The following is a 72,089-nucleotide window of genomic DNA, read 5'->3' as shown; positions in this document are numbered from 1 at the left end:
AAACATTCTCAGGCTATAGAATCTTAGTTATGTATAACTATGATGCATACACAAAGCAACTAAAGTAATGATGTCAATTTCATATAAGGAAAAACCCTAGGCTATCAGGCATCATATAATCAGGAAATTCTATCATGCAATTCTTGAAGATCCCTAGCCTATCACTAGCATGTTGTTCTAACATATCACAATATCAAATAACAGTGTGGTACTTTGGGATCTACTTACTGGCTCCGACTGATCGTACAAATCGCATCATATTTGATTATTTTTAAAACAATTTGAAAATTATTTTTAAAAATCTTTTTCCTTAGTTTGAGACTGGATTCACACGAGTGTTCCTCCAAGTCACTCAAACCAAGGCTCTGATACCAACTTGTAACGCCCATAAAAATCACAAGACATTTAAACTTTTTTTAAAACCAACCCCAATTCAAAAATTATTTACAAACATAGTTTTCAAAACATTTTCGAACATCAGACTCTCCCAAAATCATAAGTCATAAACAAGAGGATGTGTACGGTCACGCATTCGCCTTCCCACGGTCATCTGAAGTACCTAAAACATAACTCAAAACTGTAAGCCAATGCTTAGTGAGTTCCCCCAAAGTACCAACACATAAACAGATAACATATACAATAACAACATGTCGGGTCCAATCAACAATCAGGTTGGAATACCCCCAGGCCCAATCAACCATCGGTCTGGAATGCCAATATACTATGGGTCCAGTCAACCATCGGGTTGGAATACCCCAGGCCCAATCAACCATCGGGTTGGAATGCTAATCTACAACGGGTCATGTCATCCTCGGGATGGAATACCCTCTGTCCCAATTAACCATCAGGTTGGTATGCCCCCGACCTGTTGGCTTACGCATAAAGTAGTAAAGCCTCAACCACCAACCAAATATGTGCAAATATAACAGATAAACATATAAGCAGTCCACAGACAGTCGGGCAGATCTACAGATCACTAAGCATATCATCATCCTATATACCAGGATACCGATCTAACAGATCACTACAACACGATAACGTACTATCACATAACAAGATATCAAATCCAAAGGGTCGGCCTTGGTGCCTTCGACCCGCAAGTATAGTGAGGAAAACTCACCTAACAAACTGGACAAAAGCTGATGAGGTCCCGACTCTGAATCTCAACTCTCTAACCTACACCTATACCAACTAAATGACCAATCTGCATCAAAATCCCAAAATATCCAAAATACCCTTAAGGTCAAACTTGGTCATAATCAAGGTCAAACTGGTAAAAATCCATAAATCAACTGAGTCAACCCAACCGAGTCAACCTAGCTGAGTCAACTCAGCAAGCGTACGCGGGGCGTACTCTAGAGGTGCGTTGGGTGTACTCCTCTGCTGACCAAAAACAGGGACATTGACTGCATAAGTTGGGCGTAACCCAGGTATGCTCGGCATAACCCCAAACTTTCCTTTTTCCCCATTAAGTGCTTAATACAACGACTTAACACATCCAAAATGCATATCCAAGGTCAAAATGTTGTTAGGAGTCATAAAGTTTCCAACTTTATGACCTTGCATGCTCAATAAGTGCTTAATCCATAAAAACTCAACATCTTAATGCCTTAAGACTCTCCATAACATGCATGGGACAAAACCAACCATTGGGACTCCATTTTTATGACTTAAGACCCCTCCTATGATCTGAAAGGACAACTTAATGAGTCTAGACTATGCCATGATCAAGATCTAACATTTTGGGACCAAAAACCATCATTAAGACATCCACATCTAGATCTATATGATAAAGGGGTAAAGTTGCAAGCTTTATACCTTAAAAAATTTGCAAATAATGTAGACATCCGATATCCAAAGTGCTTCACTCTTCCAAGATGAGCTTGGTTTCCTTCCTTCTTCTTCTAAGCACAAAACACACACTCTTAGGCTTGAAATAGCTTCTTAAGGTGAACTAGGGTTGCAAAACGTATCAAGAGGGATGGAGGCTGATAAGGTGAGGGGAAATGAGGCCATAAGGGTGTTTAAATACGAGCTAAACCTTAAAAATTGGGGTTTCCAAATCTGGCAAGTACGCTCAGCGTACAACATGTACGCCCAACATAATAGGGCGCGCCCTAGTATGCTTAGCGTACACACGTACGCATGGCGTACTCCCTCAAGGCGTATTATGAAAATGCCACTAGGGCTCTTTTTGCACACCTTCTTGGAACTAAGGGAACAAAATGCAACATAATTAAATTATAGGGTTAAATATAGAAGTACCTTATCATCGGGGTGCTACATTATCTTTAGTGCTTCCCAAGTTGTGGCATAAGCAGAGTCAATGCCTATAGTTTGAGTATAATAGTTCCACCAGGTAAGGGCGGTGTCCATAAAAGTGCAGGTGGCAAACTTAACACGACAGTTTTCTACATATGAAATGTCATGGAATATTGATTCCATCTTTTTAATACAGAGTGTCATTCCTATAACTCCTTCATTGTCGTAGAAGTATATGGATTTGTATTTCATAAATTTTCCGTATGTGTAGTGTAATACTCATAAAAATCATGATAAATTTAAGCTTTTTAAAAGCAACCAATTTCACAAACTGTTTACAAACTTATTTTTCAAAACATGTTCAACATCAGAGTCACCCAAACTCATAAGTCAAAACATGAGGATGTGTACGGCCACGCCTTCGCCTTCCCGCGATCATCCAATGTACCTGAAGCATGACTGGTACGCCTCACCGGGCCTTCAGCTTATCTGGAACGTTCTCTCGGCCTTCGGCCTGACTGGTACGCCCCATCGGCCTATAGTCTATCCGAGACGCCCTGGGTCTCTTGGCCTTCAGTCTACATTGGTATGCCTTAACCCAACCACACATAAACCATGTTGACATACACATAACAGATAAGCATGCATATAACCAATCAATAGACAATCAAACAGATCTTGCAGATCACTAAGCATAACATCATCCTATCTACCAGGATACAGATCTAACAGATCACTACAACATAACAACATGCGATAAACCAGGATAACAATCCAATGGGCCGGCCTTGGTGCCTTCGACCCTAAAGTACAGTGAGTAAAACTCACCTCGCAAACTGAACAAAACTGATGAGGTATCGACTCCGAATCTCAGCTCTCTAACCGACACTTATTCCCACCAAAAGACCAATTTCCATCAACATCCCAATATATCGTTAAGGTCAAAGTCAAAGTCAACTAGTCAAACCCACTAAGTCAACTGAGTCAACCCAACCGAGTCAACTCAACAAAATTGACCCAATGCGAGTACGCGGGGCGTACTCTGAAGGTACGCTGAGCGTACTCCAAATCCTCGCATTTGACCACCATCGGGGTGGTTGACCTCGTACGCAGGGCGTACTCTGAGTATGCGGGGCATTCTCTTGCAGCCTTTAAAACTCAATAAGTACTTAATGGCTTAAGCACTTACATCCATATTTCAGATCTAAGGCTAAAATACACTCTTGAGTCATAAAGTTTCCAACTTTATGACTTTACATGCCCATTAAGTGCTTAAGTCAAGGTCTTAGTGATGGGTTTTGAGCATTCTAACACTCCTATGGTGTACATGCAACCCTATAAACCTTGGATCTATGTTTTCTCTAAAATACATGCAAATAAGAATTTCCAAGGTTTACATCCTAACTAGCATGGCAAGGGGAACTTGAATCATAAAATTACTAGTAGAATGACATACCTTTTAGTAGTGGTTGATTGCTTGGAGTTTGAGAGCCTAGCACCAATAGTGTGGATGCCTCAAATGGAAATCACAAATCACTACAAACTTTGGAAAACTCTTGAGAGAATAATGCACACTCTTGAAATCGGCCACCACTCTTGTTCACACACAACTAGTTCCAAATCAAGTGCCAAAGACTCCTTTATATAGTGTGGAGGATTAGGGTTACATCCATGTAAACCCTAATACCCATGACTCTTCCTTTCCAAGGATCCATGGGTTAAAAGCTCCATGGACTATCCATGGACTCCCATGCATGCCAAGCCCATTCCAAATGAGTATTAGCCCACACTAAATAAATACAAGAGCCCATATTTAATTAGTCACCTTTTGATCACTAAATTAATTCTTAATTAATTTAAGATCAATACTAATTAAATAATATGATTTCATATTAATATATTATACCTTATAATAAATTAATAAATCATAAACATACTATTCTCAAAAGATTATCCATACAAATTATTCGGGTGAAGTGCAACCCAAATGGAGCATGCCGGGTCGGGTCAAGTACATCTCAAATATTGTTATGGACTTAGACACCTTATCCAACAGTCTCCCACTTGGATAAGTCTAATAACTATATTTGCAGATATGACTTCAGGAACCAACCAACAATCGTAACTCTCAAAACTCTGTTGAACTATGAAGCGCCATTTTAGATAAGTGATCATGTAATCCTCTGTTCTCAAGATATCAGCCGGACAAATACATGGAACAACGTCGTACTTATTGTCCAGCAGTTTGTTTCCCGATTTTTGATTTGTTTGACATAGAACTAAATTGAACACATCAATTAGGTTCTGACCGGGCCCGGTACATAGGTCAAAACAAAATCATCGAGGGGTCCAGATATCGCTTCTAATCCTCCAAGGACTAAACGGAACAGATAAACTTCGACTCATATGCTTGTTCTACTACTTGTTGAATTGTACACAAAGGCACGTTTTATAACATCAAGTTACTGATCCGTTTTCGTGCAATCAATGTACAACCAACTCATAGGTAACAACTCATATCTCTATGTTTGAAGACTTATATGATATTACCGTCTCACAATCACTCGAGATAAATTCCATGAAGTGATGCAAGTGAGTGTGGGTTTATTCCAATACTCAGAACTTATGAGCACTCATGAATGTTGTAGCAACCATTGCTATGGCTAAACACCTTTAGTCATCTACAAGCCCAATTCATGACAATCTTAATTCATACCTACTTCCGACGTATGACCGACTGTGGAAGTTTGAATAACTTAGTCATTCGGAAAGAATAACCTAGTTATTATGGAAGTCAAAACATGCAAAGCGAAACACAAGAATAATTGAATCCAATATGGTCTCAGCACTTATGAATATAAATAAAACACCTTTTATTCATCACCATATTGATGACACATTATTCTGTTTCGATTTATCAACTTATCAGTTGAATTAAAACAATATTTGTCTCATGCTCCAAGCATGTACACTATGTTTTCTATACAATAGTCATGCCATACTCCAAGTATGCAAACTATGTTTGTCTATGATCCTTACTTTGTGAAGTAGATCAATTGAACATGATTCCAATGATGCTCATTTCACAATTCCAAGTCCTTACCGTAAATTTAAGAATATCAAATTCTTGTCATTTACTGTAAGCTGTTAGATTTTAAACTCATATGCATTGATCCTCTTGCAATGACTATGCACAAAAGTCACAAAGACCCGACAACAGACATTACAAAGTATTCCAGTGGAGATCAATTCCATGGAAACGAAGTCTCACATTCAAAGTACATTCCTTTGAATATCCTTCTTGCATAAAAGTTTCTAACTTTCTCATAGATTCTTAAAAACCAACTCCCAATATGGAAAACATTTCTATATTCCCATTTTGACTATCACTTCTGAATAAGAGTTACATCTTTTCAGAATATGTCAATATGGTTCCTCTCCAAAATTTAACATCATACTTCCAACTGTCCATGAGAAACCAATCTTAGGTAAACCTCAGATTGTTCTCGATAATTGCTTAATCATTTTAATCATATCCGGTTCTATTCCTTTTTCCCTCTTAATGCTCTAGGCATTTTTGAAAATTTAGAACGGATAGATATTATAGCACATGTGACCGATCCTATACCCGAGGCATATGGGACACGATTCATGATGTCTCACATAAAGACATGATACTAGATTAGTCTTTTGCTATAATATTTTTTTATTTGTCATGTTTTCAAAAATCGACTATGAAGAGGGATGCCGTAATCATAATCGAATTTTGAGAACGCAATATATATAGAATTCCCTTATGTTGAACCATTCCAACATAAAACTCATATATATATATATATATATATATATATATATATATATATATATATATATCCTTCACTAAAGATGATTGAAATCTCAATCTAAACTTTTAGGATTGAAATGTAGTATAATCTCCTCTCCCTTAATTATAGCAAAACAACCTTTTTCCAAGCGAAAATTTTGTTTTCTATAATTAACAATACTTATCATAATTGATTATGCTCCCACTAGCATAATAATTATTTAGCACAACAATTATGCCCCCACTAGCTTTGACATATAGTCAGAAATCTACTTCTAGAAATCAATACTTTATTGACTTTCATCACCAAAGTTCAGACTTCTGATACGAGATGCTTCGACAAAACTTTATCTAAGCTTCTCAGACTAATACATCTTTCTTTCCTTAGATAGCTCACATGTGTGTCTAAGCAATTATGAAGAGGGATGCCGTAATCATAATGTTTAGACCTTTTTGCTATTTCTCACAAGTCCATGTTAGTGTGCCGGTTAACCACACACGCTCCACTAACGACTTTGAGAATGCAAATATCACAATTGCTATCTACTTAAAATCTACTTAGTGAAAGCGTTTCCTCACCATCATTTTCATGAATCGGAAAGAAACCTTATGACACTTAGATTTTCTGGTGTATGTGTTCCTATCCATGTGAATTTGTCAAAACGATAATCACAAGACAAGGTTAGTGACAAACTCAAACTCAAATGAATTGAACTTGTTCAATCTTGATTTCTTGCCTCTTGGTAGCACAAGGGCCCACCATTGCTTCCAAGTTGTTATGCACACAATTGAGAACTCACATAACTCACATACATAGTCAACTTTACAGGAATAGGCACTGAAACAAGAATTATGTCAACACGATAGGTTACAAACCTCAAAGCGTGTGCTAGCGATAAGCTATAGGTTTTATCCTTGATTAGTTCTTGAAACTTTCAAGACCTTTAAGACGACCACTGTCCTCTTGACATATGAGTTTCTCTTTGTCAAGAACCATTCCTTGACAAACAAACAAATATTCAAGAGTTAGTGCGGATTCTTATCAAGATAAACACTTCACACAATTGATCTCAGTTGGTCTTTGTTTTATCCAAGACAGCACAACATACCAATTTCAAATATTCAAGAGTAGAAAACATTTTACTCTACATTTGATAAGTGTTTTAAACCCTTCTTTATGTCACTCAAGGTTACCATCTTGGAGTATAACTCCAAGGATTGTTTTGGAATGAAGTATGATTCATCTTCTTGATTTTTACTATTCCAACAATTCATGAATCCTATTTTTAGCCATACAAATGCACTAAGATGTCCTTAGAGAATCAAATTATGATATGGTTCCATAATCATTAAGATGATCATAAAACATGATACTAAAGTACTCTCCCATCTTTTCAGATTTGAGAAACTTTTATCTTTCTGCCTAATTTGATTCTTCCCATTCGCCCTGCCATTCATTGAAACTTTTCCAATGTTTTAGAATTGTACTTAAACTTGTAGGTACAACCATATTTACTAAACTTTAGTAAATCATGACGAATAGTCTTATCGATCTTTGTGGTGGACTTTGACCTGCACACACCCAATGTACCCGATCCTTTAGTCTTTCACCTGACTCACATATACATATGGTCACGGAATTAGTCTTAACTTTCCAAAAATGAAAATTCTCATTCATCATGCAATACAACCTTCATGATTCCAAGTTTCGGTCCAATGATGAGAATCTTTCCTTATTTGGTAAATTTAGACACTACCACAGATGAAAGAATCAAATTCATTATTGCTAGAAACATACAAACATTAACTTTCCACAAATGCCATTGCAAGGAGATATAAAATAAAGTAAAACAAAAATTTTATTTATTTATAAAATGCGGGAAAAACTTTTTCCTTACAATGCAACTTTAAATGGAAACTATGCTATTACATATTTCCTAGCAATCTATCATAACTCCTAAGTAGTAGCTCAAGAATCCGAACTTCGAACCATGCGATTGAAATCCATCTTCGCGATCAGATTCAACATACTCTTCTTTCAAGCTTCCTTCCCTTTGCTTGGTCCTGAAGCAGAACCATACATTCTGACTAACGATCTCAGGTAGTTAGGGCAGCTTCGATTCCAATGTCCCTTTCCTTGGCAATAGAAACACACAAGCTCATCTGAGCCAGCACATAGAGCAGTCTCAGAAATGGCCTTTCTCTTATGATCATCACTTTTGACCATGGCCAATTCCTTCCCTTTAGGAGAAGGAATCATTTCTGGAATGTCCATGTCAGCTTGGGAGGCAGACCTTCGAATCAAAGTTGCTTAACCATTGCGCCAAATCATTGCTGATTCAACAGCAATTAGCAAATAGGTAAGATCTATTAGGGTCATGTCGAGATCTGTCACATAGTAGTCTTTAACAAACTCACTATATGACTCAGGAAGTGACCGAAGAACCCAGTCAAAAGCCAACTTTCTTGGGAACCCGATACCCATCATCCTTAGCCTGTCAATGTGTGCCTTCATCTCCAAGACATGTGCACACACTGGCTTTCCATCCTTGTGTTTACTATCCAATAGGACTTGAGTGAGTTTTAACTTTTCAAGTTTTCGGGCTTGTGAGTCTGGGAGAATAATTGGAGGAGGTGGAGGAAGTGAAGCATGATGTTGTGGGACATCATCTTCAAGAGGAAAGCTTGTTCCAAAAGATTTGGGAAGATCATACTTGTCTGAACCAGACATCTACAATGGCAGAGATTCAAGTTAGTTGATTTAAAATCCTTAATATAACACCCAATATGAAATATTAAGGCTAGGACCCAACACAATATTTTATAACTTGGAAGAGGGATGTCGTAATACAAGCTATAGAATATTTGAAGGTAGGTGAATGACGATTCACCAATTTTCACCATGAAAAACAAAATAATTGATTAGGTTTTAATTGGATTTGAAACTCCTAGATCTTTTGAGATTCATTGAACTTTTCAATGGCATGATTCAATCTCGATTGTGCCCTCTCAAATTTTGTGACTGGGATGCCGAGGATCACAAAACAAGGTGTGAATAACCATGCAAATTCACCTGGTACCCTTAATATTATCACCTAATCAATGTGCCGGCTAACCACACACGCTCCACCGATCTATGATAAACATTAAGTCACCCTTTGCCATCGTTACTAGTCCAAGTTAGTATGCCGGTTAACCACCCACGCTCCACCAACGACTTGGTAAGGTACAAAGTGTAAATTTCATGGGTTAGCACCAAATTCACATTTTCCTAAAGTAACTAAGATTGGGATTTATAAAAGGTTTAGTTACTTTATATTCATCATTATACTTTTAATGAGAATTATAGTCCTTGTCCTACCCGTTCGGCTAACGACCCTCCACGAGTCAAGGAAGCGGTGGGTGAGAGTGGACACCCATTAAGCTGCCATTTTATAGGCAACAACCTTATACCCCCCTTATAGACCGGCTTCGTGAATGAGGCCTACTAACGGTAAGACTGACTTGCTCTTATATATATATATATATATATATATATATATATATATATATATATATATATATATATATTATTAACTTATAATACAATAAAGTATAAGGGTTGAATTTTAACTTTTAAAACTCTAAGGGTTGGAACTAAAGTGTGTGTGAGACTTTACAAATTCCAAAACATGAGGGCAAGTTTTGAACAACTCAAAAACTTTTGGATTTTCATAACTTATGAGTTTAATTAAGGTTTAAAAAACTTTTAATGAAGAGACTCTTGGACATCCATAACTTTAGGAGAAGTTATGCAGTCCATAAAACTATTTATGATGAAAAAGACTCTTCAACTTGAGTACCCTATGGTTTTTAATGGGCTTTAAAAGAAAAAACTTTTGGTAATCCATAACTTGAGGAAAAATTATGGATTCCATTAAAACATATCAAGATCAAGAATTAACTAACAAACAATTTGCAAATAATTCCTATGATCTAACAAAACTCATAAGTTCATGAACATCCCTATCAACAATTTCATGAATCATATGAACACATAAAAAACTTGAAATTTTGATAATAGCCTTTGAAATTGGATTAGCATGATCATTACAACATCAAAAACATGTTTTATAAGTTCAAAACAGTTTAGTGTAATGATTCTAGTCCAATTCCAGCTTAAAAACTCAAAAAACTGCACTCTGGGCCTCCTACTCGTCGAGTGCATGAACCTACTCAACGAGTAGGATGAATTTGCACTTGGACTCGTCGAGTCCCCCATGGACTCGGCGAGTCCACTGTCCAGACAGTACAATTTTTCGATTTTTCAACAGTTTGCATCAAGTATTCAAGAAAACAATCCTAGGCTCTGATACCACTGATGGGTTTTGAGCATTCTAACACTCCTATGGTGTACCTGCAACCCTCTAAACCTTAGATCTATGTTTTCTCTAAAATACATGCAAATAAGAATTTCCAAGGTTTACATCCTAACTAGCATGGCAAGGGGAACTTGAATCATGAAATTACTAGTAGAATGACATACCTTTTAGTAGTGGTTGATTGCTTGGAGTTTGAGAGCCTAGCACCAATAGTGTGGATGCCTCAAATGGAAATCACAAATCACCACAAACTTTGGAAAAATCTTGAGAGAATAATGCACACTCTTGAAATCGGCCACCACTCTTGTTCACACACAACTAGTTCCAAATCAAGTGCCAAAGACTCCTTTATATAGTGTGGAGGATTAGGGTTACATCCATGTAAACCCTAATACCCATGACTCTTCCTTTCCAAGGATCCATGGGTTAAAAGCTCCATGGACTATCCATGGACTCCCATGCATGCCAAGCCCATTCCAAATAAGTATTAGCCCACACTAAATAAATACAAGAGCCCATATTTAATTAGTCACCTTTTGATCACTAAATTAATTCTTAATTAATTTAAGATCAATACTAATTAAATAATATGATTTTATATTAATATATTATACCTTATAATATATTAATAAATCATAAACATACTATTCTCAAAAGATTATCCATACAAATTATTCGGGTGAAGTGCAACCCAAATGGACCATGTCGGGTCGGGTCAAGTGCATCTCAAATATAGTTATGGACTTAGACACCTTATCTAACACTTAGTCCAATAAGACCTTCTACAAGATGCATGGAGAAAAACTAACCATTGGGACTTCTTTTTTTTGACTTAGGACCCCTCCCAGGGTCTGAAAGGACAACTCAAATCGACAAGAACATGCCATGCTCAAGATAAGACATTTGGGACCAAAAAGTATCACTAAAACACCCATTTCTAGATCTAAATGATTGAAAGATCAAGTTGAAAGTTTTATACCTTTGAAGGGTTGCAAATGAAGCAAAATTCCCAGATCCAAAGTGCTTCACTCTCCAAAGATCAGCTTGGCTTCCTTCCTTCTTCTCTTAGGCACACAAACATACACTTTTAGGCTAGAAATGGTTTCTCAAGGAGAAATAAGGCTTCAAACACGGATGAAAGGGTGGAGGTTGATAAGGTGAAGGGAAACGAGGCCATAAGGATGCTTAATACCAGCCAAACCCTAAAAATTAGGGTTTCCGCATTTAGCAAGTACGCCCAACGTACACTGATGTATGACCAGCGTACTAGGGTGCGCCCTAGTATGCTCAACGTACACCACGTACGCATGGCGTACTCCGAAGGCTTCAAATTACAACAATATCCTTCAAGCCCTTTTGCATACAATTCTTGAACTTTGGGACCAAATGAAATATAAATGAATTAAAGGGTTTAACATTAGGAGTACCTCACATCGGTATGTTACAATTCTCCCCCACTTGATCTAGACTTCTTCCTCAAAGTCTGCCGCGATGAATAACTCAGGATAATGCTCCCGCATTTCAGCCTCCGACTCCCAGGTCCACTCAGAGACCCTCCGATGCTGCCACCGTACCTTCACTAAAGGTATCTCCTTGTTGCGTAAGACCTTCGTCTTTCTTTCCTAAATAGAAATCGACCTCTCAATATAGTTCAGGCGCTCATCGACCTATATATTGTCCACAGTAACCACTGCCTCATCATCCAATACGCACTTTCGCAACTTCAAAACATGGAAAGTAATGTGAATCTGACTGAGCTCCTCCGGTAGATCCAACCTGTACGCAACCTTGGCAACCCTGGCAATCACTAATAAAAGGCCCAATATATCGGGGACCCAACTTCCCCCTCTTCCTGAAGCGTATGACACCTTTCCAAGGTGAGATCTTCAGTAACACCATGTCACTGACCTGAAAATCCAACTCGGATCGACACTGTGGTCTGAAGGACTATTTCGGTCCTTCCCATAACCCTGTGACCAACCTCCCCCCAACAAAAGGGGTACGACATCTCCGACCACACAAGAGCTCAAAAGGCGAAGCACCAATGCTGCAGTGATAACTGTTGTTGTAAGAGAACTCCGCAAGAGGTAGGTAGGAATCCCAACTCCCATCAAAATCAATAACACGGGCCCACAACATATGCTCAAGGGTCTGTATCGTCCGCTCACTTCTGTTGTCGGTCTGCGGATGATAAGTAGTGCTGAAATGCAACCTCGTGCCTAGTTCCTTGTAGAACATCTGCCAGAAACAGGAAGCGAACCAAACATCCCGGTCCGAAACAATGGAGACCGGAACCCCATGATGAACAACAATCTCTCGGACATAAACATCGGCCAACTTTTTGGCCGAGGAGCTCTCCCGGATGGCCAAAAAGTGGGCACTCTTGGTTAATCGATCCACGATGACCCATATAGCATCATAACCCTTTGCTATCTTCGGCAACTTGGTGATAAAATCCATCGTGATCTGCTCCCATTTCTACATGGAAACCTCCAGAGGCTGCAACTTGCTATGCGGCCTCTGATGCTCAACCTTGACTATCCTGCAGGTCAAGCATCTCTCGACATACCACACTATCTCCCTCTTCATTCACGACCACCATTAGCTCAATCTCAAATCCTGATACATCTTGGTGGCTCCTGGGTGTATAGAAAAGCGTGACTTATGAGCCTACTCTAACACAATCTGCCTGAACCCACCAGAAACTGGAACCCAGACCCGACCATACCGGGTCAATAACCCTCGACTATCCACGACAAATCTGTCAATCTCACCTCTGATCCTCTCTTGTTTCCAATTCTCCTTCTAGACTCCCTCAACCTGAGCATCCCTGAGCCTCCCCGACCGAAGATCCAGCCGAATTACGACTCAAAGCATCTGCCACCACATTCGCTTTACCCGGATGGTAAAGGATCTCGCAATCATAATCCATGACCATGTCCAACCATCTGCACTGCCTCATGTTCAGGTTTGGTTGGTCCATGAGATATCTCAAACTCTTATGATCCATGTAAATCATACAACGAACCCCATATAGATAGTGACTTCAAATCTTGAGGGCGAACAATACTACCCCCAACTCCAGATCGTGTGTGGGATATCACGACTCAGGTGACTTCAGCTGCCGCAAAGCATAAGCAATCACCCGTACTTTCTGCATGAGGACCGCCCCTAAACCAGTGATGGGTGCATCACAGAATACCATAAAATCCTCAACTCCCTCCGGGAGGGTCAATATAGGGGCCTCACATAACCTTTGCCGAAGAGTTTCAAATGTCGACTGCTGCTCAGGGCCCCATCGTAAATCCACCCCCTTCCTCGTCAGACGAGTGAGGGGTACCGCAATCTTGCATAAATCCCGAATGAATCTCTGATAGTACCTTGACAAGCCCAAGAAACTCCTAATCTCTAAGGGAGATTTTGGAACCTCCCACTGCATCACAACCTCGATCTTGGCTGGATCGACCAAAATCCCATCCTAGTAAATGAGGTGCCCCAGGAACTGGACCTCTCGTAATGAAAACTCGCACTTCGAGAACTTGGCATAAAGCCGTTCTCGCCTCAATACCCCCAAAAGCTCTTGAAGATGCTTCTCATGCTGCTCTCTGGTCTTGGAATACACCAAGATATCATCAATAAACACAATTACCGATCGGTCAAGCATCGACCTGCATATCCAATTCATTAGATCCATAAATGCCGCATGCACATTAATGAGCCCAAATGGCATCACCACGAACTCATAATGCCCATAACGAGTCCGAAACGCGGTCTTCTCCACGTCCTCCTCTCTCACTCTCACCCGATGATACCCAGACCTCAGATCGATCTTGGAGAACCAAGATGCACCCTACAACTTATCAAAGAGGTCATCAATCTGCGGAAGGGGATAACGGTTCTTCACCGTTAACTTGTTCAACTCCCGGTAATCAATGCACATCCGGTGTGAACCATCCTTCTTCTTGAAGAACAATACCGGTGCTCCCCACTGAGAACTGCTCGATCTGATGAACTGCTTGCCTAGCAGATCCTGCATCTGAGATGACAACTCCTGCATATCAGGCGGTGCCAAGCGGGCACAAGGTCAATCCTGATGTAACACCGTAAATTTTCGCACAAATTTTTCATTTTTAAATTCACATAAATGACATTAACAAATTTCACAAAATCTCAATATATCAATTATCAAAACACGTGTTCATAATTATTTGAATAAAATCCAGGATCCTCGAAACACAACTCCATCTCGTGTGTAGAATCAAGTCGGCGCCTTCCCGTGATCCTGAGAAGTACCTGAAACACATAACACATAACACATAACACGGTAAGCACGAAGCTTGGTGAGTTCCCCAAAATACCACACACATCCCATTAGCCCCTCAGGGCTATACTCACAATAAGACCCTCCGGTCAATGTGTCTCAATGGGACCCTCTGGTCCCACAACTCAGATGGACCCTCCGGTCCCTCAACACGGTAACTCAATTAATCACAGTATACATATCACAACAACAATAAGCAGGATATCTCAACACACAACATATGCACATAGAAAATGCATACTATCACATAACTCTGGTAAGCACATGTAACGCCCGTACATCAGGGCTAGTCAATTAAGAGACAATAAGTGTCGAAAACGACTTTTTGATAGAAGATTATTTAGAATGAATAGTCTTAATAAAAGTCGTAGTATATGTTACAAGGATTCCGGATATATAAAGAATGCCGAAATCCGAGTTATAACGAAGGAGTTATGACCTGTCGAAGTTTCGCGACAGAACCGGCACGACACTACGTGACGTAAATAGTGAATTGACGATAGAATGATTTTTAGCTTCAGTGATCTAAACTAAAGTTGTAGAGTTCATGAAACCGAGAGTTTGCATAAAAAGAATGTCCAAATCTGACTTCATATGATGAAATTATGATTTTTCTAAGTTTCGGTATAGCAGTAGACAGCTAAAATCTCGAAATAAAGATCGAGTGATTTTTAGTCGACACAATCTAAACGAGAATCGAAGATCTCATTACTAGTAGCGTAACGATAAAAAGACAGACGAAAACGGACGTCAGATGAAGGAGTTCTGAATTTCTAACGGAGTTTTCCTGTCCCGGCCTACTAAAAATAATATAATATATATAAAGTCAAACTTAGCCGATGGAGTCTAAACGAGAGTTGTAGAGCATAATCTCACCTACGGGTGCATATAAAGAATGTCGAAAATGGAGCTCGTATACGAGAGATATGAATTTATGAAGTTCGGGGCACGAACCCCGACACTGTGTCAGAGCTCACGACGTGAACATGTGCTGGACGCCTTCCAGAGCAAGTGGACTGATGACGAACGCAATGACCTATGCCTTACCTAACTCACAACGTGAAATCTTGAGATTCACGACGTGAATCCAGAAAATCAGCCCTATAAATAGAAACCGAAGGGCAGCCGGCCATGGTTGCTAATTCCTTCACTCTCTCACTCCCTATACCCTCTCTAACTATCTTGAAGTACCCCCGAAGCCTCGATATCATCCCGACACCCGAAGCGAGTCCCGAAGCCCCGAAGATCCCGAGAAGAAAAGAGTTTCAAGCCGAAGCTCTACCCGCGAGAAGCCCGGTGTGTGAAGATATCCCGGTTTCGTAGAAGAACTTCTATGTGAAGAGCCGTAGTGTTGTCCAACAATCGTCTTAACAAGTGAGTGTGTAGTTACTTTCTTCTAACACATATATATGAAATATTTGCTATGATATACGTGCTATATGTTTATACATTGTTTATTCACTTGAGATGGATGTTCAATGAATGTTTTATACAAGTTTTTAAATGGTTTAAATTGTATATGTAATTTATATCTACAAATATGTTGGGTAGAACATGGGTAGACAAAATAGTTGGTGTGTGATGAAAAATGAGTTTGAGTATGAGACGAAAGATGATTTAGATCATGAGATGAGGGTGACAGGTGAAAAATGAATGAAACCTTTACGATGGCCCCGTCATTCAGCAGAGTAGGGATGACAACCACAGACTATTCTAGACAGTCCTGTGGAGCACTAGCAGGCTCGCAACCTGTAGGTGTTGTGGACTTGATGTTCACCGGTGTACTCTAAAAACCCTGGCAGCTATGGACTTAGTGCCTTATATAAATACAATGGTAGCTATGGATTTAGTACTATGTAGATGAACCTTGGTAGCTATGGATTTAGTACTGTGTAGATGAACCTGGGTAGCTATGGATTTAGTACTGTGTAGATGAACCTTGGCAGCTATGGATTTAGTGTTTGTTATAGGAACCTCGGGCAGCAATGGACTTTGTGCCAATTCCTTAAGTCAATCCTTAGGAATGAATGTGATGAGAATAAAGTTCTCTTAGATCGATAGATTCAAACAGATATCAATAAGACAATAACAAGCAATAGGAAACAATGAACACCAACGTGGATCAAACGAATGTCGAATGATTAAAATAGCAACACCTCAGAAGAGCTCGATGAAGAACTTCTACTTTAGAGGCGTTCTAGGGTTACAGTGCTTGTCAAAAGAAATATTCAAGAAGCGTTATTAATATAATGCATGCATGCATTATATATACTAAACCCTAATAATATAACACGGTTGGACATGCCCAAACCGTGAATACATATCGACCGAACTAACTAAGCCCAATGGCGCAACCCATATACTCAACAATCTCCCCCTTTGCGTCAATTGAGGCGAGAGATCACCTTGGTTGAGTGATGGTAGTTTTCTTCACAGTCTTGAACAGCTTGGGGATTATAGCAAGAAGAGTTTGACGAAAGTTGATGTACCACCGAAACATATCTGAAAACATCTTCTTATCTTGTTACCGCCATTTCAACTTCGAAAACTTTGCAAATTCCTTTTCAAACTGTGACAAACCCTTTTGCTTCATATAAGGTTGGCAATGTTCGCTCCTTTACACGGTATACCACTATAGCATTTACAACCAAAGCATCAAATCTGAAAAATTGCCATGAGTACCTTGAACAAGAATTTGGAAAATCACAATGATCTTCGTGCATGAGTGTGCCAATAGAAAAGAAATAAAGCAAATTATTTGTGGGATTTAAGTGATGTCTATTTAGACACGAAACTATGGATCCCGGGCACGAATCGCTTCCTTCAAAGTCAAGAGAGACTTAGAAGTGTCTGTGTGGTTTCCCGTTGAATTACTATCAAATGTTTATCAAGAAACATTGAAAGACATCTTTTCAAATGTAAGCTATAAAGGGTGGCTTATCTTCAACCAAACTTCAGTACTTGACATAAGACCGAAAGTGGGATGAAGTACTTGTGAGACCAGTGTAGCCTATTAAACAAGTAGGTTAGATAATATATCCAGTGACTTGGTGATATATATAGAAATCTCATAAACAGAATTAAACTAGATCTTATGGGAAGAAATGCCTTGGGTTTAGACAGTTTCATAAAGATCGCACAAAAATAAAAAAGAGATTTCTTGGTACCTTCCACTAAAGTGGTTTCGTTAAAGCGTGGGTGAAAACTAGAACATTTGATTGTTCACCGTCAATTCGGTATTGGTGTTGGATTTTGGGTTTCACTTAGCACGTGGTGAAATGAAGCTAAGATCATTAACACAGATGTTGTCTAACCATAAACCTCAGTGGTAAATTCTAAGAGTCTCAAGGGTTAAAATAATGAACTGAAATGAGATGGAGAAGAGTGATAAGGAGGTTAAAGAACCGAAAGTGCCTCTTCTATATAGAAAGAACCGAGCAGACAACTCTTAACTCAATGTGAGACGAGTAAGGTAGCTCATGACATAAGTGATTTTATCAGCCTGATTGGGAAGATTTGATTTGTGTATATCAAATCAGTAAGGATTCACTTGAAGTCTTTGAGGCTATGGTCTACATACAGCAGCATGCTTCTAGGGACACTTAGCTAGTACTAAGATAAAGAAATGTATACCTGTCCCAGCTCCATCATTTGAATGATCGATGATACCTTTCAGTGATATTTTTGGAATTTTTCATTTTAATGAAAAGCAACAAAAACAACAAAAAAAATATTTTTGGAGTTTATAAATTTTCTGAAAAAGAAATAAAAAAAAGAAAGGAAAATAGTTTTGAGTTTTATGAATTTTCTGAAAAAGAATTAAAAATAGAAAGAAAAATCTTTTTGATATTTATGAATAGAAATGAAGTGAGAAAAGACATACACAGTGTACAAACCATACAACCGAAACTTCACCTAAAAATAGCGAAGCGAAATAGACCGAGCGTTCGGTTGATTTCGGTTCCCAAAAAATCAGGAACCGAAATAGACCGAGGGTTCGCTCTATTTCGCGTTCGGTCCATTTCGGTTCCCGAAAATCTGGAGCCGAAATAGACCGAGCGTTCGCTCTATTTCGGTTCCTGAAAATTCTGGAGCCGAAATAGACCGAGCGTTCTCTCTATTTCGCTTGATCAATTTTAATTAGGCGAAAGTAGTTTCGGTACTGATTCAGATTCCATCATTCCTAAGCCTTGGAGAATTTTATTAAAATTTACTTCAGGTAAGGCTTTTATGAAGATGTCAGCTAGTTGATCAGCAGATCTAACAAAATGGATTTCCACATTACCATCTTCAACGTAATCTTTGATGAAATGGTATCTTAGTGCTATATGTTTCGTTTTGGAGTGTTGCACTAGATTGTGACATATCCGAATAGCGCTTTCTGAGTCATAATAAAGTGGAATCTTCTTCATGTTTAGTCCATAGTCTCTAAGTTGGCTTTGTATCCAAATGACCTGATAAGTACAAGATGCTGCAACAATATATTCAGCTTCGGCTGTAGAGAGTGAAACGCATGTTTGTTTCTTGGACTGCCAGCTGACGAGTTTACCATCGAGGAATTGACATCCGCCTATAGTGCTCTTCGGTCCAAACTACATCCTCCAAGATCAGCATCAGAGAATTCTTGAACGAAAAATCCTGATTTAGCAGGATACCATAGACCGAGAGATGAGGTTCGCTTCAAATATCTGAAGATGTTCTTAACAGCCACCATATGAGGTTCGCGTGGATTGGCTTGGAACCTGGAACAATAACAAACAGAAAACATAATATTTGGTCTAGTAGTTGTTAGATACATTAGTGACCCTATCATTTTGCCGATAGAGGGTCATATCTACAGCCGGTTTCTCCAAAGATGGTGTTAACTTCGTTCCAAATGCCATAGGAACCTTTACTTTGGAATCTCCCATCATGCCAAACTTAGCCAGTAGGGTCTTTGTGTAAGCCTCCTGATTGATAAATATGCCTTCGGGTCCCTGTCTAATATTCAAGCCAAGGAAAAAGTTAATTGGGCCCATTGAGCTCATCTCAAACTTAGTCTCCATCAACTTCCTGAATTCAGCTGTGAGGCTGGGATTCGTGGAACCGAAGATGATATCATCAATGTAAATTTGGACGATCATTAAATGGCCACCCTCTTTCTTGAGAAAGAAGGTTGGGTCAACTGAACCTTGTTTAAACTTTGACATTTTTAGAAATCGAGTAAGGGTTTTATACCAGGCTCTAGGAGCTTGCTTCAAACCATAGAGAAATTTATCCAAAATATAGCAATGATCAGGGTACTTTTCGTTCGCGAAACCCGGTGGTTGCTCAACGTATACAGTCTCCTCTAGTTGTCCATTCAAGAATGCACATTTGATGTCCATTTGAAAGACTTCAAAATTCTTGTGAGCAGCGTATGCCAGAAAGATCCGAACTGATTCTAGCCTTGCTACATGAGCGAAGGTTTCTTTGTAATATATACCTTCTTCCTGATAATATCCCTTGACTACCAGCCTTGCCTTGTTGCGAATTACATTTCCTCTTTATCCATCTTGTTCCTGAATACCCATTTAACCCAACCACAGATGCATCCTTTGGTGTGGGAATCAGTCTCCAGAATCGATTTCGCTCGAACTCATGGAGTTCGTCTTGCATTGCGAATTACATTTCCCTCTTTATCCATCTTGTTCGCTCGATTTGGTTCTATTTTCGAGATGAACGAATTAAACATGCAAAATTCTACTTGAGAAACAGAGCAGTTTGCTTCGCTTTTATTTGAGACCGAGTAAGTCAGGTCGCCTTGGTGTAGATGAACTCTCCCCTTGGAATGTAGAAAATTTATGAGTAGAATCACTCAAGCTTTGGTGTTCGCCTTGAATTGCAGGTTCGCTTGAGCTTTGAGGTTCGCTTGGACTTTGAGGTTCGCTTTGACCTGGCTGTTCGGTTGGTCCTTGATGTTCTATTTCCATTTCTTTTGCTACTTCATTGATAATTTTCTTCAAGTTGTCGATCTTGTTGTCAGCAGTTTTTGCCTTAGAATGAATTGCCCTCTCTGGTTCATCAAAGAGCAACATGTATTCTTCAAATAGATTGGAAATTGGAACCGAGACTTGACCTGATTTTGGAAAGATTTCCTCCGTTGGTACTTTGCTGGATTGCAATTTCTTCACATAATTATCATAAAAAGTGACATAGTAGGTTTCTTCAAGTTTCTTTGAACGTTTATTCAGAACTCCTATGCCTTTGAAGTCAGTGAGTAACCAAGAAAAATCCCTTCATCTGCCTTTACATCGAACTTGTTTCGGTCCTCTTTGGAGTTGAAAATAAAGCACCTTGAACCGAACACATGGAAAAACTTGACATTTGGCTTGCGATTATTCAAGATCTCATATGGGGTGATGGAAAATCTCTTGGTGAGGAAGGTTCGGTTCTGAGTATAGCACGCATCAGCAATTGCATCAGCCCATAAGTACAGAGGTAGAGAAGCGAAACTGAGCATGGTTCGGGCCGCTTTACACAAGGAATGGTTTTGCCTTTCAACTACGCCATTTTGATGTGGAGTATAGGGAGCAGAGAAGTTGTGAGACACTCCCTTTTTAGCTAGAAATTCTTCAAACTCTTGGTTTTTGAATTCCAGCCTATTGTCACTTCGGACATTTCTAACCACCTTTCGCAATTGAAGTTCCACTTGCTTTATAAATGCTTTGAGCTTTGGAATTGCCTCTGATTTCTGTTTAAGAAAGAAAACCCAGGTGAAACGTGAAAAGTCATCAATAATAACTAAAATGTACTTACTACCACCGATACTTTCTACGGCCGAAGGACCACATAGATCGATGTGAAGCAGCTCAAGAGATTCGATGATCTTTGTGTTTACAATTATAGGATGACTCTTTCGGCTTTGCTTTCCCATCTCGCATGCTGCGCACAAGTGTTCCTTACCAACTTATTTATATCCTTAAAGTTGAGATGTGAGATCCTTCGGTGCCATAGCCAACTTTCATCAGAGTGTGCTTTCGTTAATAAGCATACAACTGGCTTTCCTCGAATTGGGTTAAGATTTAGAGGATACATTTCTCCTTTTCGCTTGGATTTCAACAAGATAGCCTTCATTTTCTTTTCAAGAATCTCAGAACCTTCATCATCAAACGAGACCTTCAAGCCAGTTCCCACAACTAGTTGAGAGACACTGATAAGATTGTGCTGCAATCCCTCTACATATGCTACCTTAGGAATTGAGAATTCTCCGTTTTTGATCATGTCGTAGCCTTTGATTGTGCCATATGAATTATTCCCGTATTTGACACATCCGCCATCCTTAAGAGCCCGAAACTCCCTTAGCTCTTCCCTCCTTCCTGTCATGTACCGTGAGCAGCCACTATCAATGTACCATTCGTCTTCGAACAGCTCGTCACTTATAACCTGCAAAAATTAAGCAGATTTAGGAACCCAAAGTTGCTTGGGTCCACGTGAGCCTTTTACAGAACAAGGAATAGCAATCGAAAGATCAACCATATAAGTTCTTTTTATTAGTGTGGTTGCGTCTTTCCTCTTGATGGTAAAGACCTTGAGTTTGTTTAAATCAGATTGAGGAATTTTGTTTTGATTCTTAACAAATTTGTTTTCATGTTTCCTACGGTTAGCAGTCGTCTTCTTTGTTTGCGTTTTGTCTTCAGAGACGAGCTTCCCTTTTCCCTTGCTATCCTTGACATCCTTGTTAGGATTCTGCTTTGGTTGAGAATGAGGAGGATGGGATTTATGATGGAAACTTGTCTTTCGGTTCTTATCAAGGCTAGACTTGGGACCGAAATCAGTCTTTCGGTTCTTGTCGCTGCAAGACTTGGGACCGAAACTGGTCTTTCGGTTCCCTTGACTGCAGGATTGGCAGAGAGTGCATGGACCAGAATTATCCTTTGATCCAGATTTCGCCTTGAGATTTGACGCCTTTTCTGTGCGAACATGTTTGGAGTTTTGGGAGTTCCAAAACTGCTTCCTTTCATTGAGATTCTTTTGATATCTTTTGTTTCACTGGCGTTTTTGTTCAGCAAGCTGCTTTTAAGACTTGCGTATATTTGCTCTTGGCTTCGGTCTCTCAGCATGAGTTTCTCTCTTCAATGAACAGGTTTCGCTTGCAGCCGTCATTGGTTTGCTTGGGATTTCTTTGGTACCACTTGTGCTTGGTACATCAAAGCTTGTAGGCTTGTTGAGTGGTTCTGCCACGTATCTGCCTTTAACCCTCCATGAGGTTCTCTCTGATAAACCGACAGTCTCATCTACATTGTCGATTGGAGCAGACTAGAAATAATTATCACAGCCACCTGCATTATCTTCGTTCACTATGGCTGTCAGTTCGGCTGTGTGTTTCTGAATAACTCCTGACGGGGTGTATACCTGATTTGGTACAGTTTGAACCTTTTGATAGACCACTGCTTTCGGTTTCAAAACTTTGGATTTATCTTGGGACACTCGAGCGAATTCAACCGAGTTCTCAGATATAAGACCTTTGGTAGGTTCGGTTTCGCTCTTGACGAATTCTTAACAGTCAACCACATTCTCTACATAAATTTCACTCATATCACTGTCCTCGTCAAATTCAGAAGTGTTTTCAACATTTATTTTGTTTTCTGAACTTAACTTGGCATTCAATGAGTCAAATTTTTGTATGGTTTCGGTCTTAATTTTCAATTTATCATTCTCGTCCAAAAGATTTTTGAGCATGTCCTTATGGTCTTTGGACTTGATAAAGGACTCGATTTTGTCCAGACCAACCCTGTAGGCGTCATTATCTGAAGAGACAATAGATTCACAGTTATGAGCATCAATATCAACTTCGTCCTCCTTTAACTCCAGGAAGGGCAAAATCATTTTGTGAATCTTTTTGCCAATTTCACAATCTAAATGAAATTGAGTGATATTTGTATATAAACATTTAGCAATTAAGCAAAAAATGTTTCTTTGTTTCATAAGTTTCAAATTATCACGTTGCAAATAAATAACTTCATCTCTCATCCTAACTAACTCTAACTCTGTATTCTCTATCCACATCCTTCGCTCCTCATTCTTGGATGTCACCCTGCTAAGTTGATCGGTTAGGTTAGCATTTGTGAGGCGTGTTTGCATTAGACTACCACTTAAACTAGAAAATTTGAATTTCGAATCGTTTAATTCCTTTTCACAGTTAGTTACAGGTAGTTTAAGTGATTCGAGAATGGATTGTACCTTCTTGATCAACTGATCGCAGTCATTGATCCTCTCGCTCACAGGTTTGGCAGCAAAACACTTATCTTCCTTCAGATTCGCCTCCTCATACTCGCCTTCGGTTGTGTAGCCCCTCATTTGTGACACCCCAGCTGTCACCATCAAGCATCTCCCAGCAGACTCAATACTCTTTTCTTTCGCCACAAATGCCTTGCCATGTGTGGGTTTACGTACTTCTTCATCCTCAGAGTCTGTAGACCAGACCTCTACACCACCAAACTCATCATCCAGAACGTTCTCCTTCACAATCAAAGCATTCATTGAACTGTTAGAGCTTTCTTCTTCTTTATCTCCTCCAGCTTGCGCATATAGTATGCTTCATCATCTTCACCCTCCTTCTTCTCCGATAGCTTTCTCAACATGCAATCTTTGGCAAAGTGGTTTTTGCCATGGCAGAAGTTGCAATCGTATCCGGAGTCTCCTACAAGTTTGCTCTCCTTCTTCTCTTCTTCTTTCTGAGGAGTATTTTTGATCTCCTCTTTCGCCTTTTCTGAGCTATAGCTTCCCTGCCAGTTTCGGTTCTTGGCGATAGGAAACTTTTTGCGAGCAAACCGCTTTGGGTTGGAGACCATCATTGCATACTATTCGCTTGTCAGATCACATTCTGACATCTCTGACAATTCTTCATCCTCTGTCACATTCTTCGCCTTAGAGAGAATGGCCAAGGATCCCATACCAGACACCACTTTCGCTTCCTTAGCCACAACACTTTCATGAGACTTGAGAATACCTACCATCTTCGCCAGTGAATAGGTTTCAAATTGCTCGTGAGCCTTCACCGTTGATACCACAGCCATCCATTCGGGTCTTAAACTATTCATAAATGTGACCTTCTGTTCGATCACTTCCCTTCCAATTCCGTGCTTGATCATCTTGCTCAAAAGATGGTTGAAATGATCGAAAGTTTGAACAAGTTTTTCATCAGGCTTTTGTTGGAAAGCACCGAACTCAGAGAGCAATAGAGTTTGGATAGAATGCTCTAGGTCTTCATCAGTGGAATGCAGCTCTTTAAGTCCAACCCGGATCTGTTTTGCCGTGGTGCATGAGCTTACTAAACGAAAAGTATCAGACTGTAAAGCAAATCGAATCATTCTCATGGCTTTAACATTACACAACAACTTATCTTTTTCGTCTTGAGGAATCTTCTCCACATCAGTTACGAGCTTCTTGTACTCCTTTTGAGTCTTAACAGTTGTATTTGTACCAGAATGAACAAAAGGACCCAATGTTATCGCTTCCCAGATAAGATAACCATTGTCTTCGATACCAACGACGTAGTCCTCAAAGTGATGCATCCAAACTTCATAATCTTGAGTGTATAGAATCGGGATTCTGGTTGTAGATCCAATGCTATTGGAGATATTGATCGGATTGGTTTGTGAATCTTCGTGAGACATGATGACCTTTTTCAGATATCTGCTTAGAATCAGACTTGTAAAGATTGAATAGGGTAATATCGAGATCTATGAACAACGTCAATGAAGGAATGACGGCTTAACAGATCTAATAAAAGCGGAAAACTTAAGAAAATTCTTCAAACAGAAGAGATGTGTATGATTTACACAACCTCCTGCTCTGATACCTATTGATGAGAATAAAGTTCTCTTAGATCGATAGATTCAAACAAATATCAATAAGACAATAACAAGCAATAGGAAACAATGAACACCAACGTGAATCAAACGAATGTCGAATGATTAAAACAACAACACCTCAGAAGAGCTCGATGAAGAACTTCTACTTTAGAGGCGTGCTAGGGTTACAGTGCTTGTCAAAAGAAATATTCAAGAAGCGTTATTAATATAATGCATGCATGCATTATATATAATAAACCCTAAAAACATAACACGGTTGGACAGGCCCAAACCGTGAATACATATGGACCGAACTAACTAAGCCCAATGGCGCAACCCATATACTCAACAGAATGAATAACGGATAGTTGATTCTTTCGGTAAATCCTTAGGAAATAAAGAAGATAATGGGGATGGGTAACTGGGTTGATTGTTTGATGATTAAATATAATAATTACATTATTGTGGGTTGAAAACCCTATATGCTCACTAGGCTCCCAAGCCTGACCCACTCAGTTTTTCTTTGTATTAGAGGTAGTGGCACCATTGTATAAGTCGGATGACTTAACAAGATACTTTGGATATAGACCAGTAGTTGAAAATAACTGTTGTAAGGTCTATTTAGTACTGTTTGTGCTTTTGGTCTGTATCGGAACATGACATCCCGAGATTTTGTTATTTAATGAAAATACATTTATTCAAGAAAAGTTTTGATAGATTCTTATCATATTTTGTGTTGGGAACAAATTCCGCACACAGTTTTCTTTAAACGATTACTCTGATTTTAAAACAAAGCATAAACAAATCGGTCTTTTCTGGCCGTGAAATTGGGGATGTCACAGTTGGTATCAGAGCATTAGTTTAAGCGAACTAGGAATTTGTAGGATTTATAGACTTAAACTTAGAATGCTAAGCGATGATTGTGAGATGAGTGTCTACCATATTTTTGTTGGATTAGGTGTCTAAGTTCATAACTATTTTTGGGTTGTACTTGACCCGACCCGGCATGGTCCATTTGGGTTTCATGGCATCATGCATTTGGATAAACTAAAATGAGAGAAATAACACTTATGGTTTATTAATATATTACAAGTTCTAATATATTAATAATATTATTTAATTAGTATTGATCAAGAATTAATCTAGTATTAATTAAGTGATCAAAAGATGACTAATTAAATATATGGGTTGATTATGTAAATCATCCATAACTTGTATAGTGGGCTAAAGGCTCCATGGATTATCAAGTTGGGCTAAGGTCCATAGGATGCTCCATGGATGCTCCATGGGAGTTACAAACCCATGGGTCATGGAAATGAAGAGCCATGTTACATTAGGGTTTACATGGTGTAACCCTAATTGTAAGACACCATATAAAGGATATGAAGTTCACCAAAATCGGCACTAGAAGCAAGATTGAGGGCAAGCCAATTTCTAAGTGTGACATTCTCTCTCAAAGTTTATTCCAAGTGCATTTGGTGTTGTGTAAGACATTGAGGCATCACACTTGGGGTGCTAGGCTCTCAAGGTTTTCAAGGAATCAAATCAACTACACGGTATGTAATTCTAGCCATCTTTTATGTTAAAGTTCCCCATGTATGCTAGATAGGATTATGAACCTTGGAAAAAGTATTTTGCATGTATTTTTAGACAAACATATATCCAAGATTATCTAGGGTTGCATGTACACTTAGGAGTGTTAGAATGCTCATAACCCAATAGTGGTATCAGAGCCTAGGCTTGTTTGTTGATACTTGATGCAAAATAGTGAAAAAAAGTCGAATTTCTTCCTGTCTGCACAAGGGACTCGCCGAGTCCATGGGGGACTCGACGAGTCCAAGCATAAACTCATCCTACTCGTCGAGTAGGTTCTTGCACTCGACGAGTAGGAGCCCCAGGGTGCAGATTTTCGACTTTTGCTGCTGGAAATGGACTAGAAACATTACCCTAAACTGTTTTGGTGTTTTAAAACTTGTTTTTGATGGTGTAATGGTTGTTCTAATCCATTTACAATGGCTAATATCAAAATTACATGATTATATGTGTTCATATGTTCTTGAAATTTTGATATGACTATTCTTGTTGTTATGAGTTCTTGATAGATCATATGAATTACTTGTTTAATGCTTAATTCATGATCTTTATGTGTTTTAATGGAGTCCATAACTTGTCCTCAAGTTATGGATTACCAAAAGTCATTCTTTTAAAGTCCATTAAAGAAACACATAGGTTACAAAAAATGAAAAGTCACTCATTTTATTAAACCATTAACTCATAAGTTATGAAAGATGAAAAGTTTTGAAAGTTACAAAACTTGCCCTCAAGTTTTGGAACATGTAAAGTCACATTAAAAACTTTAGTTCCAACCCCTAGAATTTTAAAAGTTAAAATTCAACCCTTATACTTTATAATATTACAAGTTTAATAATAATTATATATGTATACGATTAAGTCGTTTTATCTCAAGTAGGCCTCATTCACGAAGCCGGTCTAAAAGGGGTATAAGGTTGTTGCCTATAAAATGGCAGCTTAATGGGTGTCCACTCTCACCCACAGCTTCCTTGATCGGTGGAGGGTCGTTAGCCGAACGGGTAGGACAAGGATTAGAATTCTCCCCTCATTAAAAGTATTAATGATGAATATAAAGTAACTAAATGTTTTATAATTCCCAATCTTAGTTACTTTAGGAAAAATGTGAATAAGGTGCTAACCCATGAAATTACACTTCGCACTTTGCTTAAGTCGGTTAGTGGACCGCGTGTGGTTAACCGGCACACTAACTTGGACTTAACAAGGTAGGCAAATGGTGACTTAAGGTTTTTCATAGGTCGGTGGAGCGTGTGTGGTTAACTGGCACATCGATTAAGTGAAAAACATTAAGGGTACAAAGTAATTTGCATGGTTACTTCACACCTTGTTTTGTGATCCTCGGTATCCCAGTCACAAAACATGAAGGGCACACTCGAGATTGAAACATGCCATTGAAAGTTCAATGAATCTCAAAAGATCTAGGATTTTCAAATCCAATTGAAACCTAATAATTTATTTTGTTTTTCATGGTGGAAATTGGTGAATCGTCATTCACCTACCTTCAAATATTTTATAGCTTGGATTATGGCATCCCTTTTCCAAGTTATAAAAATTATTGTGTTTGTAACTAGCCTTAATATTTCATATTGGGTGTTATATTAAGGACTTAAAATCAACTAACTTGAATATCTCCCATTGCAAATGTCTGGTTTAGACAACTGTGATCTTCCCAATTCTCATGGAAATCATATTTCTCTATCTCCACCTTGTAACAACGTAATTTTTCAAAACAATTTTTCATTTTTTTATCATACTTTCAATCACACGATAATCATAAAACATAATGTATTCATTTTTTAACTAGTATTGATCAAGAATTAATTTAGAATTAATTAAGTGATCAAAAAGAACTAATTAAATATGGACTCTTATATATATGGAATGGGCCAAGTTCATTTAGGTTGGGCTAAGCTTTCATGGATGGTCCATGGAGCTTTTAACCCATGGATCCTATGTAAATGAAAGGTCATCGGTATTAGGGTTTACATGGATGTAACCCTAATCCTCCATAATATATAAAGGGGTCCTTGGCTCACAAAATTGGCACAAGTGTGTGAAAATAAGAGTGGGCCAATTTTAGTGTGCATACATATTCTCTCAAGTTCTTCCAAGGTGTTTTGGTGATTTGTGATTCCATTTGAGGCTTCCACACTATTGGGGCTAAGCTCTTAAAGCTTGAAGACATCAAGCTACATCAAAAGGTATGTCATCTAACTAGAACTTTGTAGTATAGGTGCTTCATAATATGCTAGTTAGGATGAAACCTTGGAATAGTTAATATTTGCATGTATAATAGAGAAAACATAGATCCAAGGTTTATAGGGTTGCATGTACACCACAGGAGTGTTAGAATGCACAAAACCCAACAGTGGTATCAGAGCCATGGGTTGTTTTCTGTTATATTGATGCAAATGTTTTATTTTCAAAGTTGGAAAAAAAAGAAAAAAAAACATGACGTTTGTCAAATTTTAAGATAATTACTTGTTTTTGTGAAAAACTAATTATTTGTAAAATTTGAATCATTTGCTATATGAGTTGAATTAGGTCAAATTTAGTAAAAGATAAAATGATATGATTATTTTATTAGTTTTAAAAGTTTGATCTAAAGAGTTTTTTGAAACCTCCATAAGTTATGGATATGAAAAGGTTTTTAAAAAAAATTGATTCAAAGTTTTTTATGGAGTTACAAAACTTGGTCTTAATGTTTTAAAGAATTCCATAACTTGTTCTTAAGTTATGGAACATGAAAAGTTTCATCATAAAACAAGTATTTAACTCCATAAGTTATGGAATCCAAAAGTTTTCAAGAGTTTCAAAACTTGCCCTCAAGTTTTGAAATTTGGAAAAAGTTTTTTTATGATAAAAAAAAAGAATTGAATTCTAAAACTCTTGGGTTCATAACTTAAACAATTAATTAAATGGTTTTAATTTTGAATTTAATAATTGGAATTATGATGTTTTATTGAATAATTCAATTAACTCTTATGGACTTTATTAATAGATAATTAAAGTGTTTAATTAAAAGAGAATTAATAATTTCATAATGACATGGTTTAAATTTAATTAAATTAAGAGTATAGTTTAATTAATAGATTAAACCACCAAGTATTTTTAAATGTCTAAAATACACCCTTATACTATTATAATATTAAAAGTTTAATATATTATATGTATAAGATCAAGTCGTCTTACCATTAGTAGGCCTCATTCACGAAGCCGGTCTATAAGGGGGGTATAAGGTTACTGCCTATAAAATGGCAGTTTAATGGGTGTCCACTCTCACCCACCGCTTCCTTGACTGGTGGAGGGTCGTTAGCCGAACAGGTAGGACAAGGACTATAATTCTCCCTTCATTATAAGTATAATGATAAATACTAAGTAACTAAACACTTATAAATTCCCAATCTTAGTTACTTAGGAAAATGTGAATAAGCTGCTAATCCATGAAATTACACTTTGTACTTTGTTTAAGCTGTTAGTGGAGCGTGTGTGGTTAACCGGCACACTAACCTGGACTTAACAAGGTAGGCAAAGGGTAACTTAATGTTTATCATAGTATCGTTGGAGCGTGTGTGGTTAACCGGCACATCGATTGAGGGGTAAATATTAAGGGTACCAAGTATATTTGCATGGTTACTTCACACCTTGTTTTGTGATCCTCGGCATCCCAGTCACAAAACCTAAACGGCACACTCGAGATTGAAACATGCCATTGAAAAGTTCAATGAATCTCAAAAGAATCTAGGAGTTTCAAAACCAATTAAAACCTAATAATACATTTCGTTTATCTTGGTGGAAATTGGTGAATCGTCATTCACCTACCTTCAAATATTTTATAGCTTGGATTACGGCATCCCTCTTCCAAGTTATAAAATAGTTTGTTGGGTCCTAGCCTTAATATATCATATTGGGTGTTATATTAAGGACTTAAATCAACTTTACGTGAATTTCTCCCATTGTTGATGTCTGGTTTTGACAACAATGATCTTCCCAAACCAAGCTTTCCTAATGAATATGAATTCCCGAGTTTGGCTCATGGAAGTCATACTTCTGTTCCTCCACCTCCTCCAATTATTCTCCCTAACCCACAAGTTCAAAGGTCACTCAATCCCTATTGGCAAGCAAGGTCTATGTGTGATCGCATCTTGGAGATGAAGTCACATATTGACAAGCCGGGAGAGTTGGGTGTCAAAGTCTTAAGAAGGTTGGATGTTCAATCACTTTCTAAGTCACTTAGTGAGTTCCTTTGGGACTACTATGAAACAGACTATTACATTACCTTAATTATCTTATCTATTTGCTTGGTCACCAATGATTTGAGGACTAGTAAAGCAAATTGATTAGGAGATCAACTTCCCAATGGAAATTGACAATGGTAACATTAGATATCTAGAATAGCCTTCTCATCCCAAAGAAAGGGTTTGACCATAGTCAACTAGGTTGACTAAATGGTAAAGAGAAAGGCTAAGTCTGCGATAGTCCCATGTACCGTTCCCAGTGAGTCCATATGTTTCTCTTGCCAAAGGAAGGGGCATTGATTGCGAAGGTGCCTATTTACCTGAAAGATCATAAGGTTGATCAAGTCAAGAAGTTTGACTCTGCTTCAGGTAAAGTTCACTATCTAACTCTGTTAAGTTTCTATTCTGAGATTCTTATTACATGATGTGACTTGGTCACATGTTGATGTTTTAAGAATCAAAGAAAAGTTAAGAAACTTAAAGGAAGTATATGCTGATTCTGATCGCAAAGATGGTTTTTAATCGCATGGTTCGGTGATCAGAATTTTGAGCTGTTGCTTAGGAGTTATGATATATTGCTTAGGAATAGATAACAACAAGTTTTTCATATGCATTTGCATTGTAAGGATAAGTTTTTCCGGAAGTTTTTTAAAAAAAAAAAACAGTGTTGATTTATTTATTTTAAGTATCCTTACAATGACATTTGTGAAAAATTGTTGTTTACATGTTTCCATTGATAGCAATATTGGAAAATGGATTTGATTCTTTCATTTGTGGTAGTGTCTAAATTTACCAAATAAGGAAAGTTTCTCATCACCCAAGTTTTCAATTGGACCGAAACTTGGAATCATGCAAGTTGTATAGTATGATGAATGAGAACTTTCAGCTTTCGAAAATTAAGACTAATTCGTTGTTCACATGTATATGTGAGTCAAGTAAATGACTAAAGGGATCGAGTACACATTCTTGTGCACTGGTCAAGTCCACCACAAAGATCGATAAGACTATTCATCATGATTTACTAAAGTTTAGTAAATATGGTTATACTTACAGGCTTAAGTGTAATTCTGAAGCATTGGAAAAGTCTCGATGTATGGCAGAACGAATGAGAAGAATCAAATTAGGCAGAAAGATAAAAGTTTCTCAAATCTGAAAAGATGGGAGAGTACTTTAGTATCATGTTTTGTGATCATCTTAATGATTTAAGAACCACATCACAATTGGTCTTCTAAGGACATCTTAGTACATTCTTATGACTAAGAAGAGGAATCATGAATTGTTGAAATGGTTAAATCAAGAAGATGAGTCATACTTCGTTTCAAAACAAGTCTTAGAGTCATACTCCAAGACTATAAGTTGAGTGACATATCTTAAAGAAAGGTTTATAACACTTGTCAAATGTAAGAGTAAAAGTGTCCCACTCTTGTACATTTGAAGTTGGTAAGTTGTGATGTTTTGGATTAAACAAAGACCAACTAAGGCCAATTGTGTGAAGTGTTTGTCGTGATAAAAAATCCGCACTATCCCTTGAATATTTGACAAGAGAGTGTTATATGTCAAGAGGACAGTGGGAGTCTTAAAGGTCTTGAAAGTCTCAAGAACTAATCAAGAGTAAAACCTGAGGTTCTTCACTAGCACACGACTTGAGGTTTATAACCTATCCTGTTGACATACTTCAATTTCTATGCCCATTCCAGTTAAAGTTGGTTTTGCATATGAGTTCTTAGAGTTCTCAATTGGTTGCATAACAACTTGGAAGCAATGGCAGGCTCTTGTACGACCAGGTGGCAAGAAATTAAGATTTAGTTCAGTCCATATGAGTTTGGATTTGTCACTAACCTTGTCTTGTGATTATGGTTTTGACAGATTCACATGGATAAGAACACATACACCATAAAATCTAAGGGTCATAAGGTTTCTCTCCGATTCATGAAAATGATGGTGAGGAAACACTTCCACCAAGTAGATTTGAAGCAGATGACAAAAGGTCTAAACAATTGAGACTATGATTACGACATCCCTTTTTATAGTTCTGAAATTGTTTAGACACACATGCATGCTATCTAAGGAAAGGTGTATGATTTTGATAAAGTTTTATCAAAGCATCTCGTATCATAAATCTGAACTTTGGTAAGAAAGTCAATAAAGTATTGATTTCTAGAAGTCCAGCTGATTTCTGAGTATATGTCAAAGCTAGTGGGAGCATAAGTGTTATGCTAATAATCATCATGTTAGTGGGAGCATGATAATTATTGTTAGTGTTGCAAGTTAGCAATGTTAATTATAGAAAACAAAAGTTTCAATTCGTGAGGCTGCAGGGATTGAAAAAGTTGTTTTGCTATAATTAAGGGAGAGGATATACTTCATTTCAGTTCTAAAGGCTTAGATTGAGACCTTATTCATCTTTAGTCAAGAATATATATATGAATTTCATGTTAGATTGGTCCAACTTAAGGAAATTCTATATATTGCGTTCTCAAAATTCGATTATGATTACGACATCCCTCTTCATAGTCAAATTTTGAAAACATGGCTAATAATTTTTTTTTAGCAAAAGACTGGTATAGAATCATGTCTTTATGTGAGACATCATGAATCGTGTACCATTTGCTTTGGGTACAGGATCGATTGCATGTGCTATAATATTTGTCATTTCTAAATTTTTCCAAATTCCCAGAGGCATTAAGAAGGGAAAAGGTCTAGAATTGGATATGACTAAAATGATTAAGCAATTGTCGAGGACAATCTGAGGTTTACCAAAGATTAGTTGCTCAGGGACAGTTGGAAGTATAGTGCTAATTTTGGAAGGACCATATTGACATATTCTGAAAAGAGGCATCCCTTATTCAGAAGTGATAATCAAAATGAGAATATGGAGTTGTCTCCATAGGTGGAAGTTATCTGTGTAAGATTAGAAAACGTAATGCAAGAAGCATGTCCAAAGCAATGTACTTTGAATATGAGACTTAGTTTCCATGGAGTTGATCTACATTGGAATACCTTATAATGACTGTTGACAAGTCATTGTGACTTTGTACATATTCATTACAGGAGGGTCAGTGCATATAAGATTAAAATCTAAACAGATTTCAATAAATGATAGGAATTTGAAATTCTCACATTTTTCGATAAGGATTTGGGAGTGTGAAATTAGAATCATTGAAATTATGTTCAATTGGTTTATTTCACAAAGTAAGGATCATAGACAAACATAGAGTGCATACTTGGTGTATGGCAAAGCTATTGTTTAAGAAAAACATAGTGTACATGCTTGGAGCATGGGACAACTAGTGTTTTTAATTCAAGTATAAAGTTGATAAAACCGAAACAATGAATAATGAGTAATCAGTATGGTGATAAATAAAAGTGTTTATTTATATTCATAGGGTTTGATACCATATTTGATTCATTTATTCTTGTGTTTCACTTTGCATGTTTTGACTTCCAGAATAACTAAGTCGCTCTTCCTGAATGATTAAGTTATTCAAACCATCCACAGTCGGTCATATGTTGGAAGTAGATATGAATCAAGACTGTCATGGGTTGGTTTGTAGAGGTCCAAGTTGGTGGACAAAGTGGTGCTACAACACTCATGAGTGCTCATAAGTTCTGAGTATTGGATTCAACCCGCGCTCATTTGAATCACTTCATGGATTTTATCACAAGTGATCATGAGACGATAATATCTTATATTCTTCAAACCTAGAGATATGAGTTGTTACTATGAGTTGGTTATACATTGATTGCACGAAAACGCATTTGGTAACTCGATGTTATAAAACGTGCCTTTATGTATGATTCAACAAGTAGTAGAACAAGCCATGTGGGTCGAAGTTTATCCATTCCTTTTACCTTCGGGATAAAAGCGATATCTGTGGGCCCCTCGATGATTTAGCGATGACACATGTGAGTGCTTGGCCAAGCCAGGACTGATTTGATTTGTTCAATCAGTCAGTCATCATAAATCGAAAATCGGGAAACAACAAATGGACAGAGAGAATGATTATAATCCATGTCTCAGTCCATATGATATCTAGAATGGAGGAATATATGATCCCTTATGTAATGGACAAGTCATTACCAAGGTCAGAGTTCGACAGCGACTTTAAGAGCTACGATTGCCAGTTAGGTTTTGAAGCCATACTCAATAATAGTTTAAGACTTATCCAAGTGGGAGAGTGTTGGATTAATGTCTAAGTCCATAACTATATTTGGTATGTACTTGACCCGACCCGGCATGGTCCATTTGGGTTGCACTTCACCGGCACAATTTGTATGGATAGTCTTTTGAGAATAGTATATTTATGATTTATATTAATATATTATAAGTTCTAATATATTAATATGGAATCATATTATTTAATTAGTATTAATCAAGAATTAATTTAGAATTAATTAAGTGATCAAAAAGAACTAATTAAATATGGACTCTTATATATATGGAATGGGCCAAGTTCATTTAGGTTGGGCTAAGCTTTCATGGATGGTCCATGGAGCTTTTAACCCATGGATCCTATGTAAATGAAAGGGAATGGGTATTAGGGTTTACATGGATGTAACCCTAATCCTCCATAATATATAAAGGGGTCCTTGGCTCACAAAATTGGCACAAGTGTGTGAAAATAAGAGTGGGCCAATTTTAGTGTGCATACATATTCTCTCAAGTTCTTCCAAGGTGTTTTGGTGATTTGTGATTCCATTTGAGGCTTCCACACTATTGGGGCTAAGCTCTTAAAGCTTGAAGACATCAAGCTACATCAAAAGGTATGTCATCTAACTAGAACTTTGTAGTATAGGTGCTTCATAATATGCTAGTTAGGATGAAACCTTGGAATAGTTAATATTTGCATGTATAATAGAGAAAACATAGATCCAAGGCTTATAGGGTTGCATGTACACCATAGGAGTGTTAGAATGCACAAAACCCAACACTGTAAGCATAAATGCTTAGTGAATTCCCCAAAATACCACATACCACACATACGCCTTTCCAGGCCATAACTCTGTAGGATCTTCCGATCCATGTGTCTCAGGGACTTCCGTCCCAAATCCCGGTAGACCTTCCGGTCCTACCCGTATCGACCTTCCGGTCCGTAACCTCTTCACCTTCCGGTCCATATCATCTTGACCTTCCGATCCATATCATCTTGACCTTCCGGTCCATACCATACATAACATACATAGCACATACATATCACATAACCACATATAGCACATACATCTCATAGCATACAAGACCTTCCGGTCACCCATATCACATAACCGCGTATAGCACATACATCATAGCATACAAGACCTTCCGCTCACCCATATCACATAACCGCGTATAGCACATACATCATAGCATACAAGACCTTCCGGTCACCCATATCACATAACCGCGTATAGCACATACATCATAGCATACAAGACCTTCCTGTCATACATAGGTACCCTTCCAGGTACAGTATAGTGAGAAGACTCACCTCGGGTAACTCGGTAATCTCGAACTCGGTAAAATCTGCTCTAGCCTCCGCCTAATCACATGGAATAAGCACTCTAATCAATACAACTCTCAAGGCTAGACTGTTCCCTCTCTTAGCACTCTCAGAAGGCTAAAAGACCATTTTACCCCTCAACGGTCCCAAAAGTCCAATTGTTTGACCAAACCCTAAAAGTCAACAAAAGTCAACTCTCCGGGTTACGCTGCGCGTACCGAACCTATACGCTGGGCGTACCCGGCGACCTCACAGAAACGGGGAATGCGACCCCCTATGCCGCGCGTACTGGAATTACGCCCAGCGTAACTCCCAGTTTCAGACTCCTTAGCTTTTGGGGTCTTAAACAGTTAAGACACACGTCCAACTTTCAGATCTGACTACCCCTTAGCCTCTTAATCCATAAAGTTGGTGACTTTAAGCCTTTGCATGGCTGTAAGAGTCACCAACACCCAAATCATTCCTCTTCCAACACTTTAAAGCCCATAACTCAAACATGACTCCCTAATGACGACCAATTTGGGATTTTTATGGATCTACAACACATATATCACTGAAATGGGACAGATCTAGGTCCATAGAGTCCCTTGTGCTCATAAAGTCTCCACCTTTGGGACTTTAACCCTAGAAATGGACCATGAATCACCAAACCAAAATAAAGAGGAAAGTTCTGAGCTTTTTACCTCTAAGTGAAGCTCCTTCCTCTGAAGAACTCAGATCCAAGCTTGTACTCCAACTTCTAGCCTTCACAAGAACCTCCTCTTCTTCTTCACTAACACATGAAGGCACTTTTAGCTCAAAACCCTCACACACAAGCTTTAGGACGAAGGAAATGCTCTCTTAGGGCTTCTCTCTTCGAAATGGTGGCTGAGGATAAGGCCATATCATTCCTTATATAGTGCACAAGTCTTATTTAGGGTTTGCATCTGGACCAGTTACGCCCAGCGTAACTTTGGTACGCCCAGCGTACCTTAAAGGGTCCGCGTCCATTTCAAGCGCATGAGTACGCGCAGCGTACTCTCCAGTATGCCCGACGTACTCATTTGCAACTTTTCCCACTCAGGGACTAATCTTGACAACTTGACAAAAGAGAAGGGTTAAATAGCTGTACCTGAATTTCGGGATGTTACAATTCTCCCCCACTAGAACCAGACTTCGCCCTCGAAGTCGCATGCTGTAAACAACTCCGGATGCTGCTCCCGCATCTCTGACTCTGTCTCCCAAGTCAGCTCAGACCCCCTCCGTTGATGCCACTGAACCTGAACCAGGGGCACCTCCTTGTTCCTCGGAACCTTGATCTTTCGATCCACAATCGCGATTGGCCTCTCAGCATAATCCAGGCTCGCATCCGCATAACTCTTTTGACGACTCTGAGCCATCAGTAACCTATGTCTAACCTACTGTACCAGCTCTGTCATCTGAAGCACTATCTCAGTGCTACCCGTCACGCGCTGCCCTACCTCTCCCCAACAAACGGGAGTCCGAAACCTCCTCTCATACAACAACTACCTCGGCCCAGTGACACTCAAGTCACGATGTTCGCTTAACCCTAAGCGAATGCTACCTTCCCAACCGGAGATCGACTCAACCCCGACCTCTATCATCTGATACCCATCGTTCCATGCAACTTGCGGTACCACCCGTACCAGAGTACTGACCGATACAGGTCTAAGACATCATATGCCAACAATATTTCTCAACATGGAACCCACCTAAGAATCCAGAATCTCATCTCTCCTATCCAACACACCACCAGAGCCAAACTCAACTCAAGAGTTTGGTTCGTCCAAGAGTTGGAACCACTCGTCCCAACGAAGCACTCAACTTAGAACTCATTTCTCGTAACCCATGCGTACCTCACTTATCCCATTCTTTCGGATTGTGATGACCACACCTCACTTCGACCATAATAACTCCCTATCATTGAGGAGACCCCGGTCTCGCCCCTGGTCCAACCACCAGGTGCCCAAAAACTCGTAAATTAGGGCCATCCCATGCCTAAAACTCCTCTGAACCATGCTCTGATCAAAGAGTACTTTATAATGACAACTTCTCACTGACTAGCATGAACTACGTTTCCCCGGTAGCATCACATCAACTTCTCATTGACTGGTGAGTACTACGACATCCCGCGGTATCACCACAACCTCTGACTAGATAGTACTACGGCTTCCCATAGCATCATAACAACCTCTGACTAGTGAGTACTACGGCTTCCCGTAGCATCACAACAACCTCTGACTAGTGAGTACTGCGGCTTCCCGTAGCATCATAACAACCTCTGACTAGTGAGTACTACGGCTTCCCGTAGCATCACAACAACCTCTGACTAGTGAGTATTATGGCTTCCCGTAGCATCACAACAACCTCTGACTAGTGAGTACTACAGCTTCCCGTAGCATCACAACAACCTCTAACTAGTGAGTACTACGGCTCCCCGTAGCATCACAACAACCTCTGACTAGTAGTACTACGGCTTCGCGTAGCATCACAACAACCTCTGACTAGTGAGTACTACGGCTTCTCGTAGCATCACAACAACCTCTGACTAGTGAGTACTACGGCTTCCCGTAGCATCACAACAACCTCTGACTAGTGAGTACTACGGCTTCCTGTAGCATCACAACAACCTCTAACTAGTGAGTACTACGGCTTCCCGTAGCATCACAACAACCTCTGACTAGTGAGTACTACGGCTTCCCGTAGCATCACAACAACCTCTAACTAGTGAGTACTACGGCTCCCCGTAGCATCACAACAACCTCTGACTAGTGAGTACTACGGCTTCCCGTAGCATCACAACAACCTCTGACTGCAATCGCCATTACAAAACACCCTTCCCCAGCAGCTCCTGAAGCTGCGAGGATAACTCATGCGTCTCTGGCGGCGCAAGGCGATAAGGCGCCTTGGCGATAGGCGCTGCCCCCGGAACCAAATCAATGCGGAACTCCACCTGCCTCTCGGGAGGCACACCCGACAACTCCTCGGGAAAAACATCCGGGAAGTCACGCACTATCGGAACGTCATCCATCGAACTTGGCCTCCCAGCGGCCTCTCGTGTGTCCATCACATAGGCTACAAACCCGCTGCAGCCCTGCTGCAAACTCTGTCTCGTTCTGGAGGCAGAACAAAACGCCGACCCACATCGGGTACCCTTGCCGTACACCGTAAGTACTCCCCCACTGGGGTCTCTTATCGTCACCAACTATCGCTCGCAATCTATGACAGCCCCAAATCGGATCAACCAATCCATGCCCACTATGACACATACGTCCCCCATCGCTATCGGGACCAGATCTATCGGGAACTCAACGCCGAAGATCTCGAGTACACATCCTCGAATCACATTCGTAGCATACACCGCTCGCTCGTCAGCTATGGAAACTCGTAAAGGTCGTCTCAACGCCTCTCGTCGGCTACTAATGTGTCGACTAAACGCTATCGACACAAATGATAGACTCGTACCCGAGTCAAATAACACTAAGGCAGGTACATAACTCACAAGAAAAGTACCTATGCATAGCACAATATCTCATCCCATCATAAATCAATAAAGAATACATACCAGCCACAACATCGGGCACTGCACGGACCTCCTCCGCTGTCAATTGGAAAGCTCTCCCACGAGCCTTCGGTGCCTCGGCCTTCGCTGGCCAAACCTCGGTAACCCTAGCAGCAGGTGCAGATCCCTGTGCTGATTCCTGATATAGTTGTGGGCACTCGGCCTTTCGATGGCCAGTCTGGTTGCAATGAAAGCAAATCATAAACCCCTTGGGGCAATCCTTGGCGATATGCCCTTCCTTCCCACACTTGTAGCAAGCACCCGATCGACAGACCCCATCATGTCCCTTGCCGCACTTCACACAAGTGCGGCCCTTCTGGCCTACAGATCTCGTATCCGCGGACTTTGCCCGCTTGGCTGCCGGCTGGGACTGTGCCGGCCGCCGATCCATCCTCTGAGATTCGGCCTCCTCCCTGGCCTGAGTCTCCAACTCAATATCCCTCTTCTGGGCATTTTCCTGAAGTTCAGCAAATGTCCGGTAAGTCGAGTTTGACACGAACTCCCGTATATCCCTCCTCAAATCACCCAAATACCGGCTCATGCGTGCCTGCTCAGTAGACACCTGCTCAGGGCAGAACATCGCCCTCTCATGAAACTTCATGGTAACCACAGTAACTGAATCAGTACCCTGCTTGAGGGTCAAGAACTCCTGAACCAACTGTTCCCTCTCCACAGGGGGAACATACTCATCTCTAAACATGATGGTGAACCTCTCCCAGGTCACCACTGAAATATCTGCAAGAGTGAAGCTCGCCGTCACGTACTTCCACTAATCCTTCGCTCCCAAGCGAAGCTGGTTCAACGCGAACCGTACCCTCAGATGCTCCGGACATGAACACGTGTAGAAGCATCCCTCGATATCTGCAATCCATCTCATCGCAGAGATCGGATCCTGCGTCCCATCAAACTCTGGTGGCTCCGTGTTGTTGACTCTCGAAGCAACAACGAGTAACCTCCCTGAGGTCTGGCAGCAGCCACTGCTACAGTAGCTGCAGCAGCCGCAGCCTCAGTCACCGCTGCATACCGCTCATCAAAAGTCTCAATCAATATGGTCTTGATAGACCGAACATCTCCGGAATCTCAGCTCGAATCGCCGCTGCCACCTCATCGTGGATCATCTAACGAAGCTCGTCGTCACTCACGCCACTTGGCTCAGGTCTGTGACGTGTCCCAACCATGATGTCTCTCAAATACAGCATAATAATATCAGAGACTCGCTCGAGCATACTTGCACTCGATCACTCAACCCTACTTGTTCTCTAGTACCCAAAGGATTCTTACTTAGAGTGCGCACTGCTCCGGTGTCTTCAGTAGTACGGGCCCTATACTACCGTCAACACCGCATCAGTATTCACCCTAAGTCCTCCTCCTTGGATCCTAGATCACAAGTACTCTATATCTTACTGGCATAGGCTACCCTTCGGTAGACCTCTCTTCATCTCCTCACTACTACCTACTCGCTCTCAAGCATCACATAGCAGCAAAATCCTTCCTAGGCTAAGGCCTCACAAATCAGGCCACTCTAGTCCTAATATGAATACCTAGCCTACTCTAGCATGCATATCATATCATAACATATCTCATAACACATAATGTAAGGGTATTTTGGGAAATCACCGTTGAGGCGCTGGCTGATCGTACACACTGCTTCCTTCTGCCTTTCTCAAAATCTTTTACTCTTTTAGAAAAATTGTTTATTTTATGAAAAACTTTCTCAATTCCTCAGTTTGAGTTCAGATTCATCCGAAGATGCACCTGAATCCCTCAAACCAAGGCTCTGATACCAACATGTAACGACGTAATTTTTCAAAACAATTTTTCATTTTTTTTATCATACTTTCAATCACACGATAATCATAAAACATAATGTATTCACTGTGTCATAACAAAACATGTCCCAGGATCTCAATAACATAAACTCCGTAAGTATGTACGAATCATGTCGGCGCCTTCCCGCGATCATCGCTAGTACCTGAAACACATATCATAACAACTGTAAGCATAAATGCTTAGTGAGTTCCCTAAAATACCACATACCACACATACGCCTTTCCAGGCCATAACTCTGTAGGATCTTCCGATCCATGTGTCTCAGGGACTTCCGTCCTAAATCCCGGTAGACCTTCCGGTCCTACCCGTATCGACCTTCCGGTCCGTAACCTCTTGACCTTCCGGTCCATATCATCTTGACCTTCCGGTCCATATCATCTTCACCTTCCGGTCCATACCATACATAACATACATAGCACATACATATCACATAACCACTTATAGCACATACATCTCATAGAATACAAGACCTTCCGGTCACCCATATCACATAACCGCGTATAGCACATACATCATAGCATACAAGACCTTCCGGTCACCCATATCACATAACCGCGTATAGCACATACATCATAGCATACAAGACCTTCCGGTCACCCATATCACATAGCCGCGTATAGCACATACATCATAGCATACAAGACCTTCCGGTCACACATAGGTACCCTTCCAGGTAAAATATAGTGAGAAGACTCACCTCGGGTAACTCGGTAATCTCGAACTTGGTAAAATATGCTCTAGCCTCCGCCTAATCACATGGAATAAGAACTCTAATCAATACAACTCTCAAGGCTAGACTGTTCCCTATCTTAGCACTCTCAGAAGGCTAAAAGACCATTTTACCCCTCAACGGTCCCAAAAGTCCAATTGTTTGACCAAACCCTAAAAGTCAACTCTCCGGGTTACGCTGCGCGTACCAAACCTGTACGCTGGGCGTACCCGGCGACCTCACAGAAACGGGGAACGCGACCCCCTACGCCGCGCGTACTGGGATTACGCCCAGCGTAACTCCCAGTTTCAGACTCCTTAGCTTTTGGGGTCTTAAACAGTTAAGACACACGTCCAACTCTCAGATCTGACTACCCCTTAGCCTCTTAATCCATAAAGTTGGTGACTTTAAGCCTTTGCATGGCTGTAAGAGTCACCAACACCCAAATCATTCCTCTTCCAACACTTTAAAGCCCATAACTCAAACATGACTCCCTAATGACGACCAATTTGGGATTTTTATGGATCTACAACACATATATCACTGAAATGGGACATATCTAGGTCCATAGAGTCCCTTGTGCTCATAAAGTCTCCACCTTTGGGACTTTAACCCTAGAAATGGACCATGAATCACCAAACCAAAATAAAGAGGAAAGTTCTGAGCTTTTTACCTCTAAGTGAAGCTCCTTCCTCTGAAGAACTCAGATCCAAGCTTGTACTCCAACTTCTAGCCTTCACAAGAACCTCCTCTTCTTCTTCACTAACACATGAAGGCACTTTTAGCTCAAAACCGTCACACACAAGCTTTAGGACGAAGGAAATGCTCTCTTAGGGCTTCTCTCTTCGAAATGGTGGCTAAGGATAAGGCCATATCATTCCTTATATAGTGCACAAGTCTCATTTAGGGTTTGCATCTGGACCAGTTACGCCCAGCGTAACTTTGGTACGCCCAGCATACCTTAAAGGGTCCGCGTCCATTTCAAGCGCATGAGTACGCGCAGCGTACTCTCCAGTATGCCCGGCGTACTCATTTGCAACTTTTCCCACTCAGGGACTAATCTTGACAACTTGACAAAAGAGAAGGGTTAAATAGTTGTACCTGAATTTCGGGATGTTACAATTCTCCCCCACTAGAACCAGACTTCGCCCTCGAAGTCGCATGCTGTAAACAACTCCGGATGCTGCTCCCGCATCTCTGACTCTGTCTCCCAAGTCAGCTCAGACCCCCTCCGTTGATGCCACTAAACCTGAACCAGGGGCACCTCCTTGTTCCTCGGAACCTTGATCTTTAGATCCATAATCGCGATTGGCCTCTCAGCATAATCCAGGCTCGCATCCATCTGAATATCCTCCAGTGGTACCACCGCCGACTCGTCGGCTATACACTTCCTCAACTGACACACGTGGAAGGTATTGTGAATCTGGCTCAACTCCGCAGGTAGCTCCAACCGATATGCTACTTTGCCCACCCTCGCGGTCACCCTGAACGGGCCGATGTACCGGGGCCCCAGCTTGCCCCTCTTCCTGAATCGGATCACTCCTTTCCAAGGGGACACTTTCAGGAGTACGAAGTCCCCCACCTGGAACTTCAGCTCTAGCCTCCGCCTAATCACATGGAATAAGCACTCTAATCAATACAACTCTCAAGGCTAGACTGTTCCCTCTCTTAGCACCCTCAGAAGGCTAAAAGACCATTTTACCCCTCAACGGTCCCAAAAGTCCAATTGTTTGACCAAACCCTAAAAGTCAACAAAAGTCAACTCTCCGGGTTACGCTGCGCGTACCGAACCTGTACGATGGGCGTACCCGGCGACCTCACAGAAACGGGGAACGCAACCCCCTACGCCGCGCGTACTGGAATTACGCCCAGCGTAACTCCCAGTTTCAGACTCCTTAGCTTTTGGGGTCTTAAACAGTTAAGACACACGTCCAACTTTCAGATCTGACTACCCCTTAGCCTCTTAATCCATAAAGTTGGTGACTTTAAGCCTTTTCATGGCTGTAAGAGTCACCAACGCCCAAATCATTCCTCTTCCAACACTTTAAAGCCCATAACTCAAACATGACTCCCTAATGACGACCAATTTGGGATTTTTATGGATCTACAACACATATATCACTGAAATGGGACAAATCTAGGTCCATAGAGTCCCTTGTGCTCATAAAGTCTCCACCTTTGGGACTTTAACCCTAGAAATGGACCATGAATCACCATACCAAAATAAAGAGGAAAGTTATGAGCTTTTTACCTCTAAGTGAAGCTCCTTCCTCTGAAGAACTCAGATCCAAGCTTGTACTCCAACTTCTAGCCTTCACAAGAACCTCCTCTTCTTCTTCACTAACACATAAAGGCACTTTTAGCTCAAAACCCTCACACACAAGCTTTAGGATGAAGGAAATGCTCTCTTAGGGTTTCTCTCTTTGAAATGGTGGCTGAGGATAAGGCCATATCATTCCTTATATAGTGCACAAGTGTCTTAAAGGGTCCGCGTCCATTTCAAGCGCATGAGTACGCGCATCGTACTCTCCAGTACGCCCGGCGTACTCATTTGCAACTTTTCCCACTCAGGGACTAATCTTGACAACTTGACAAAAGAGAAGGGTTAAATAGTTGTACCTGAATTTCGGGATGTTACACATCTCCTCCATTGATTCTCCCTGACCCACAAGCCCGAATACTTGAAAGGTTCAAGGTCACTCAAGCCCTACTAGAAATGAAACATAAATATGGAAGACCTGTGTGCACTCATGTCTTAAGAATGAAGTCACACATTGACAGGTTGAGAATGTTGGGTGCTGTTATTTCAAGGAAGTTTGCTATTGACTAGGTTCTTCAGTCACTTCCTAAGTCGTATAGTGAGTTTTTTAAAGACTACTATATGACAGATCACGACATGACCCTAATAGATCTATCTTATTTGCTTGTTGTTGCTGAATCAACAATGATTTGGCACAAAAGTCAAGCAAATATGGATGGAAGGTCTATTTCTCAAACTTCCATGGACATTGATAATGGTAACATTGGAAGTCCAGAAAAGCTTTCTCTTCCCGATGGAAAGGGATCTGCCTTGCTCAACCCAGTTGACCAAAAGGTAAAGGGAAAAGCTAAGTCTGTGATAGTCCTATGTACCATCCCCAAAGAGTCCATATGTTTTCATTGTCAAGAGAAGGGGCATTGGTTGCGAAACTGCCCTAACTACCTGAAACATCTAAGAGAGAAGAAAAAAATCAAGAATATTTGACTCTACTTCAGGTAAGCCCACTATCTAACTCTATTAACTTCCTTATTGATGATTCTTAATACAAAATGTGACTCGGTTACATTTTTTTGTGTCTGGCAGGATCAAGCAAAGGGAAGGAAACTTAAAGGAAAGGTATGCTGAATCTGATTGCGAAGATGGATTTCAATCGCATGGTTTGAAAATCGGATTCTTTAGCTACTACTTAGAGAGTTATGATAGATTGCTAGGAAATATGTAATAGCATAGTTTCCATTTAAAGTTGCATTGTAAGGAAAGTTTTTCTGAATTTGATAAATAAATAAAATTTTGCTTTATTTTATATCTCCTTGCAATGGCATTTATGGAAAATTGATGTTTGTATGGTTCTAGCAATAACGGAAATGTGAATTTGATTTTTCATTTGTGGTAGTGTCTAAATTTACCAAATAAGGAAAGATTCTCATCACCCAATTCTCAATAGGACCGAAACTTGGAATCGTGCAAGTCGTATAGTATGATGAGTGAGAACTTTCAGCTTTGGAAAAATTAAGACTAATTCCTTGTTCACATGTATATGTGAGTCAAGTGAATGACTAAGGGACCGAGTACACATTCTTGTGCACTAGTCAAGTCCACCACAAAAGATTGAAGACTATTCGTCATGATTTACAAAGGTTTAGTAAATATGGTTATACTTACAAGTTAAGTATAATTCTGAAACATTGAAAAAAACTTCGATGTATGGCAGAACGGATGAGAAGAATCAAATTAGGCAGAAGGATAAAAAAGTTTCTCAAATGCGGAAAGATGGGAGAGTACTTTAGTATCATGTTTTGTGATCATCTTAATGATTAAGAAACCATGTCACAATTGATCCTGTAAGGACATCTTAGTGCATTCCTATGGCTAAGAAGAGGAATCAAGAATTGCTGAAATGGTTGAATCAAGAAGATGAGTCATACTTCGTTCCAAAACAAGTCTTAGAGTCATACTCCAAAACTATAAGTTGAGTGACATATCTTAAAGAAAGGTCTATAACACTTGTCAAATGTAAGAGTAAAAGTGTCCTACTCTTGTACATTTGAAATTGGTAAGTTGTGATGTTTTGGATAAAACAAAGACCAACTAAGGCCAATTGTGCGAAGTGTTTCTCTTGATAAAGAATCTGCACTATCTGTTGAAAATTTAGCAAGTGAGTCTTATATGTCAGGAGGACAGTGGGAGTCTTAAAGATCTTCGAAAAAAGCTTCTAGATCTAATCAAGAAGGAAAACCTATAGTTTATCACTAGCACACGACTTGAGGTTTATAACCTATCGTGTTGACATATTCTTATTTCTGTGCCCATTCCAGTTAAAGTTGGCTTTGCATATGAGTTCTGAGAGTTCTCAATTGGTTGCATAACAACTTGGAAACAATCGCAGGCCCTTGAGCTGCCAGGTGGCAAGAAGTTAAGACTGCACAAGTTCACATGGATAAGAACACATACACCATAAAATCTAAGTGTCATAAGGTTTCTTTCCGATTCATGAAAATGATGGTGAGGAAACACTTTCACTTAGTAAATTTTAAGTAGATAACAGTTGTGATGTTTGCATTTTCAAAGTCGTTAGTGGAGCGTGTGTGGTTAACCGGCACACTAACATGGACTTGTGAGAAATGGCAAAGGTCTAAACAATTGAGACTATGATTACAGCATTCCTTTTCATAGTTCTGAAAGTGTTTAGACACACATACGTGCTACCTAAGGAAAGGTGTATGATTTTGATAAAGTTTTATCAAAAGCATCTCGTATCAGAAATGTGAACTTTGGTAAGAAGGTCAATAAAGTATTGATTTCTAGAAGTCCAGCTGATTTCTGAGTACATGTCGAAGCTAGTGTGAGCATAAGTATTATGCAAATAATCATCATGCAAGTGGGAGCATGATAATTATGATAAGTGTTGCAAGTTAGCAATGTTAATTATAGAAAACAAAAAGGTTTCAATTGCGAAAAGTTGTTTTGCTATAATTAAGGGAGAGGAAATTATACTTCACTTCAATTCTAAAAGCTTAGATTGAGGTTTTAATTATCTTTAGTCAAGGATATATATATTAATTTCATGTTGGAATGGCTCAACATAAGGAAATTCTATATATGGGTCCATTATTTGCATTCTAAAATTCGATTATGATTACGACATCCCTCTTCATAATCTGAATTATGAGAACTTGGCAAATAGAAATAGAAATATTATAGCAAAAGATTGGTCTAGTATCATGTCTTTATGAATCGTGTCCCATATGCTTCGGATATAGGATCGATTGCATGTGCTATAATATTCATCTGTTCTAAATTTTTTTTCCAAATGCCCCGGAGCATTAAGAAGGGAAAAGTACTAGAACTAGATATGACTAATTTGATTAAGCAACTGTTGAGGACAAAATAAGGTTTACCAAATATTAGTTGCTCAGGGACAGTTGGAAGTATAGTGTTAATTTTGGAAGGACCATAGTGACATATTCTGAAAGGAGGCAACTCTTGTTCAAGAGTAATAGTCAAAAGGGAATATGGAAATGTTCCCATGGGTGGAAGCTATTCATTAACTCTGTGAAAGATTAGGAAACTTAATGCAAGAAGAATGTTCAAAGCAATGAACTTTGAATATGAGACTTCAATTCCATGAATTGATCTCCATTGGAATACTGTGTAATGTTTGTTGACAAGTCTTTGTGACTTTGTGCATAATCATTACAAGAGGACCACTACATTTAAGTTTAGAATCTAACAGATTTAAGTAAATGCTAGGAATCTGGGATTCGTGCATTTGCAGTATGGATTTGGGATTGTGAAATGAGAATCATTGGATGTATGTTCAATCGATCTATTTCACAGAGTAAAGATCATAGACAAACTTGGTGTGCATACTTGATGTATTGCATAACTAATGTTTAGACAAACATAGTGTGCATACTTGGTGTATGGCATGACTAGTGTTTAGAAAACATAGTGTACATGCTCGGAGCATGGGACAGCTATTGTTTTAATTCAAGTATAAAGTTGATAGTTTGAAACAGTATACAATGAATAATGTGCAATCAATATGGTGATAAATAAGAGGTGTTTTTATTTATATTCATAAGTTCTGAGACCATAGTTGATTCGATTATTCTTGTGTTTCCCTTTGCATGTTTTGACTTCCATAATAACTAAGTCGCTCTTCCTGAATGACTAAGTTATTCAAACCATCCACAGTCGGTCATATGTTGGAAGTAGATATAAATCAAGACTGGCATGGGTTGGATTGTAGAGGTCTAAGATGTTGGACAAAGTGGTGCTACAACACTCATGAGTGCTCATAAGTTCTGAGTATTGGATTCAACCCACGCTTACTGGTATCACTTCATGGAATTTTATCTCGAGTGATCGTGAGACGGTAATATCATATAAGTCTTCAAACCTAGAGATATGACTTGTTGCCTATGAATTGGTTATATATTGATCGTACGAAAATGCATTGGTAACTCGATGTTATAAAACATGCCTTTGTGTATGATTCAACAAGTAGTAGAACAAGCATATGAGTCGAAGTTTATCTGTTACTTCTTGGATTAGAAGCGATATTTGGGGCCCTTGATGATTTTGTTTTGACCTATGTACCGGGCCCGGTTAGAACTAGGTTGATCTGTTCACTTAAGTTCTATGTCAAACAAATCGGAAATCAGGAAAAAAACTGATGGACAATAAGTAAGACATTGTTCCATGTATTTGTCCGGCTGATATCTAGAACAGAGGATTATATGATCACTTATCTTAAATGGAGTATCATCGTCATCTCAGTTCCGCGAGACCTTGAAAAGAGCTACGATTGTTGATCGGTTCCTGAAGTCATACTTGCAGTTATAGTTATTAGACTTATCCAAGTGGGAGACTGTTGGATTAGGTGTCTAAGTTCATAACTATTTATGGGTTGTACTTGACCCTACCCGGCATGGTCCATTTGGGTTGCATGTCATCATGCATTTGGATAAACTAAAATGAGAGAAATAACACTTATGGTTTATTAATATATTACAAGTTCTAATATATTAATAATATTATTTAATTAGTATTGATCAAGAATTAATCCAGTATTAATTAAGTAATCAAAAGATGACTAATTAAATATATGGGTTGATTATGTAAATCATCCATAACTTGTATAGTGGGCTAAAGGCTCCATGGATTATCAAGTTGGGCTAAGGTCCATAGGATGCTCCATGGATGCTCAATGGGAGTTACAAACCCATGGGTCATGGAAATGAAGAGCCATGTTACATTTGGGTTTACATGGTGTAACCCTAATTGTAACACACTATATAAAGGATATGAAGTTCACCAAAATCGGCACTAGAAGCAAGATTGAGGGCAAACCGATTTCTAAGTGTGACATTCTCTCTCAAAGTTTATTCCAGGTGCATTTGGTGTTGTGTGAGACATTTGAGGCATCACACTTGGGGTGCTAGGCTCTCAAGGTTTTCAAGGAATCAAATCAACTACAAGGTATGTAATACTAGCCATCTTTTATGTTAAAGTTCCCCATGTATGCTAGATAGGATTATGAACCTTGGAAAAAGTATTTTGCATGTATTTTTAGACAAACATAGATCCAAGGTTTTCTAGGGTTGCATGTACACTTAGGAGTGTTACTATGCTCATAACCCATCAATTTTAGAACGAGCACTAGTATATTTTAGGAAAGATGCGTAAAATGCTTTTATGTGCTAAATGCTATATGTTTGCCATATATGATATTGTTTGTTCGGATCTATGGTCTGTTGCCAACCAGATCTGGAAACCTTATGTGTTTAGGATTCTAAGCGTATGACTACGGTATTAGAACTAGCATGTAAACCTTTCGAAGAGATAAGGATGATTTAAATATCTACCGTGAATGAGGATCTAAATTCGCGTTATTCGGTGTATAGATCAAAAATGGAAAGAACCAGGAGTGCAGATGGAAACGTGAACGAAAGCATGAATCAACCACCTGTGATTGAGCAAGTAGTTGTTGTAGCAGCAGCACCTGAGCCGATGACAATGGATGGAGTACAATTGATGATTCAAACGATGTTGTATCATCAGATGGAAGAAACTAGACGTCTGCTTCGGCAGAATTGTGAAGAACTTTCAATACAATTTGAAGAGCCTGAGGTGAATGGAGGGCAGTCAGAAGGGGGAAATTTAAGTGGGATTATTGGTCAAGCCGACCCACCGTTAGTTCGATAGAACAACTAGGATGGATGAAATGATGGGCGTGGGTGCAAGGACAAGGATTTCATGGCATCCAAACCACCGTGTCTATCTGGAAACCCGACGCAGGTGGTAGTGATAAATTGGATCTCCGAAATGGAGACAATGTTTGAGAGTTGCGAATGCAGCAACAGACAGAAGACCGCTCTCGCGATCCCTCTGTTAAAGTCTGGAGTGCTGAACTGGTGGAAGCTACTAGCTGGTTCGATGCCCAAGGGAGAAGCTAGCAAGATGTCTTGGGAAGATTTTGTGGTGCAACTGAAGATGCAATACTACTCTGAGTAGGATCTTCTGGAAATCAACAATGAGTTCCAGAATCTGAAGAAGGGAAGATTGAGCGTCACCGAGTATGCTACTAGTTTTACGGAGAAGATGAAGCTCGTTCCCTACCTAATTCCAACGGAACTTTCCAAGGTCAACAAGTTTTCCAATGGATTACCAGCGGACTTTGGTCCAATGGTCAAGCAAGCAACCACTTTGAAAGACGCCATCTGGGCACCCAAGAATGTTGAGACCCAAATAAAGGAAAAGGGTCTGGAGGAAGCTGAAGTTGGCGTGAAGAGGAAGCTTGAAGGATCCTCAAGACCTGATAATAAGGGAAAGTTCACAAAGTCTAACCTGGATGACCAAAGGTATGGAGCCAAGTGGTGTGAAAAGTGCAGGAAGAAGCACTTTGGAACGTGCAACGAAGAAGTAACCTGTTACAAATGTGGAAGGATCGGCCATTATTCCATGAATTGTACACAAAATGATAAGGTATGCTACGGATGCGGAGGCAAGGGGCACATGTCTAGAGACTGCCCAAAGAGAAATGGAGCAGCAAGGCTAGAGGCACCGCCAAAGACAAGGGAATTCCACATAATCCTAGACGAAGCAGACAATAACGCGAGGAATCAGGAATAAGGATTTCATATCCAAAGATCAAGTTATGAAGTAGCAATGTGAATAGTAACATGTGGTGTAGCCTATTAGAGGCATATTATAGGGTGAAATTGAACCTTTGTGTAATCGTTTCAAGAAATAATATAAACCCTGGTTTTGTTACCTGATGTTTTGAATGATTGTGTGATTTTGTATGGTGACTTGGTTGACTGCGAGACAATACTTGGGATGAGTATGAGTAGGTGTGAATGGTAATAGAGGCCTATACTACCGGAAGCACAGGACTCGCACTTGGATCAGGGAAAGTCACAAGGTTACCAAGAAGCTAGTAATTGATTCCGTTTTGTTCATGTATGTCATTACCATTGTTTCGGTAATGACTAAGCAGATGGTTGTTATTCCGACCCTAGTGGTCATATCAAATTGAGTCCGAATACGATAAGTTTGTTACATGGTTCAGAGAACCAAGTTCGATGTAGCATCTTACTTAAGCCAAAAGATTGAAGTGAAAGATTGAAATCAATGCGATCAATTGCATCGCGCTCGTTGTTAAAGAATTTAGTAGCTAGAAAAGCTACATGCTAAAATGTGATTATATCACATTAGAATATGCAGGAAGGTATATTCCATTCTGGAATTTGACTCTAAGAGACTTGAGTCTAAGCGTTGCATCATACGATGAGAGGTCATTAGAATATGACCCATCGGTATGTTACAATAAATGAAGGAAAGTACTTATTATAAGAAGAAGAAGTCCTCAATAAGGATTTATTTTGTAACTCGAAGGTTACGATTGAAAGTCCAACATAGTACGAAGAGCAGATGCAAGATTGAGAATCGCCTGCAGTCAAGAAGTCCAAGAGTTAGATACTCATTCGAAGAAACATATATATTACGGTTATTACTTAGGATGGAAAGATAACGTATGGAATCATTATACCAGACCTATTTCGTTGATGATTTCGGTACGTTATCATCCTAAGGGGGAGATAATTGTAACGCCCGTAGATCAGGGCTAGTCAATTAAGAGACAATAAGTGTCGAAAACAAGTTTTTGATAGAAGATTATTTAGAATGAATAGTCTTAATAAAATTCGTAGTATATATGTTACAAAGATTCCGGATATATAAAGAATGCCGAAATCCGAGTTATAACGAAGGAGTTATGACCTGTCGAAGTTTCGTGACAGAACTGGCACGCCACTGCGTGACGTAAATAGTGAATTTACGACATAATGATTTTTATCTTTAGTGATCTAAACTAAAGTCGTAGAGTTTGTTAAACCGAGAGTATGCATAAAAAGAACGTCCAAATCTGACTTCATATGAGGAAATTATGATTTTTCTAAGTTTCGGTATAGCAGTAGACAGCTAAAAACTCGAAATAAAGATCGAGTGATTTTTAGTGGACACAATCTAAACGAGAATCGAAGATCTCGTTAACAGTAGCGTAGCGATAAAAGGACAGACGAAAATGGACGTCAGATGAAGGAGTTATGAATTTCTAACGGAGTTTTCCAGTCCCGGCCTACTAAAAATAATATAATAAATATAAAGTCACAATTAGCCGACGGAGTCTAAACGAGAGTTGTAGAGCATAATCTCACCTACGCGTGCATATAAAGAACGTCGAAAAGGGAGCTCGTATGCGAGAGATATGAATTTCTGAAGTTCCCGACACTGCGTCAGAGCTCACGACGTGAACACAGTGTTCACGACGTGAACATGTACTGGACGCCTTCCAGAGCAAGTGGACTAATGACGAACGCAATGAACTATGCCTGACCAAACTCACAACGTGAAATTTTGAGATTCACGACGTGAATCCAGAAAATCAGCCCTATAAATAGAAACCGAAGGGCAGCCTGCCATGGTTGCTAACTCCTTCACTCTCTCACTCCCTATACCCTCTCTAGCTATCTTGAAGTACCCTCGAAGCCCCGGTATCATCCCAACACCCGAAGCGAGTCCCGAAGCCCCGAAGATCCCGAGAATAAAAGAGTTTCAAGCCGAAGCTCTGCCCGCGAGAAGCCCAGTGTGTGAAGATATCTCGGTTTCATAGAAGAACTTCTATTTGAAGAGTCGTAGTGTTGTCCGACAATCGTCTAAACAAGTGAGTGTGTAGTTACTTTCTTCTAACACATAGATATGTAGTATTTGCTATGAAATACGTGCTATGTGTTTATACATTGTTTGTTCACTTGAGATGGATGTTGAATGAATGTTTTTTACAGGTTTTTAAATGGTTTAAACTGGATATGTATTTTATATCTACAAATATGTTGGGTAGAGCATGGGTAGACAAAATAGTTGGTTTGTGATGAAAGATGAGTTTGAGGATGAGAAGAAAGATGATTTAGATCATGAGATGAGGGTGACAGGTGAAAAATGAGTGAAACCTTTACGATGGCCTCGTCATTCAGTAGAGTAGGGATGACAACCACAGACTATTCTAGACAGTCCTATGGAACACTACCAGACTCGCAACCTGTAGGTGTTGTGGACTTGATGTTCACCGGTGTACTATAAAAACCCTGGCAGCTATGGACTTAGTGCCTTATATAAATACGATGGTAGCTATGGATTTAGTACTGTGTAGATGAACCGTGGTAGCTATGGATTTAGTACTGTGTAGATGAACCTTGGTAGCTATGGATTTAGTACTGTGTAGATGAACCTTGGCAGCTATGGATTTAGTGTTTGTTATAGGAATCTCGGGCAGCAATGGACTTTATGCCAATTCCTTAGCTCAATCCTTACGAATGAATGAATAAAGGATAGTTGATTCTTACGGTAAATCCTTAAGAAATAAAGAAGATAATGGGGATGGGTAATTGGGTTGATTTTTTGATGATTAAATATAATAATTATATTATTGTGGGTTGAAAACCCTATATGCTCACCAGGCCCGCAAGCCTGACCCACTCAGTTTTTCTTTGTATTACAGGTACTGGCACCAGTGAATAAGTCGGATGACTTAACATGATACTTTGTATATAGACCAGTAGTTGAAAATAACTGTTGTAAGGTCTATTTAGTACTGTTTATGTTATTGGTCTGTATCGGAACATGACATCCCGAGATTTTGTTATTTAATGAAAATACATTTCTTCAAGAAAAGTTTTGATAGATTCTTATCATATTTTTTTTGGGAATAAATTCCGCAACAGTTTTCTTTAAACGATTACTCTGATTTTAAAACGAAGCATAAACAAATTGGTCTTTTCTGGCCGTGAAATTGGGGATGTCACAGCACATAAGATCAATATTTACACAGATTACTATAACAGCATAAGTCACAAACACAGTATGCACGATAATACATATCACATTATAGACAAACAAGACCCTCCGGTCCATAATGTACCAAGAGCCTACGGTCTACAATGTACAGTGACCCTCCGGTCAATAATATACTAAGACCCTCCGGTCAATAGTGTAAATACGACCCTCCGGTCATCAACAAGAATAAGACCCTCCGGTCACACACAAATTAGAACACAGGTAAGTATAGTGAGAAGACTCACCTCGGATGGCGAACAGATCCTATGCTGCTGCTACACTCCGACTTCTATCACTAAGCCAAACCCACAAATAACCCCATTAGGATCTAAGACCAACCTTCACATTATTAGGTCTAAATATGGTCCACCAATCCGGTCCATAAATAATCCAAGCCCAATGGGCCCACCAAGGCCCAATACCAAATGGGTCCACAAAAAGTCCTCTAAAGGCTCAACCATGGCCCAATTTTCCAAATTGGGCCCAAACCCTCATATGGGCCTTACCCTAAAGCCCATCTAAATATTCTAGTCCACTTGATTGCTCTTGGATAGCCCATCAATAGCTCAATCACCAAAGCCCAATAGAAAGGCCCAACATAAGGCCCAATAAATTTAGGGTTTTCACATAAAATGACGATTAGGGTTAAGTGTTTCTCACTTAAACCATTAAGGACTTAACCCATTAAGTCCATTATTCCACTAAGCCATCATAGAATAGAATCGTCATGAGTTATATCTTCAGTCCACTGGTCCAAATGCGGGTCCCAATAGGCCCAAACCAACAAACCCAAAATTAGGGTTTTCTAAACCCTAATTAGGGTTTCTAGCCCAATAACGAACTAGCCCAATCCAATTAACAAGCAATTGGCCAGTTAGGGTTCCACTAGGTCGGGCACTACCCACTGCCACCTCAGGCAGTGGTGGTTGGCTGCGGCTCACGGCGGCAGGTCGCGGCAGCCATCATTTCCAATGGCGGTGGTGGTGGTTCTTTACCAAAGAGATGCATAATAACCCACACATGATAAACATACACACACAACCACCACCCACGGTGGCTGGTGGCAGAAAAAAAGATGCAGAAATACGAAAATGGGTGGCAGCCACCACCTCACGGTGCTGGTGGCCGGCCCTCCTAAGTTTCCAGCCGAGCAAACCCACACACAACCTCACAAACACGACCTGGTCTCGCCAACACATAGGACTCAGCCACTTTGGGCGGCAGACGATGACCGGAAGCATGACAACAACGATCTAAGGCCACCCACGACCACCGTCGGCGATCAAGACGCCAAATACGCAACGAATGACAAAAGGAAGAGGAAGTAGGTTGCGGTTAGACTTACTGATCAAATTCTGGTGGTTCCCGACTCACGCACGACGTACACATCGTGCCTCACAGTTCTCAGCGGTTTTCCGTGGCCTCACATCCCATCTCCGGCAGCAGCATGAGGCGGCGCTCAACGGTGGGACAACACCTGGTCGGAATCACGAGGAAAGAATGGGTGGCGGCTGGGAACTTAGTCGCGGCAGCTAAAGGTGCTTCAATGGGATGGTGGCGGCTGATATGAAATGGTGTAGGTTTAGGGTTTCATTATCCCATCTGAATGGAAGGAAAAGAAGTACACGGGATTAACCCGTGTCCATCCCAAACTATGATGCCAATTAAACACTTTTGGTCCCTCCCCACTAAATTATTTTCAATGCAAATCTAAAAGTTACCCTTTAGCCCCTGATTCTATAAATTCCTTTTAAATTAGGTCGAAAACTTACCATACACACCCTGACTTCTGAAACCCTTCTCAATTTAAATCCAGAACTTACTCTTTTAACCCTAAACTCCAAAATTATATCAATTAGCTCCCCAACACCAACACCCCGCTAAATATTATTTACTTTAGGATCATTATTCATAATAACCCTTATCTATTTATTTATTTAATACACGGGATGTTACACCTGAACTGAACCTGCCTCTCGGGAGGCACACCGGGTAACTCCTCCGAAAATATATCAGCAAACTCACTGACCACAGGAACCTCTGAAATTGAAATCTAATCCCCAACTTGAGTGTCAACCACATAAGACAAATAACCTGCACACCCATGTTGAATATACTGATGAGCCCTGGCCGCTGAACAATGCCCCAAACTGACCCTGGTGCCCTCTCCATAAATAACTTGTTCTCCCCCACTTGGGGTTCGAACTACCACTCGATGACCCTCACAATCAATCATGGCACCAAACCTGCTCAGCCAATTCATACCCACTATCACGCATACATCCCCCATGGGATAGGGATTAGATCAATCAGATAAGGCACCCCGAAGATATCTAGCACATAACCCTAATATACCGCAGATGCAGAAACCCCGTGTTCATTGGCGATAGAAATTCACAACGGAAACTCTAACTCCCCAATAGGCATATCAAACTGCCTACTGAATGATCGAGACACAAAAGACCGACTCCCACCCGAGTCAAACAGCACAAGAGCAGGCAAAGAGCTCACTAGGAACGTACCTATCATGGGCATACATATAAGCATAACATAAAACATAATCAACAGAACAATGAATAGAAACATACCCATCACAACATCTAGAGCTGCTCTGGCCTCCTCGGCAGTGAGCTGGAAAGCACGACCCCGAGCCCTCGGGGGCTCCGTCCTCCCCTGGCGCGTATCGGTGATCCTCAAAGTAGATGGCGTCGGGGCATGTGCCGGCTTGGCGGCGAGCAATGGACATTTGACCTTCACATGGGAAACCTGATCACAGTGATTGCAAATCCTGGAACTCTGATCTGGAGCCGACTGGCGGAAATCTCTCGCATAGTGCCCCTCCTTGCCACATTTTTGGCATACACCTCCTGATCGACAGGCCCACTCATGAACCTTGCCGCACTTCCCACATGTGCGGCCTCTCTTCCCTCCAAATCTAGAATCAACAGCCTTGAACCGCTTTGGCGCAGGCTGCGACTGCTCCGGGGCCGTTCTCTGCTCTTTCGTCTGGAGCTTCATCTCAATTTCACGCCGCCTGGCGGCCTCCTAAAACTCCAACAAAGAACTATAACGCTGAGTCTATACAAAATGCTTGATATCTGTCTTAAGCATGCTCACGTAACGAGTAATATGAGCCTGCTCAGAAGCAACAAACTCTGGACAAAACATGGCCCTCTCCGTGAACATCTTGGCGATCTCAGTCACCGACTCAGTCCCCTATCTTAGATCCAAATACTCCTGGGCCAACATCTCACGCTCCACCAGCGACACATATCTAGAACGGACTCTTGTATGCTAATCATATATAACACTGGACCCTATAGACAGTCGAATACCTGATTCTACCCTAGCCCTTCATATAACAAGAACAGGAAATAAGGCTAAACCAAACATTCTCAGGCTATAGAATCTTAGTTATGTATAACCATGATGCATACACCAAGAAACTACAGTAATGATGTCAATTTTATATAAGGAAGAACCCTAGGCAATCATGCATCATATAATCTGGCAATTCTATCATGCAATTCCTAAAGATCCCTAGCCTATCACTAGCATAGTGTTCTAACATATCACATAATCAAATAACAGTCTGGTAATTTGGGGTCTACTTATTGGCTCCGACTGATCGTACAAATCACATCCTCTTTGATTATTTTGAAAACAATTTGAAAAACATTTTTAAAAACTGTTCCTTAGTTTGAGACTAGATTCACATGAGTGTTCCTCCAAATCACTCAAACCAAGGCTCTGATACCAAATTGTAACACTCATAAAAATCATGATAAATTTAAACTTTTAAAAACCAACCAATTTCACAAACTATTTACATACTTAGTTTTCAAAACATGTTCAACATCAGAGTCACCCAAAATCATAAGTCAAAACATGAGGATGTGTACGGTCACGCCTTCGCCTTCCCGCGATCATCTGAAGTACCTGAAACATAACCCAAAACTATAAGCCAATGCTTATTGAGATCCCCCAAAGTACCAACACATAACATAAGCATAATACAAATATCATGCATATACAACCTTCAGCCTGACTGGAACGCCCTACCAGCCTACAGTCTATCTGGTACGCTCATAGAACCTTTAGCATGACTGGTACGCCTCACAGAGACTTCAGCCTATTTGGAACGTTCTTCGGGCCTTCGGCCTGACTGGTACACCCCATCGGCATGCAGTCTATCCAGGACACCCTAGGTCTCTTAGCCTTCAGTCTATAGTGGTCCGCCTCAACCCAACCACACATAAACCATGTCGACATATACATAATAGATAAGCATGCATATAACCAGTCAACAGACAATCAGACAGATCTTACAGATCACTAAGTATAGCATCATCCTATCTACCAGGATACAGATCTAACATATCACTACAGCATACCAACATGCGATAAACCAAGATAACAATCTAATGGGTGGGCCTTGGTGACTTCGACCCAAAAGTACAGTGAGTAAAACTCACCTCGCAAACTGAACAGAACTGATGAGGTCTCAACTCCAAATCTCAGCTCTCTAACCGACACCTATTCCCACCAAAAGACCAATTTACATCAACATCCTAAAATACCCCTAAGGTCAAACTTGGTCAAAGTCAAAGTCAACTGGTCAAACCCACTAAGTCAACCCAGCCGAGTCAACCCAACCGAGTCAACTCAACTGGATTGACCCAGTGCGAGTACGCGGGGCGTACTCTGAAGGTACGCTGAGTGTACTCCAAATCCTCACAGTTGACCACTATCGGGGTGATTGACCTCATACGCAGGGCGTACTCCGAGTACGCGGGGCGTACTCCTGTAACCTTTAAAACTGGATAATTGCTTAATGGCTGAAGCACTTACGTCCATATTTCAGAGGCAATGCTAAAATACACTCCATAGTCATAAAGTTTCCAACTTTATGTCTTTACATGCCCATTAAGTGCTTAACTCAAGTTCTTAATCCATTAATACATTCTACAAGATGCATGGAGCAAACCTAACCATTAGGACTTCATTTTTATGACTTAGAACCCCACCCAGGGTCTGAAAGGACAACTCAAATCGACAAGAACATGCCAAGCTCAAGATAAGACATTTAGGACCAAAAAGTATCACTAAAACACCCATTTATAGATCTACATGATTGAAAGATCAAGTTGCAAGCTTTATATCTTTGAAGGGTTGCAAATGAAGATAAATTCCCAGATTGAAAGTGCTTCACTCTCCAAAGATGATCTTGGCATCCTTCCTTCTTCTTTTAAGCACACAAACACACACTTTTAGGCTGGAAATGGCTTCTCAAGGACAACACAAGCTTCAAACATGGATGAGAGGGTAGAAGCTGATAAGGTAAATGGAAATGAGGCCATATGGATGCTTAAATACCAGCCAAACCCTAAACATTAGGGTTTCCTCATTTAGCAAGTATGCCCAGCGTACACTGATGTACGCCCAACGTACTAGGGCGCACCCTAGTATGCTCAGCGTACACCACGTACGCCTGGCGTACTCTGAAGGCTTCAAATTACAACAATGCCCTTCAAGCCCTTTTGCATACAATACTTGAACTTTGGGACCAAATGAAATATAAATGAATTAAAGGTTTTAAATTTAGGAGTACCTCACATCGGGATGTTACATGCATGCCTCTGGAATGCCCTTATTACTTCCATAGATATTGCTTCCAATTCTACTGTGTTCAGAGGCGTTGTTCTTATTGGTTTTGTAAGTGGCCAAAGTGTTAGCAATTTCTTGTTCAATCGTTAACTTGATTGTAGCCGTGTCAAGTGATTGTGTTGTTGGTGGAAGCTCACTTGTTGATTTCTTTTGAAACATTATTTCTTCCAATAATAATTGGTTAAAAGGAAAAATGAGTCATGTGTAATTATCGTTGTAAATATAAGCGATAATACCAAAATTATTTTAAATTTTACATGGGGTTTGTCCAAGTATAGGTTCACCTTGAGTATTATGGGTTGGTAACTATATATAATTACCAAGAATGGAATTTACCCAAAAGGAAACTATCATGTACTATGCAAAAGTGTGAAGAAAATATTGCTGAGAAATTTGATCACTACTTGATGTTTTGACCATATCTTGAGTTTTGGGGATCTGATTTATTTTAATCAATAAGTTATGGAAACTAGACAACATTTCCCACAACTTTTATGTTTTGTGTTTTTGATGATTCTACTGTTTTTGCTTTCTAAAGGGCCATGGAAGATGAAAATCAAGTACATGTTCCATATTTTGAACTTGGATAGTTCAAACATAGGTCGAACTGTTCATAACAGAAAGAAATGGATTGATTCAATATCTACAATGAATTCGTAAGAATTTTCAAATGTGAGTATTTTGCAAGGCATTCATAGGATCTCCAATAGGAGTATTCGTAGAATATCATTGTGGAGTAATTAAAATTTTGTAGTTAACATCAGACATGATTGATGTTTATAAGTGAATGAGTTTCACAAGAATTGAAAGTAGATATCTACTAGATGTTTACAGATTATTTCAAGAGTTCCTAAGCGTTTCGAACTATGATCTTTCTTGAGTCATTTAGAATTTTCCAAGAGTTTTAGTCTATCATCTACCGAATCTAAGTTCAGTTGTGCATCAGTCTAACCAAAACTAAACATAGGTGATCAGTCTATGTTCAGCTGTGGCTTGGCTCATGTACAATAAAACTTAGCTAAAGTATCTGATCTAAAACCTTTAGTTATATTTGGGTTCGAGTGTCTAAAGAGTGAACCTAAGCGTTTAGTGTTGTAGGATAGGTTATACCTAATCCTACGAGAGTAAGCCCTAGACTATAGTAATGCTCCTAAGAAAGTACTAGTTCGCTATAGTCGTTAGCTCTTATACCAATCTGTCACACCCCAACCAACGACGGAAACACCGAGGTTGCGACGTTTGCAATTGGATCATAGTTAAAAAAACATACATTAAACAGTACAAGACTCGAATAACATTACATGTCTTCTTAGATTTGATTACAATGATTCAAACTTCGCGAATTTGAGTTTACAGAACAAGTTCATTAAGGCGTAATTTAACAGAAGCAAAAAGGCCTAAATAAGTTAGCTAACAATGACAATATAGGTTATTCCAACTCACGAGGCTAGAAATCCAGCTTCTATTTCCCTGAGAATACACACGAAAATACGTCAACAAAAATTTGTTGGGGAGTTCTGGAGGTTTTGACTCATTGTCTTGTTAAAAGAGGATTTTTGTATAAAATTGAACCGTTATCAGATTATAAAAATGTTACTTTTATAATTCAAAGTGGTAAAACAATCGATGAGGAGTGTCACCCTGACTTAAGTGTAAATCTACTTGTAATCCCATACAAGTATGGATGTTGATTCACTTATGAAGTATAAGTTAAAATCAACATAAGTTTTGTGTTGTGTATTTTAAGTGTTTATTTTATTTAAATAAAACACTAAACTTAATCATGATCTAAGAGTAAATCCTTATACTGCACACAATTCCATTCTAACTTGTATCAACATTTTTGAAAAGAAATTCGGGATTTTGTGGAGTTTATAACTGAGCTGTGACTAGTTTTACCTCTGTGAAGCACAAAAGCCTCTTTAGTGCTTGTTGTCCTGGCGACGCTTCGACATCATGATAAAAAGAGCAAGATAAAAACAAGAAATTGTCCTAACGACGCATTCATCGACGTCGTGATAAAAAGATAAAAACAATAAGTTGTCATATGTTTCGTCTGACGAAGGTCGTAGCTTGCAACCAACAGACGGGGGTGTTAGCCCGTATAGATCTATAGACACACATTCTTCACTCACACAGGATTAACGGTTATTACATATGACTTTTCACTAAGTTGGTGATTCTTATTGTTGATGAATGAGAAACTTCCACAACAATCCCGAGTTTTAGTAACAATTCCCAATTGTTTTATGTTTGGAAAAACTTTTGGTTGAAAAGCTTAATAAACGTGTAAAGCTACAAAAGTTTTCCTTTCCAAGTTTTAGCTACAGTTCCCAATTGTTTATGTTCGGAAACTTTTGGTTAGAAAACTTAATAAGCAAGTAAAGCAACAAAAGTTTTCCTATCCAAGTTTTAGTTACAATTCCCAATTGTTTATATTCAGAAACTTTTGGTTGAAAAGCTTAATAAACATGTAAAGCTACAAAAGTTTTCCTATACATGTTTTAGCAGCACAACGACTGCGCTTCGATTCACACTAGATTTCAACCTAAGTGAAACCAACCAAAATCTTAACAATCTAAACGTGTGCAACTATAGTAGTAAAAATGTATGCGAAAAGAACATGCAATCATTTTTGTAAATCTCATTTGATACATGTGTATAAAACGTGTTTATGTATAAACTATAATCATTTTATGTAACAAAGTGACATAAAACGATACAAGTATATATATATATTTGTAAAAATTGATTAAAAGTGGTAACCGAAAAATGTTTGTGAACCATAAAATAACATAAATTTAAGGTTTGCATGTACTCCCCCCCCCCCCCCCCCGGTAAGATTTGAAAGATAAAAGGGGCAGTAAAACTCACTTTCGTCGCGTGAAGTGTAACATGTCGATGTGGTGTACTCCTAAATTTAAACCATTTAATTCATTTATATTGCATTTGGTCCCAAATTTCAAGAATTGTATGCAAAAGGGCTTGAAGGCCATTGTTGTAATTTGAAGCCTTCAGAGTACGCCATGTATACGTGGTGTACGCTGAGCGTACTAGGGTGCACCCTAGTACGCTCAGCGTACATTAGTGTACGTTGGGCGTACTTGCTGAATGAGGAAACCCTAATTTTTAGGGTTTGGTTGGTATTTAAGCATCCTTATGGCCTCATTTCCCTTCACCTTATCAGCCTCCACCCTCTCATCCGTGTTTGAAGCCCTAGTTTCCCTTGAGAAGCCATTTCTAGCCTAAACGAGTAACATCCCAAATTTAAGACCAAAAATTTCATTTTTAATTTAATAAATATAAAACCATTTGTCTAAAAACATCCATACTAGCAACTCATATCAAAACCAACGTATCAATAGTCAAAACATGTCATGATCAAACAACATCAGAGTGTATCTCCCAAAGATCTTGTGTGCGGAAAATGTAGTCTGATGTGCTGCGATCATGCCTGCTGCTTTCCCTTCGAAGAGGAAGTACCTGAAACCAAAACAGAAAACCATAAGCACAAAGCTTATTGAGTTCCCCCATCATACCACATACCATACAATAATATACTGTCTAGCATATCCGGATGTTGGCCTACCCCTTCGGTCTCTTCCAACCGGTAACCGCCTAGCGTATCAGGGTGCTGGCCTACCCCTTCAGTCTCTTTAAACCGGTAATTACCTAGCATATATGGGTGCTGGCCTACCCCTTCGGTCTCTTTCAACCTGTAACGGGTACTATTTCACCCCTATCACTACCACATATCATCCTAGTACATAAACACATAAGTCACATACTGCCTAGCATATCTGGGCGTCGGCCTACCCCTTCGGTCCTTTCGACCGGTAATGGGGTCTATCCCACCCTTCCTACCACTATCACATAATATCATAGCATACTAGCACATAAATAATAAAAGATAGTGGTTATCCAGACCATTATCACAAAGACAATCATCTCTACTATAATCAACTACTCTTGGGCCGACATTGGTGCCTTCAACCCATTTCTACTGGAAGGTAACTCACCTAGAATGTCAAGAAGTAGCTGAAAATCCTTGGCTCCGACAATCAACCCTACTCAAGCTCCTATACATAAAAGATTTGCTATAATTACCCTTTCATACCCATAACCCCTTAAGGGTCAACTTGGTCAAAGTCAAAGTCAACACTCGGGTCAAAGTCAACATTCTGGTCAAAGTCAACATTCTTGGTTGACTCAACTCGCCGAGTTCCATAAATCATAAAACCCTGAAATCGCGATCCAGCTCGTCGAGTTCTTTCACGAACTCGTCGAGTTCCTCCTCTCAACAGAATATGGACTTTCCAAATAAGCTCGTCGAATCCGTCCTTGAACTCGTCGAGTCCTTCCTTTTACAGAATCGGGACTCTCCGACCCAACTCGTCGAGTTCTTCAGTCTGTTAAGTTTCTTAATGTATTAAGCCATTATTCTTCGAGTCTAAGTCCCATATTCCAGATCTAGGCCGAATACACCTCTAGGAGGGTAAAGTTTCCGACTTTACCCACTAAGAACCATCCTAGAAGAAATGAGCCCTAACCCTAGTTCAAAATGGCTTAGTTCCAACTTCAAAAACCATTAAAACTTCAAGATAAGCCATAAGGTCATAGATCTGGACTCTAGGGACAGTTTGGTCACGTAAAGTTCCCATCTTTACTTACATGCATGGCCTACTTAGCTCAAAAGACCAAAAAGAAGGTCTACAAGTTGCATGGGACTTCCATGGACATAAAGTTGGCACCTTTATGCCATGAAGTCCCCTAAAGACCCTAGATCTGAAGGGTTTGCCCACATGGGACGTCCAAATCCCAAAAACCAACATTATTGGACCAAAACATGAAGAAAACAACCTAAAACTAGATCTAAGCATGCTATAGGCAAGATAGGAGCTTTATACCTCAGATGAACCAGAAATGAAGCCCAACTTCTGGATCTACTCTCATCCTACACGTCCTTGCTCCTTCTTAAAGTATCTTTTTCTTCAAAATCACAAATAATGCAGAAAAATGGCTCAAAACTCTATAAAGTGAATTAGGGTTTCGTGGCTAGGGTTTGGGACAATGGGGACTGTAAATGAGGCCAACTTATGGGGGTTAAGGTGTTTAAATATGGTGCAAAAGCCTGTAAATTAGGGTTTCATTCTGCTAGTCCTACTCGTCGAGTTGAGGCTTCTCAACTCGTCGAGTAGACTTCATATCCCGCATCCCAATCCATCTCTACTCGACGATTTGGGGCCTCCAACTCGTCGAGTTTCTATACAAAAATGAATAATTTATGAATTAAATACATACCAGGAACCGGGCGTTACAAATCTCCCGCGCTTATATCAGACTTCTTCCTCGAATTCTGCTGCATCTGGAAATAGCTTTGGGTAGTGCTCCCTCACCTCATCCTCCATCTCCCATGTCCACTCCGTGCCCTTGCGGTGTTGCCACTACACCTTAACCAACTCTACCCTCTTGTTTCTCAGATCCCTCGTCTTCCTATCGAGAATGGATACTGGTCTCTCGAAGTTGTTCAGGCTGTCATCCACCTGAATATCCTCTAAAGGCACAACAGCGGAGTCATCCACTAAGCACTTCTGCAGCTGAGAGACGTGAAAGGTGTTGTGGATCTGACTAGGCTCGGCTGGCAGATCCAGACGATACGCAACCCGGCCCACCCGGGCCAATACCCTGAATGGACCAATGTATCTGGGACCCAACTTGCCCCGCTTCCTGAACCAGATGACACCTTTCCAAGGTGACACCTTCAGGAGGACCATATCTCTTACCTGAAACTCCAGGTCTGATCGACGTCTGTCGACGTAGCTCTTCTGCCGACTCTGGGCTGTCTGGAGTCTACTCCGGACCTGCTAGATCTTCTCTGTCGTCTTGAGTACCATTTCGTTACTCCCCATGACCCCCTGTCCAACCTCACCCCAGCATATCGGGGTTCTATACTTCCTCCCATAAATCATCTCGAATGGAGGACGGTCGATGCTGGCGTGGTAGCTATTATTGTAAGAAAACTCTGCCAAGGGAACGTAGGTATCCTAGCTACCACCGAATTCTAGAACGCACGCCCGCAACATATCGTCCAAGGTCTGCATGGTCCGCTCACTCCAAAAGCGGAGTCACTATTGTCATCCTCAGGCAGATGCCTCATATCGGGGCTGCGAATGCCTTGCGGCTAAGAGCATCGGCCACAACGTTGGCCTTCCACGGATGGTAGAGGATCTCACAATCGTAATCCTTTACCACGTCCAACCATCGTCGCTGTCTCATATTTAGATTTGGCTGGTCCATCAGGTACCCTAAACTCTTGTGATTCGTGTAAATGGTACAACGGACCCCATAGAGGTAGTGTCGCCAAATCTTGAGGGCGAAAACAACCGCCCCCAACTCACGGTCGTGCGTCGGGTAGTTCGCCTCGTGAGGCTTCAACTGCCTTAAGGCGTACGCGATGACGTGCCCTCTCTGCATCAACACTGCGCCCAAACCGAGATGAACGCATCACAATACACTACAAAATCCTCAACGCCCTCTGGCAGGGCTAAGATCGGCGCCTCGCACAACCTCTGTCTCAAAGTCTCGAACACTGCCTGCTGCTCAGGCCCCCAACGAAAGACAACAACCTTCTTCTTCAGCCGGGTCAAGGGTACCGCTATCTTGGAGAAATCCTGAATGAATCTCCGATAATAGTCTACTAAACTGAGGAAGCTCCGAATCTCATATGGAGACTTCGGAACATCCCATCTCATCACGGCATCCACCTTGGCCGGGTCGACCAGAATACCGTTCTGGTTGACAAGGTGCCCCAGAAACTGCACCTCGCACAACCAGAACTCGCACTTCGAGAACTTGGCGTACAAGCTCTCCCTCCTCAAGGTATCCAACACCTCTCGCAAGTGCTCCTCGTGCTGCTCCTGCATCTTGGAGTAAACCAAGATGTCATCAATAAATACTATCACAGACCGATCCAACATCGGTCTGCACACGCGGTTCATGAGGTCGATGAACATGGCAGGAGCATTGGTGAGCCCAAAGGGAATCACCATGAACTCGTAATGACCATAGCGAGTCCGGAAAGCAGTCTTCTGTACATCCTCATCTTTGACCCTCAACTGGTGATAGCCTGAATGCAAATCGATCTTGGAAAACCAAGATTCCCCCTGAAGCTGGTCGAAGAGATCGTCAATCCTCGGGAGTGGGTAACGGTTCTTCATCGTTACCTTATTCAACTCTCGGTAATCTATACACATTCGATGTGACCCATCCTTCTTCTTCACAAACAGAATCGGGGCTCCCCAAGGCGAACTGCTCGGCCTGATAAATCCCTTTTCTAACAACTCCTGCAGCTGTGTAGACAACTCCTGCATCTCGGGAGAAGCCAACCGATATGGTGCCTTGGTTATCGGAGCCGCACCCGGAACTAGGTCAATCTTGAACTCCACCTGTGTCTCCGGAGGTATCCCAGGAAACTCCTCTGGGAACACATCTGGATACTTCCACACAAGTGGCACATCGCTCATAGTCGCCTTACCCCCTTCCTGGGTATCCATAACATCGGCGACATAACTGATGGGTTTTGAGCATCCTAACAACCTTAAGGTGCACATACAACCCTAGATGCTTTGGAACTATGTTTTCTCTAGTATACATGCAAAATAGATTTCCAAAGCATTGTTCTATCTAGCATGCAATTATAGATTCTTATACAATAAAAAACAAGATGGAAATACATACATTTTCTTGTAGTTGATTGCTTGGAGCTTTAAGAGCCTAGCACCAATAATGTGAATGCCTCAAGTGGAATCACAAATCACCACAACAACTTGGAAGACTTGAGAGAATATGATCACTCTTAGAAATCGGGTATTCCATCTTATCTCACACCTTAGTGTCGATTTCTAGAGCCTTGGACTCCTTTATATAGTATGGAGGATTAGGGTTACATCCATGTAAACCCTAATACCCATGAGCTTTCATTTCCATTGGATCCATGGGTTAAAATCTCCATGGACTATCCATGGACTTCCATGCAAGCTTAGCCCATCCTAAATAATCCATTGGCCCATACTATTAGAATCCATATTTAACTAGTCTCTTTTGATCCCCAAATTAATTCCAAATTAATTCTTGATCAATACTAGTTAAATAATGTGATTTCATATTAATATATTATAACATATAATATGTTAATAAATCACAAATATACTATTCTCGAAAGACTATCCATACAAATTGTTCCGGTGAAGTGCAACCCAAATGGACCATGCCGATTCGGGTCAAGTACATACCAAATATAGTTATGGACTTAGACACCTTATCCAACAGTCTCCCACTTGGATAAGCCAGATAAATATAGTTGAAAGTATGACTTCAGGAATCGACCAGCAATCGTAGCTCTTAAAACTTTGTCGAACTATGAAGTGCCATTTTAGATAAGTGATCATATAATCCTCTATTCAAGATATCAGCCGGACAAATACATAGAACAACGTCGTACTTATTGTCCAGCAGTTTGTTTCCCAATTTCCGATTTGTTTGACATAGAACTAAATTAAACACATCAATTAGGTTCTGACCGGGCCCGGTACATAGGTCAAAATAAAATCATCGAGGGGCCCAAGATATCGCTTTTAATCCTCCAAGGACTAAAAGGAACAGATAAACATTGACTCATATGCTTGTACTAACTACTTGTCAAATCATACACAAGAGCACGTTTTATAACATCAAGTTACTGATGCGTTTTCGTACAATCAATGTACAACCAACTCATAGTCAACAACTCATATCTCTAGGTATGAAGACTTATATGATATTACCGTCTCACGATCATTCGAGATAAATTCCATGAAGTGATACAAGTGAGCGTGGGTTTAATCCAATACTCAGAACTTATGAGCACTCATGAATTTTGCAACAACATTTGTTATGTTTGAACACCTTAGACATCTACAAGCCCATTTCATGACAGTCTTGATTCATACCTACTTCCAAAGTATGATTGACTGTGGAGAGTTTTAATAAAGTAATTATTCTGGAAGTCAAACCATGCAAAGTTGAAACAATAGTAAACTATTGACACAAGACAGCAACACTTTACTCATAAACAAATAACAACTTTTATTTAATCATCTAATGTCAATTAAATTTTACAAGTTTCAGAAATAGCTATCTAATTATTAAAACTAATATCGTCCTTCAGCCCGATGCTCCTTGCATGCTGCAAATGCTTAACCCTAGTCACTCCCTTCGTGAGGGGATCTGCTGGGTTATCTTCTGACGATACCCTCTTTGCCACGAGGATTCCTTCTTCTATCTTGTGTCTTATGAAGTGATATTTTCTGTCAATGTGTCTGGATCTGCCATGATCTTTTGGTTCCTTGGCTAAGGCAACCGCACTATTGTTGTCAAAGAAAATCTCCATAGGCTCCTTTATAGTTGGTACAAGTCGAAGGTCTCCAATGAAGTTCTTCAGCCATATCGCCTCCTTCGCCGCTTCACTCGCTGCTATGTACTCTGATTCGCAAGTTGAATCAGCTACTGTCTCCTGCTTGGAACTTTTCCAAGTAATTGCTCCTCCATTTAGGGTAAAGACCCACCCCGACTGAGAGCGGAAATTATCCCTATCAGTCTGGAAACTGGCGTCACTGTACCCTATCACTCTGAAGTCATCACTCCCACCGAAGTTAAGGACCCAGTCCTTAGTCCTTCGCAGGTACTTGAAAATATTCTTTACCGCAGTCTAGTGGGCTTTGCCAGGGTTCCCCTGATATCTGCTGACCATGCTCAAAGCAAAGGCCACATCAGGGCGAGTACAAGTCATAGCATATATGATCGAGCCAACATCGGAAGCATATGGTAATCGACTCATCTCAGCTATCTCAGCCTCTGTACTCGGACCCTGAGTCTTACTCAGTAGGGCATTGTGCTGGATCGGTAAGTCACCTTTCTTGGAATTCTGCATGTTGAACCTCTTCAACACCTTGTCCAAGTAAATGCTTTGACTAAGTCCAATTAGTCTTTTACTCCTCTCTCTCAATATCCTTATCCCTAGGATATAGGAAGCTTCTCCAAGGTCCTTCATAGCGAAACACTTCCCGAGCTAGGACTTCACCTCCTGCAAGGTTGGGATGTCATTTTTTAAGAGTAGTATGTCATCCACATACAGTACCAAAAAGCTAACTATACTCCCACTAGCTCTGACATATACACAGGACTCATCCTCGCTGCTTGAAAAACCAAACTCTTTGACTTTCTCATCAAAACAAAGATTCCAGCTGTGAGATGCTTGTTTCAATCCATAAATGCATTTCTCAAGCTTACACACTCTATCAGGATACTTTGCACTGACAAAACCCTCTGGCTGACTCATGTAAACATCTTCAGCCAACTTTCCATTAAGGAAAGTGGTTTTGACATCCATTTTCCATATTTCATAATCATGAAATGCAGCAATGGCTAGCATAACTTTAATAGACTTAATCTTCGCTACTGGCGAGAAGGTTTCATCATAGTCAACTCCCGGAGTTTGACTGAAGCCCTTCGCGACCAGTCGCGCCTTGTAAGTGTGTACCTTCCCATCCATGTCGGTCTTCTTCTTGAATATCCATTTGCACCCGTGTCACACCCCGGAACCGATGGCGGAAACGTTCCGGGACGGAGGTGACATCATGCGTAGTATCACACAATTGTATCATAGTAAGCATAGAAAACACAACCAAACATTGAATACATACGTGAAAAAGGTTTACATCGTTTAATACATAGTTTTGTT

This window comes from Lactuca virosa, chromosome 3 (genome assembly GCF_052849685.1).
Source record: "Lactuca virosa cultivar CGN04683 chromosome 3, Lactuca_virosa_CGN04683_v6, whole genome shotgun sequence".
Classification (NCBI taxonomy): domain Eukaryota; kingdom Viridiplantae; phylum Streptophyta; class Magnoliopsida; order Asterales; family Asteraceae; genus Lactuca; species Lactuca virosa.
The sequence above is the reverse complement of the archived record's forward strand: the minus strand, read 5'-3'. Positions refer to the sequence as shown.